The following is a 64172-nucleotide window of genomic DNA, read 5'->3' on the forward strand; positions in this document are numbered from 1 at the left end:
GGATAATTCCGGACAAGCGGCGGTAGGCCCTGTCATTGTGCGGGTGTTCCGGAAGCTGGGTAACTCGCGTACCACCGTCCCGTGTGCACTCCGCCCTATGGCCCCTACTTCTTCTCCCCCTCGTGAGGATCCCTCCTCCGAGGTACCGTCGATTAGGCAACGACAGGAACTTATCAAGGACTACGATCTTGGTATTCATTATCATCCCGGTAAAGCCAATGTCGTAGCTGATGCCCTTAGTCGAGAGCCCTGTTCGTTGAATGCCTTGATCAAAATTGCTCAACCCAAGCTGTATGAAGAACTTGAGGAGTTCGGCCTCGAGTTGGTTAGCCATGGTTTCCTGGCAAATCTTGAGCTGAAGCCTACTTTGTTCGATCAGATCAAGGAAGCTCAGGTGGGACATGAAAGTATCGAAGGAATCAAGCGTAGGATGGATAGGGAAGAAGTTCCTGGCTTCACCATTGATGCCAAAGGAGTTTTGTGGTACAAGGGACGCCTCTGTGTACCCAATATTGAAGACTTGAAGCAACTCATCATGAAGGAAGCTCACGACACCCCCTACTCAATCCACCCCGGAGGAACCAAGATGTATCAAGACCTGAAGAAACAATTCTGGTGGCACGGTATGAAGCGCGAGATAGCCTTTTTCATCGCTCGTTGCGACGTGTGCCAGAAATTGAAGGCTGAACATCAGCGACCTGTCGGGCTGCTCCAACCCCTCCTAGTTCCCGAGTGGAAATGGGAAGAGGTTGGAATGGACTTCATTACAGGACTGCCTAAATCTCAGCGTGGTCACGACTCCATCTGGGTCATTGTCGATCGACTCACCAAGGTTGCCCATTTCATCCCTGTCAACGTGAGGTATCCTGGAGCCAAGTTAGCTGATTTGTACATGTCCCGAATTGTTAGTCTCCACGGAGTCCCCAAGAGGATAGTGTCAGATCGAGGTACTCAATTCACCTCGAAATTCTGGAAGAGCCTGCATGAAGCCCTCGGTACCAAGCTAGCCTTTAGCACTGCATATCACCCGCAGACTGGAGGCCAGACTGAAAGAGTGAACCAGATTCTTGAAGATATGTTTCGTGCTTGTGTCCTCGCCTATGGCGCAAAATGGGAAGATTGTCTACCCTTCGCGGAGTTCTCTTACAACAATAGCTACCAAGCTAGTCTGCAGATGGCCCCCTTTGAAGCCCTATATGGTCGTCGTTGTCGAACCCCTCTCAACTGGTCCGAGACCGGAGATAGCCAAGTTTTTGGACCTGACCACCTTCGCGAAGCTGAAGAACAAGTCCAACTGATCCGTGATCGCCTCAAAGCCGCTCAATCTCGCCAGAAGAGTTATGCTGATTCCAAGCGTCGCGAATTGACCTTCAAGGTTGGAGATCATGCTTATCTTCGCGTCACTCCACTCAAGGGAATGCAGAGGTTTCATGTCAAAGGGAAGCTTGCCCCCAGATATATTGGGCCCTTCAAGGTTCTCGCTCGTCGAGGTGAAGTATCCTATCAACTGGAACTGCCTACTGAATTAGCGGATTTCCACGATGTGTTCCATATCTCTCTCCTTCGACGATGCCTCCAAGTGCCTGACAACCCAGAGACTTTCAAGAACATCGATTATCGTACCCTCGACCTCGACACCGACTTAACCTACCGTGAGGTACCCCTTCGGATTTTGGAAGAAGCTATCCGTCTCACCCGTAGAAGGAAGATTAAATTCTGTAAGGTCCAGTGGAGTAACCATTCCGAGGAGGAAGCCACTTGGGAACGAGAGGATCAACTTCGGAAGGACTTTCCCGCACTCTTCAGTTCTTAGCCACCGAATCTCGAGGACGAGATTCATTTTAAGGGGGGAAGGTTTGTAACAACCCAACTTTTGTGACTTGATTTAAAATTTTGGAATACAAATTTTTGGGCCAACAAAAACTTTTTCTATCATTAAAAATTTCATGCATATAGTTACTCTTGCATTGGTTGTAGGATATGTGTGCGTATGTGCTTGTGTATATTCCAATTTTGTGCCAATATCTAAAACTCTAAAAATTATTTTTCACTTATGGCACCCTGGTTAACCCTGGTTTTATTTAATTAAAAAAATAATAATAACATGTTAAACCCTAGGGCATGTTGAACCCATGCACATGATCATGATCTTCCAAGATCATGCCCTCTCACATTTTTCCCCTTTCGTTTTTCTCCCTAATCTTCTCCAAAAACATCCCCACTAATTTTTCTAAGCAAGTACCTAACAAGATCATCATAGCTTTGCCCTACTCTCCCCCTGGATTAAATCAAAGCACCCTTGTCTCTTTTCCAAAAATAGGAAGAAGATGAGGGCATGGTCATGCCGGCCATGCACAACCCTCTCCCATTTTTCATTTTTAATTCTTTTCCCCCTCCAAACCACCAGCATGTGGACAGATATGTCGACCCCATCTCACCTCTCTCCTCTCTCTCACTCCCCATACACTACTCACATGTGTGTGCATGCATTGATCATCATGTGAGTGAGAGAGAGAGATTGGAGAGAAGAAACGGCCGGGCTTGGTGTGCACTCGCAGCCAAGTTTGCAACCTTCCACTCAGATAAGACAACAGCTGTAGCTACTCACACACACCTATCCCTCCCTCCTGTCTCTCCTCTGTCAGCCTAGGTCGCCACCTTCAGTCACCTCCCGGCCGTGGTCACCCACACGAGGACGAACGCTCCCTCCCTTCCCTCTGCTGGGAGCACACCAGACGCAGCATGTCATCGACGCTAGCTTCACCTCCCTACACCCCCTAGATGACTCCCTGGCATCCGTTTCTTACCCCATCTCGTTGCCTGCCCGTGGTCACCCCCAATGGGAGACGTGCACGCCAGCGTTGACACGGCCACGGTGGCCACCCCACTATCGCGCTCCGGTGGACTTGGACGACGAGGCGAGCACAGCAGCGTGCTCCCGCGCCTCAGAGACAAGCGCCCGCCAGCCTTTTCCCTCCCCCGGGCACGCCAACGTTGATGCCATGCGTTGTCATTTCGTCGAGCACTCGGCAGGCAGACACGACCCTTCCCTCTCCTAGTCGCTGCCGACGAGAGCGTCGCGCCAAGGCCTGGACGGTGACACGAGAGAGCAACTCCACCGCCCCTCTCGACCAACCCGCAGCTGCCGCCACCCTCTCTTCCGCGCACGGACCCGGCGCACGGTTCACCGGCCGTTCCAGTATAAAACGGTGCCGCACTTCTCCGCTCGAGCCCATTCGCCACCAGAACCCCCCCATCACCACCAGTTCACCTCCCCAGAGGAGGGGAGCTCCTCTCCTCCCTGCTCGCCGTGCTCGAGCTCGACGCCGGCAAGCACACGGTGAAGGTTGCCGTCACGGGACTCCACCCCCGTTTCCTCTCCCACTTGGTTCTCTGGATGCTCCCTGGTTCCCTCTCTCTAATGCACATGCCATTTCTTCCCAGGAACGTCTGCCGACGACGCCATCCCGAACAGCAGCCTCGCCGTCGCCGTCGCTCGCCGGAAAACGAGGTGCTGTTTCGGCCACCACCACCCTCACTGGAAGCCCCTATGTCCCCTCTATCTAACGCGCCTACCCCTGCCTGCTAGGTGGACGTGTGGACGCCGGCGTTCCGAGCAGCGTCCGCGGCCCGTCACCGTCGCCCGTCGCCGGACCACTGCTGTTTCGGTCGACTCGACCACTGCCTGGGAGCAGGCCCTCCGCCGCACCTGACGCGCCCGCCCTCGCCGTCTTCTGCGACCCCAGGTGAGCGTGCTGGCCGCCAGACACCGCTAGGGTTTGCCCTGCAAGCCATCCGCGACGACCCGGGGAAGAAAAGCCCGTGCCCGTTGGATTTAGATCCAACGGATGCATGCGGGTGGCCGCGGGTCCCGCGCGCTGACGCGGACGGCCACGTCCCCGCACTCAAACGGGAGTGTCTCCCGCGCAGCAGCCTCGCTGCCGGGCCGGATCTGGCCAGGCCCAGCACCCCGGCCCGTTTCTCCTTTTCGTTATTTCTGTTTTCAAAAACTTCCAGTGAATCCTGCTGAGTTTTTAAATCACCATTTATTCCTCGATGATCCGATTTGAATGATTCAAATTGCTGGTTGCTCGTGAACAAATTCCTAACCAGATAAAAATGCATGCATGTGATTTAGTGTTATGAAAATGTGATGATAAATAAAAACCTATAATGTTGATGGGTGAGTATTTTAATTAGTGTGTCTTTTCTATAGATTCTTTTTGCATGAAGTTAATTTTGTTGTGCAGTAGGATTAAATACATTTCTTTTGGGATAGGAATGACATGCAGAAGCTTCCTGGATTTGGTTTGGTTTACAAATCAAGTTTTGTCCAGAAAGACATTCAGTGAATTTTATTTTGAAAACCAGAACAGTTTTTGAAACAAACCCAAGTGCTACTGGTAGATATATCTATAGGGTAATTTTGTGCCAAAGGAAATATTTTTAAGAGTTATAGTTTTATTCTAAGAATTTAATTACTGAAACAGTATATCTTTTCAGTATTTGATTTTTATAAAATCTTTTACAAATCAGAAAAATACCAAACCAGTGGGGTTAGTTCACATTTAGTCTCACCTATCCAGGGGTATGTTTGGTGTTGATAGGTGATGCTCTGATACTGGTGTGCCTTGTTGTTTGTATGCTCTGGTTTCTGACTTAGTTAATATACATAGGTCATTTGAAAAATTATTTGCATGTGATTCTTGTGCATGTGTACTCTACATGTTATCAGCTTTCAGTAGGTATGCTGCAAGCATTTTTGTGACATACAGAAAGATTTAGACCATTTAAATGGTTCCTAAGTCAATTCTGGAATTGCAAAAACCATATCTTTTGTTTTAAAAACCATAAATGGGTGAAACCACTTTCAGTAGCTTGCATTAGTAAACCTTTACATACTGTAATTTTTCCAAATTTTTGTGTGAATTATTCTGGTGTGGTTTGTTGATTGGGTATGGCTTGTTGTTTTTCTTTTTGCGACGCTAGATTCGAACACCGTCGGAAAAGAAGGAGGAGGAGACTTTGGAGGGATTGAAGAGGAAGACCAGGGACACTTTTCTGATCAAAGCAAGCCACCTCTTGATGCATCTCTGATCCTATATATCTTATTCTTGCATTATTACAGGTTTTATAAAAGTGCATGTCTTCTATTTATTTCATCGGTGGTTAGCGCCACCGGAGTTTTATTAATCCACCCTTAGGGTGCAGCCCTCGTTGGTACCTACTGACCACATCTCTATTAGTGATATGGTGCTTATCACCTTGTCATCCTTGTCGCCATTTTTTTTAAAAAGAAGATTTGGACTATAGGCTGGGAGCCCTCGAAAAATGTTTATGAAAATGTTTTCCTGAAAGGAAGTTTTCGAAAACCTTGGAATGGGGTAGTCCTGCCAAAGTGTGAGTTTATGAAAAGGAAAAAGGGTTTATGGAACGAAGATTTGCTGGAGGCAAGTGAAGAAAATTTGTTTTCGAAAAACTTTGGTGACTAAGTACCTGAACCGGACCTAGCCAGTACAACCACATTACCCTTTAGTGGGACGGGGCGTAGCGTAGTAGTTTGTCTCGCCTTAGTTTGGGTCCTGCAAATGTAAGGGGTAGTCCGAACATGGACACCTATCGACCGTGGCCTTCCCAACGAACTGGGAACGCCTTTCCATTGCGTATCGATGGCAGGGGTACAACCTATGAGCTCCCATTGAATAATGCCCCGCAGTTGGTCGCGGCATTCCGGAGGATCGAGATGGTCGGGGAACTTGCTACTCCTAGGAAAACGACCCCTCGGACTCTAGTGTTGGGAGGTACAACTATAGGCGGCATGTCTTAGGCTAAGGCGAGCAGGCGAAAAACTACGACCGGGTACTTGTCGTGGCATAAGTTGATTATGCAGGGATGACACCCACACGATGAGTATTCGGATATTGTGGGGAAAGTGTACAACCTCTGCAGAGTGTAAAACTATTCGAATAGCCGTGTCCGCAGTTATGGACGTGGGAATGGAAGCTGCTTGGCATCGAAGAAGTTTTGGTTTTTCCAAAGTGTTTTCTAAAAATATTATTTCGGAAATTTTATGCCAGTTGGACTGGTGGAAAGGTACCTGAGAGGTACGGTGGAAATTTGGAAAGGTTTTGACGGCCGTATGAGACGGCCGGAAAGGAAATTGGGTCACCCTTACGTATTAGTCTGCAAACAAAATGGTTTACAAAAAGGTTTTCAACAAAGTTATAGAGATGTCATACTCTCGAGAGGAACTCCCTCTCGCTCCTTGTCGCCCTAGTGTTGTGCCTGTTCCTTGCTACTGCCATACTGCATATCCTTTATTTCTCTCTCTAAGGTGGTTTGCGAGTACATTCAAACGTACTCATTGGCATTGTTGTCCTGGCTATTTACTTGGCCAGACTTTGAAGGGGAGTACTACGAAGACGAAGAGTACGACGCCGAAGACGCGAACTAGGACGCTCTCCCAGTCAGCCGCCTGTAGGGTAAAGGCCTGACTTGGGTTCCACCGCTGTTTGAAGTCAAATAAATTCCGCTGCTGTTTGTTGAATTACGGCCTTGATGGCCGATGTTGTAAGACTTCCGTAATACTTTTAATTTGGTACTGTAGTGGATGTTGTAATCTGGTATCAGTTCGGTTATGTATTCACGATGGAATGATCTTGGGATCGTGAAATTGTATGCATAACAGGAGTTTCGGACTGGTAAGTCCGGGGCCCCACACAAAGACTCAAGCATTATATCTCCGGTGATTCTTATAATGAAGATGTTGATGTTATTCGAGTGGTAACTCCGGAAGCTTTCATCAAAGGTCAAATTGACAGCCCTGCAGAGTTCGACTTTGAATAGGTAACAGTACTGGTAAGGAAAAGTCCGCGTTTAACTTTCCGAACAATGTTTTTGCTCCTTTTGGAAAATATGAAAAATTACGAGATCGGAACGGAATGGAGGAGATGCGCGAGGGCGTGCCCCCATAGGCCGGCGCGGGCCCCAGCCTGGCCGCGCCGCCCTATGAGGAGAGCCCCTCGCTTTCCCTCTCCGACTCTGGTTCGATCTGGTACTTTCCTTTCGTCATAAAAATTCCTGCTATATAATCCCCCGGACCCCTGGAGGTCCGTATATCGTTTTCTCGACGTGTTTTGTTTCGAGCTGTTTCTGCCAGGATCAGTCTTTGATCTAGAAGCACCATGGTCTCCAACAACAAGGGCAAGGGGCTTTCGGATGAAGATATTCAAGATCCCGAGTGGAAATAGGCGGATGAGAGTGTCAAGGAAGAAGATGAAGAAGAAGTGGAGGAAGACTCGCGTGCATACCCGCGTGCCACCATCGCAAGCATCGAGGTGGTGGAAAACTCTTTCAGTACCAAGAAGAGCGCAAGAATTCGCACCGGAGGAAAGGTTCCACGTCACTACCTAGCTCCAAAGACATCTCCTCCAGGCACCTACAACTCCTTCCGCAATCTAATTTACAATAGTCAAATTGAAAGGATTCCCAAGGCAGTATTGCCTAGCAATTGGGATATAGATCGTTCTAACACTGCAGGAAGGATGAAGCCTGAAGCTGAAGAGTGGGGAAACAACTCTAAGAGTTGGGACTCGCCGTCGGACATACTTCTTAACCGCGTCGAGCACAATTCGGAGATGATCCGCAACCTCACGTACAGGATTGATGAGCTAAAGGAGCTTGTTGAGAAGCTTATCAAGAATTCATCACCACCGCCGAAGGAGTAATTCATCATTGGTATTGGCACCCCCTTGGTTTGTTCCAAGCTTGGGGGAGTGTCGTGGTATCACATCATCACTATCTTTTATCTTTTTACTATCAAGTAGTGTCATATCATGAGTAGGGAAGTTATCATATAAGATGTGTTGCGGTATGGAAGTATCTCTCTTTAGTTGGTTATCTATGTATCCCTTGGTGTGAGTTATCGTTATGGAATATTAATGAGAAGTCTTATCATTTACATATTGCACATCTTATTTTAGTTTGCAATCTCTATTATATGATTGATCTTGTTGATAGTATTGGTATCACTTTGGGAGCATTGAGTAAATCTATTTGGTTTTGGCAAACTTAGCATTGGTCAATAGCAACAACACTTTGAGTTTAAGTAGAAAAGAGGAAGTACATGTAGATATGTTATTATCTTTCTTGTTAGTTCCTAGCTTAGTATAGGGCTGTCAAAAATATTCGAGCTCGACAAACATTTTGCGTTCGATTCGTTCTAGACTCGGCTTGAATTCGGCTCGAGCGCTAAACAAACCGAGCTCAAACCAGGTTTAGAGCTCGCGAGCCTGGCGAGCTCGAGCTCAAACAGTTCGTTCTGCCTCGATATAACATGTCTGCTACACGTTCCAGCTTGTTTTGTTTGAAAATAACTGCATGGTCAAAGCGTCATTCAAGGCCAGGCACTTTTTCTCCAGTCCTATCACGTCTAAATCCATGACAACAACTACATGCTGGAAAGCTAGATGGCCCTTTGCTGCCCAGGCAAATTAGCCCAGTACGGCCCAAGACGCAGGTTACAGCGGATCCCGGTGTATAATTTAGTACCACCTCGCTTGCTGATGGATACATAAGGTGGAGCTGCAGCTATATAAAAGAGGCCGCGGCACTATGCCAGCAAAGCGTACGATTCATGTGACCACAAATACACACGCTGTACGGAATTTTTAAGGCAATTTTTTATCGAGCTTTTCGAGGCTTGGCGAGCATTCGACGAGTCGAGCTCGAACTCATCTACAATCTCGTGAGCTGAGCTCGAGCTCAGCATTTAGCTCGCGATGCAAATCGAGCTCGAGCCGAGCCTGACTATGTTCGCTCGAGTTCGGCTCGTTGACAGCCCTAGCTTAGTATTCTGAAGTTAAAATTGTTTGTGCTTACAAGGAAGATGTATGATTGTTTCTATCACATGTATGTTTGTTTGTTTCCCTCAACTTTTATGCTTGCTAATCAACCTTGCTAGCCAAAAACCTGTACTGAGAGGGAATACTTCGCGTGCATCCAAATCCCTTAAACCAAACCTATGCCATCAGTGTCCACCATAACTACCTACTATGTGGTATTTCCCTGCCATTCCAAGTAAATACTTCATGTGCTACCTTTAAACAATTCAAAAGTTATTACCTCTTATTTGTGTCAATGTTTTATAGCTCATGAGGAAGTATGTGGTGTTTTATCTTTCAATCTTGTTGGGCAGCTTTCACTAATGGACTAGTGGCTTCATCCACTTATCCTATAATTTTGCAAAAAGAGCTAGCAACGGGGTTCCCAGCCCCAATTAATCAACTTTCATTAATAACTCTCTTCACATGTTTTGCCCTGATTCATCAGTAAGCAAACTTAATTTTGCAATAGACACTCCTCCATGGTATGTGAAATGTTGGAAGGCACCCGAGGATTCGGCTAGCCATGGCTTGAGAAAGCAAAGGTTTGGAGGAGTGTCATCCTTAAATAAACTAAAGTACATGTGTAAACAAAAGAGAAGAGGGATGATCTACCTTGCTGGTAGAGATAACGTCCTTCATGGGAGCCGCTCTTTGGAAGTCTGTTTGGCAAGGGGGGTAGAGTACCCACTACCATTCGTTGACAACAACAAACACCTCTCAAAACTTTACTTTTATGCTCTCTATATGATTTCAAAACTTAAAAAGCTCTAGCACATGATTTAATCCCTGCTTGCCTCTGCGAAGGGCCTATCTTTTGGTTTATGTAATGCTCCTGCTACTTTTCAAAGATGCATGTCTGCTATTTTTCATGGCTTTTGTGAGAATATTGTAGAGGTATTCATGGATGATTTTTCTGTCTATGGGAATTCTTTTGATAATTGCTTGCGAAACCTTGATAAAGTTTTGCGAGAGATGTGAAGAAACTAACCTTGTTCTTAATTGGGAGAAATGCCACTTTATGGTTAATGAAGGAATTGTATTGGGACATAAAATTTCCGAGAGAGGTATTGAAGTTGATAGAGCTAAAGTTGAAGCAATTGAGAAAATGCCCTATCCTAGGGATTTTAAAGGTATTCGTAGTGTTCTTGGTCATGCTGGGTTTTATAGGAGATTTATTAAAGATTTCTCCAAGATTTCAAAGCCTCTTACTAATCTTCTTCAAAAAGATGTACCTTTTGTTTTTGATGATGATTGTAAGGAAGCTTTTGAAACTCTAAAGAAAGCCTTAACAACTCGCTCCCGTAGTTGAACCTCCTGATTGGAATTTACCTTTTGAAATTATGTGTGATGCTAGTGATTTTGTTGTAGGCGCTGTTCTTGGACAGCGAGTAGATAAAAAATTGAATGTTATTCATTATGCTAGCAAAACTCTTGATGCTGCTCAAAGAAATTATGCTACAACTGAAAAAGAATTATTAGTTGTAGTTTTTGCTTGTGATAAGTTTAGATCCTATATTGTTGATTCAAAAGTTACAATCCATACTCGATCATGCTGCAATTAGGTACCTTATGGAAAAGAAAGATGCTAAGCCAAGGCTTATTAGATGGGTGCTTCTTTTGCAAGAATTTGATTTACATATTATAGATAGGAAAGGTGCTGATAATCCTGTTACTGATAATTTGTCTAGATTGGAAAATATTGTTTATGATCCTGTTCCTGTTAGTGATAGTTTTCCAAATGAACAATTGGCTGTAATAAAGGTGAGCTCGCGATATAGTCCTTGGTACGCTGATAATGCTAACTTTATTGTTTCCAAGTACTTGCCTCCAACCTTTTCAGCTCAGCAAAGAAGGAAATTCTTTTATGACTTGAGGCGTTATTTTTGGGATGACCCACACTTATATAAAGAAGAAGTGGATGGTATTATGCGAAGATGTGTTCCCGAATATGAACAGCAAGAGATATTGAGTAAGTGTCATGGTAGTGTTTATGGAGGACATCACGCCGGAGATAGAACCGCGCAAAAGGTTCTACAATCAGGTTTCTATTGGCCAACTCTCTTCAAATATGCAAGAAAGTTTATTTTATCTTGTGATGAATGTCAAAGGGTTGGTAATATCTCCAGATGCAATGAAATGCCTATGAATTATACTCTTGTTATTGAACCATTCGATTGTTGGGGATTTGACTTCATGGGTCCTTTCCCTTCTTCAGAAGGTAACACTCATATACTTGTCGCTGTTGATTACATTACTAAATGGGTGGAAGCCATACCCACAAAAAGTGCTGATGGCGAGACCTCTTTAAGAATGCTTTTAGATATTATTTTTCCTAGATTTGGAGTTCCTGGATATCTTATGACTGATGGAGGCTCTCATTTTATTCATGGTGGTTTTAGAAAAACTCTTGCTAAATATGGTATTAATCATACAACTGCTTCCGCTTATCATCCTCAAACTAGTGGGCAAGTAGAATTATCAAGAGATTAAATCTATCTTGCAAAAGACTGTTAATAAATCTAGAAAGAACTGGGCTATTAAATTGAAGGAAGCACTATGGGCTTATAGAACTGCTTATAAAAATCCCATGGGTATGTCACCTTATAAAATGGTTTATGGGAAAGCTTGTCATCTACCTTTAGAACTAGAGCACAAAGCTTATTGGGCTGTAAGAGAACTAAATAAAGATCCTAAACTTGCTGGTAAGAAGAGATTGTTACAATTGAGTTCTCTAGATGAATGGAGAAGTGAAGCTTATGAAAATGCTAAACTCTTTAAAGAGAAAGTTAATAAATGGCATGATAGAAGAATTATCAAAAGAGAATTTAATGTTGGAGATAAAGTCCTATTGTATCGGTCTCGTCTCAGATTTTTTGCAGGGAAATTACTCTCAAAATGGGAAGGACCATATGTCATTGAGGAAGTGTATCGTTCAAGGGCAATTAAAATTAGTTCTCTGCAAGGTAATGCCACACAAGTGGTGAATGGACAAAGACTCAAGCATTATATCTCTGGTGATTCTTATAATGAAGATGTTGATGTTATTCGAGTGGTAACTCCAGAAGCTTTCATCAAAGGCCAAATTGACAGTTCTGCAGAGTTCGACTTTGAATAGGTAATAGTACTGGTAATAAAAAGTCCGCGTTTAACTTTCCGAACAATGTTTTTGGTATTTTTGGGAAATATGAAAAATTACGAGATCAAAACGGAGTGGAGGAGACGCACGAGGGCGTGCCCCCATAGGCCGGCACGGGCCCCAGCCTGGCCGCGCCGCCCTATTAGGACAGCCCCTCGCTGTCCCTCTCCGACTCTAGTTCGACCTGGTACTTTCCTTCTGTCGTGAAAATTTCTGTTATATAATCCCCCGGACCCCTGGAGGTCCATACATCGTTTTCTCGTCGCGTTTTGTTTCGAGCTGTTTTCTGCCAGGATCTGTTTTTGATCTAGAAGCACCATGGTCTCCAATAACAAGGGCAAGGAGCTTTCGGAGGAAGATATTCAAGATCCCGAGTGGAAAGAGGTGGACGAGAGTGTCAAGGAAGAAGATGAAGAAGAAGTGAAGGAAGACTCGCATGCATACCCGCGTGCCACCATCGCAAGCATCGAGGTGGTGGAAAATCCTTTCAGTTCCAAGAAGAGCGCAAGAATTCGCACCGGAGGGAAAGTTCCACGTCACTTCCTAGCTCCAAAGACATCTCCTCCAGGCACCTACAACCCCTTCCATACTCTAATTTACAATAGTCAAATTGAAAGGATTCCCAAGGCAGTATTGCCTAGCAGTTGGGATATAGATCGTTCTAACACTGCAGGGAAGATGAAGCCTGAAGCTGAAGAGTGGGGAAACAACTCTAAGAGTTGGGACTCGCCGTCGGACATACTTCTTAACCGCGTCGAGCACAATTCGGAGATGATCCGCAACCTCATGTACGAGATTGATGAGCTAAAGGAGCTTGTTAAGAAGCTTATCAAGAATTCATCACCACCACCGCCGAAGGAGTAATTCATCATTGGTATTGGCACCCCCTTGGTTTGTTCCAAGCTTGGGGGAGTGCCGCGATATCACATCATCACTATCTTTTACCTTTTTACTATCAAGTAGTGTCATATCATGAGTAGGGAAGTTATCATATAAGATGTGTTGCGGTATGGAAGTATCTCTCTTTTAGTTGGTTATCTATGTATCCCTTGGTGTGAGTTATCGTCATGGAATATTAATGAGAAGTTTTATCATTTACATATTGCACATCTTATTTTAGTTTGCAATCTCTATTATATGATTGATCTTGTTGTTAAGTATTGGTATCACTTTGGGAGCATTGAGTAAATCTATTTGGTTTTGGCAAACTTAGCATTGGTCAATAGCAACAACACTTTGAGTTTAAGTAGAAAAGAGGAAATAAATGTAGATATGTTATTTCATTATCTTTCTTTCTTGTTAGTTCCTAGCTTAGTATTCTGAAGTTAAAATTGTTTGTGCTTACAAGCAATATGCATGATTGTTTCTATCACATGTATGTTTGTTTGTTTCCCTCAACTCTTACGCTTGCTAATCAACCTTGCTAGCCAAAGACCTGTACTGAGAGGGAATGCTTCTCGTGCATCCAAACCCTTAAACCAAACCTATGCCATCAGTGTCCACCATAACTACCTACTATGTGGTATTTCCCTGCCATTCCAAGTAAATACTTCATGTGCTACCTTTAAATAATTCAAAAGTTATCATCCCTTATTTGTGTCAATGTTTTATAGCTCATGAGGAAGTATGTGGTGTTTTATCTTTCAATCTTGTTGGGCAGCTTTCACTAATGGACTAGTGGCTTCATCCACTTATCCTATAATTTTGCAAAAAGAGCTAGCAACGGGGTTCCCAGCCCCAATTAATTAACTCTCATTAATAATCCTCTTCACATGTTTTGCTCTGATTCATCAGTAAGCAACTTAATTTTGCAATAGACACTCCTCCATGGTATGTGAAATGTTGGAAGGCACCCGAGGATTCGGTTAGCCATGGCTTGAGAAAGCAAAGGTTGGGAGGAGTGTCATCCTTAAATAAACTAAAGTACATGTGTAAACAAAAGAGAAGAGGGATGATCTACCTTGCTGGTAGAGATAACGTCCTTCATGGGAGCCGCTCTTTGGAAGTATGTTTGGCAAGGGGGTTAGAGTACCCACTACCATTCGTTGACAACAACAAACACCTCTCAAACTTTACTTTTATGTTCTCTATATGATTTCAAAACTTAAAAAGCTCTAGCACATGATTTAATCCCTGCTTTCCTCTGCGAAGGGCCTATGTTTTACTTTATGTTGAGTCAGTAAACCTATTTCCCTCTATCTTAAGCAAGCAATTGAGTTGTTGTGATCAAACCATTTATACTGTGATCTACTTAATCATGCCTCCTTGTTTAGTACAAGTTTTATCCGAATGAATATAGCTTTGAAGGTTATCAATGATTATGAGGAGATTATTATGATTGAGTATGCAAGTTTTGCTATAAGCTTTAATATAAGAGCGCTGCTCAATAAATAAGTACAATCTGTTAACTGTTCTTTGACCAAGAACGAAGTTTGCCATCACCAAATTATGATTTCCTATGCACCTTTATTTGTGATTTCCTTTTTCTTATTTCAAGTTGAATCATATGAAGAAGTTGCTAGAATGTCTTGTGTGAATTAATATGATGCTTCTTGTACGTATTTTATTTATCGACTCTTCACTCCATAAACATGTGGTCTTGTTTACTGAGTTCAGTTTCGCTTGGGGACAAGCGAAGTCTAAGCTTGGGGAGTTGATACGTCCATTTTGCATCACTATTTTATATCATAATTTACTATTATTCATTGATATATTTCATATTTAGAGGTGATACTTATGTTATTTCATCTATTTTGCATGTTTCATGATTATTGGAGGATCATCCACCGGAGTCAGGATTCTGCTAGAAAAAGCACCGTCAGAATGCAATATTTCTGGAGATCAACAATTGACGGAAATTACACCGAATATCTTATTTTTCCAGAAGATGGAGCTAGCCAAAAGGAGGAGCCGAGGAGGGCCGCCATGGGCCCCCCCATAGGCCGGCGCGGGCCCTGGCCTAGCCGCGCCGCCTTGTGGGGAGGGGGCCCACAGCCCCCTTCGGCCGCCTCTCTTTCACGTACTTCTTCGCCCCGAAAACCTAAGCTTATAAAGAGCCCACAGCCCCCTTCGGCCGCCTCTCTTTCACGTACTTCTTCGCCCCGAAAACCTAAGCTCCAGGTAATAATCGCGAGGAGACACAGCCGCCTCTGCGGGGCGGAAAACACCAGAGAGAAAAGAGCTCTCCGGCAGGCTGAAATCCGCCGGGGAAATTCCCTCCCGGAGGGGAAATCGACGCCATCGTCACCGCCATCGAGCTGGACTTCATTGGGATCATCATCACCATCATCTCCACCACCGTCACCGTCATCTCCACCACTGCACCTCGTCACCGCTGTAACATCTAGGGTTGAATCTTGATTGTTTGGTAGGGGAAACTCTCCCGGTATTGATTACTCCTTGTTATTGATGCTATTGAGTGAAACCATTGAACCAAGGTTTATGTTCAGATTGTTATTCATCATCATATCACCTCTGATCATGTTCCATATGATGTCTTGTGAGTAGTTCGTTTAGTTCTTGAGGACATGGGTGAAGTCTAAATGTTAGTAGTGAACTATGTTGAGTAATATTCAATGGTTTGATATTTAAGTTGTGGTGTTATTCTTCTAGTGGTGTCATGTGAACGTCGACTACATGATACTTCACCTTTATGGGCCTAGGGGAATACATCTTGTATTTGTTTGCCAATTGTGGGGTTGCTCGGAGTGACGAGCAACTCTGAACCCCCGTTGGTATATCGATGCGGGAGGGATAGCGGGATCTCGCAGTTTAAGGTCTGTGGTTAGATTTATCTTAATTACTTTCTTGTATTTGCGGATGCTTGCAAGGGGTATAATCACAAGTATGTATTAGTCCTAGGAAGGGCGGTGCATTAGCATAGGTTCACCCACACAACACTTATCAAAACAATGAAGATAAAATTTGTACTAAACAAGGAAGAATAAAAGACAGGATTAAATAGATCACAATATAAATGGTTGGATCACAACAACTCAATTGCTCGCTTGAGATAGAGGGGAATAGGTTTACTGACTCAACATAAAAGTAAAAGATAGGCCCTTCGCAGAGGCAAGCAGGGATTAAATCATGTGCTAGAGCTTTTCAAGTTTTGAAATCATATAGAGAGCATAAAAGTAAAGTTTTGAGAGGTGTTTGTTGTTGTCAACGAATGGTAGTGGGACTCTAACCCCCTTGTCAAACAGACTTTCAAAGAGCGGCTCCCATGAAGGACGTTATCTCTACCAAGCAAGGTAGATCATCCCTCTTCTCTTTTGTTTACACATGTACTTTAGTTTTATTTAGGTATGACACTCCTCCCAACCCTTGCTTTCACAAGCCATGGCTAACCGAATCCTCGGGTGCCTTCCAACATTTCTCATACCATGGAGGAGTGTCTATTTGCAAATTAAGTTGCTTACTGATGAATCAGGGCAAAACATGTGAAGAGATTTATTAATGAAAGTTAATTAATTGGGACTCGGGAACCCCGTTGTCGACTCTTTTTGCAAAATTATTGGATAAGCGGATGTGCCACTAGTCCATTGGTGAAAGTTGCCCAACAAGATTGAAAGATGAAACACCACATACTTCCTCATGAGCTATAAAACATTGACACAAATAAGAGATACTAACTTTTTGAATTGTTTAAAGGTAGCACATGAAGTATTTACTTGGAATGGCAGAGAAATACCATATAGTAGGTAGTTATGGTGGACACAAATGGCATAGGTTTGGTTTAAGGTTTTGGATGCACGAGAAGCATTCCCTCTCAGTACAGGTCTTTGGCTAGCAAGGTTGGTTAGCAAGCACAAGAGTTGAGGGAGACAAACAAATATACATGTGATAGAAACAATCATGCATCTTTCCTGTAAGCACAAACAATTTTAACTTCAGAATACAAAACTCCTTAGCTAACAAGAAATAAAGATAATGAAATAACATATCTACATGTATTTCCCTCTTTTCTACTTAAACCTCAAAGTATTGTTGCTATTGACCAATGCTAATTTTTCCAAAACCAATTAGATTTACTTGATGCTCCCAAAGTGATGTCAATACTAATAACAAGATAAATCATATAACAGAAATTGCAAACTTAAATAAGGTGTGCAAAAAGTAAATGATAAAACTTCTCATTAATATTTCATAATGATAACTCACACCAAGGGATGCATAGATAACCAAATAAAAGAGAGGTACTTCCACACTGCAAACCATCTTATATGATAACTTCCCTACTCATGATATGACACTACTTGCTAGTAAAAAGGTAAAAGATAGTGATGATGTGATACCGCGACACTCCCCCCAAGCTTGGAACAAACCGAGGGGGTGCCAATACCAATGATGAATTACTCCTTCGGTGGTGGTGGTGAATTCTTCCCGTCATCAGACTTCCAAGGAAGAGGCTCTCCATCAACAAACGACATCTTGGTCTCAGGAATCTTGAAACTGGCAGCATAGCTTATGTGTTTAAACCTGTTTTCATACTCACAGTTTTGATTCTGAATATCATAAAGTTGCGCTTGGAGTTTGTTGGTAGTGTTGTGAAGCGAGAGGATATCGTCCCACAACTTTGCAGTCTCCTTCTTGTGTCCATCAATAAGTTCGGACACAATCTTGTGGAAGATGTCCACTTCACGTTCAGCCATCTTCTTGTAGGTGAAGACCTCTTGTTCTAGCTTCTCCATCCTGTCCTCCAAACTTCCTTCTCCTTTAGGGCCCCGGACATCTTCAATCTGCAACTCTCCATCTACGAGCAACAATTCCTTGGGATGCATCTTCAACTCGTTCATATACGGGTTGACGACGTTCTCAAAGAAACTGTCCTTCGGAGTTCCCGACGAATACATGGTGGCTCTAGATCTGAAAACAATATCTAGCAGAAAACAGATCGAAACAAAACACGACGAGAAAACAATATACGGACCTCAGGGGATCCGAGGGATTATATAGCAAAAAAAATCACGACAAAAGGAAAGTACCAGGTCGAACCCGTGTGGAAAAGGGACTCCGAGGGGCTGTCCTCATAGGGCGGCGCGGCCAGGGTGGAGCCCGCGCCGGCCTATGGGGACACGCCCTCGTGCGTCTCCTCCGCTCCGATTCGATCTCGTAGTTTTTCATATTTTTAAAAAATAGCAGAAACATTGTTCGGAAAGTTAAACGCGGACTTTTTATTACCAGAACTGTTACCTATTCGAAGTCGAACTCTGCAGAACTATCAATTTGATCTTTGATGAAAGCTTCCGGAGTCACCACTTGAATAACATCAATGTCTTCATTATAAGAATCTCCAGAAATATAATGCTTGAGTCTTTGTCCATTCACCACTTGTGTGGCATCACCTTTCAGAGAACTAATTTTTATTGCCCCTGAACGATACACCTCCACAATGACATATGGTCCTTCCCATTTCGAGAGTAATTTCCCTACAAAAAATCTGAGACGAGACCGATACAATAGGACTTTATCTCCAACATTAAATTCTCTTTTAATAATTCTTCTATCATGCCATTTCTTAACTTTCTCCTTAAAAAGTTTAGCGTTTTCATAAGCTTCACTTCTCCATTCATCTAAAGAACTCAATTGTAGCAACCTTTTCTTACCGGCAAGTTTAGGATCTTTATTAAGTTCTCTTACAGACCCAATAAGCTTTGTGCTCTAGTTCTAAAGGTAAATGACAAGCTTTTCCATAAACCATTTTATAGGGAGACATACCCATAGGATTTTTATAAGCAGTTCTATAAGCCCATAGTTCTTCCTTCAACTTACTAGCCCAATTTTTCTAGATTTATTAACGGTCTTTTCCAAGATAGATTTAATTTCTCTATTTGATAATTCTACTTGCCCACTAGTTTGAGGATGATAAGCGGAAGCAATTCTATGATTAATACCATATTTAGCAAGAGTTTTTCTAAAACCACCATGAATAAAATAAGAACCTCCATCGGTCATAAGATATCTAGGTACTCCAAACCTAGGAAAAATAACATCTAAAAGAATTCTTAAAGAGGTCTCACCATCAGCACTTTTCGTGGGTATGGCTTCCACCCATTTAGTAACATAATCAACAGCAACAAGTATATGAGTATTACCTTCTGAAGAAGGGAAAGGACCCATGAAGTCAAATCCCCAACAATCAAATGGTTCAATAACAAGAGTATAATTCATAGGCATTTCATTGCGTCTAGAGATATTACCAACCCTTTGACATTCATCACAAGATAAAATAAACTTTCTTGCATCTTTAAAGAGAGTTGGTCAATAAAAACCTGACTGTAGAACCTTTTGTGCGGTTCTATCTCCGGCGTGATGTCCTCCATAAACACTACCATGACACTTACTCAATATCTCTTGTTGTTCATATTCGGGGACGCATCTTCGCATAACACCATCCACTCCTTCTTTATATAAGTGTGGGTCATCCCAAAAATAATGCCTCAAGTCATAAAAGAATTTCCTCCTTTGCTGGGCTGAAAAGGTTGGTGGCAAGTACTTGGAGACAATAAAGTTAGCATAATCAGCATACCAAGGACTATCCCGCGAGCTCACCTTTATTACAGCCAATTGCTCATTTGGAAAACTATCATTAACAGGAACAGGATCATAAGCAATATTTTCTAATCTAGACAAATTATCAGCAACAGGATTATCGACACCTTTCCTATCTATAATATGTAAATCAAATTCTTGTAAAAGAAGCACCCATCTAATAAGCCTTGGCTTAGCATCTTTCTTCTCCATAAGGTACCTTATTGCAGCATGATCAGTATGAATTGTAACTTTTGAATCAACAATATAAGGTCTAAACTTATCACAAGCAAAAACTACAGCTAATAATTCTTTTTCAGTTGTAGCATAATTTTTTTGAGCAGCATCAAGAGTATTACTAGCATAATGAATAACATTCAATTTTTTATCTACTCGTTGTCCAAGAACAGCACCAACAGCAAAATCACTAGCATCACACATAATTTCAAAAGGTAAATTCCAATCAGGAGGTTCAACTACTGGAGCAGTCGTTAAGGCTTTCTTTAGAGTTTCAAAAGCCTCCTTACAATCATCATCAAAAACAAAAGGTACATCTTTTTGAAGAAGATTAGTAAGCGGCTTTGAAATTTTAGAGAAATCTTTAATAAATCTCCGATAAAAACCAGCATGACCCAGAACACTACGAATACCTTTAACATCCCTGGGATAGGGCATCTTCTCAATTGCTTCAACTTTAGCTCTATCAACTTCGATACCTCTCTCAGAAATTTTATGTCCCAATACAATTCCTTCGTTAACCATAAAGTGGCATTTCTCCCAATTAAGAACAAGGTTAGTTTCTTCACATCTCTGCAAAACTTTATCAAGGTTTCGCAAACAATTATCAAAATAATTCCCATAGACAGAAAAATCATCCATGAATACCTCTACAATCTTTTCACAAAACCCATGAAAAATAGCAGACATGCATCTTTGAAAAGTAGCAGGAGCATTACATAGACCAAAAGGCATACGCCTATAAGCATAAGTTCCGTAGGGACAAGTGAAAGTGGTTTTCTCTTGATCTTTAGTTCTGACAGCAATTTGTGAAAACCCAGAATAACCATCAAGAAAGCAGAAATGAGTATTTTTAGATAACCTTTCTAGCATTTGGTCAATAAAAGGTAAAGGGTAATGATCCTTCTTGGTAACTTTATTAACTTTTCGATAATCAATGCACATTCTATACCCTACAACTACTCTTTGAGGTATGAGCTCATCATTATCATTAGGTACAACAGTTATTCCTCCTTTCTTAGGAACACAATGCACATGACTAACCCATCTACTATCAGCAATAGGATATATAAAGCAGCTTCAAGAAGTTTTAATACCTCATTTCTTACCACATCCTTCATCTTAGGAATTAGACGACGCTGATGTTCAACAACATGCTTTGCATAATCTTCCATATTGATGGCAGCAAATAGAGGGAGAAATCCCCTTCAAGTCATCAACAGTGTAGCCAATAGCTCCTCGGTGTTTCTTCAATATTTCCAATAATCTTTCTTCCTCAAAATCTGAAAGCTTAGCACTAATAATAACAGGATATATTTTCTTATCATCAATATAAGCATACTTAAGATTATCAGGCAATGGTTTCAAATCAAAAACAGGATCTTCCTTTGGTGGTGGTGTTGTACCTAGATCTTCAACTGGTAAGTCATGTTTAAGAATAGGTTGACGAAGGAAAATTTCATCAAGCTCATTCCTTTCTTCCCTAAAGACTTCACTCTCATGATCCTCCAAATATTGTTGCAAAGGATTATTAGGAGCAAGAGCAATAGATGCACACTATTCAACTCTAAAATCATTATTAGGCAATTCAGCTTCATAAGGAACTTTGGCAAATTTAGAGAAATTAAACTCATAAGATTCACCAGCAAATTTAGTCACAATTTTCTCCTTCTTGCAATCTATTATAGCTCCACAAGTATTTATAAAAGGTCTACCAAAAATGATAGGACAAGTCTTACTAGCAGCAGAACCAAGTACCAAAAATTCAGCAGGATATTTAATCTTACCACATAGAACTTCCACATCTCGAACAATACCAATAGGAGAGATAGTTTCTCTATTAGCTAGCCGAATAACCACATCAATATCTTCAAGTTCACAAGAACCAATTTCATGCATGATTTGCTTGTAAAGCTCATAAGGAATGGCACTAATACTTGCACCAATATCGCATAAACCATAATAACAATGATCACCAATTCTAACAGAGAGCATAGGAACATTGGCTTTCCTAGACTTACTAGGATGTGAAACAATATTAGAAGCATCTTCACAGAAAATGATGTGACCATCTTCTACATTTTCAGTCACAAGGTCTTTAACTATTGCAACATCAGGTTCAACATTTATTTGTTCCTCAGGTTCTATAGGTTTCTTTGCACTTTTATTAACCACACTAGTAATAACAGAATACTCCTTCATCTTAGTAGGGAAAGGAGTTTTTCAATATAAGCTTCAGGAAGAATATGATCAACAGTTTTAATTTCAACACATTTACCTATCGGTGAATCAGTTTTATCTTTATAAGGTTCATGATACTTATCAAAATTCTTCCTTGGCAATTCAAAATGAGAGGCAAAGGCTTTATAAAAATTTGCAATAACTTGAGAATCAAGACCATAAGTAGCACTCATATTTCGAAATTTATCAGTACCCATAAAAGTTTCAATGCATTCATAATCATAATTTATACCTGACTCTCTACCTTTGTCGTTCTCCCATCCTTCAGTATTCTCCTGAATCCGATCAAGAATGTCCCATTTAAACTCTTCTTTGTTGCGTGTGAATGATCCAGAACAAGAAGTATCCAACAAGGTTTTATCTTGAAAAGAAAGTCTTGCATAGAAATTATCAATGATGATATTACCAAAAAGCTCATGAATGGGGCATTTCAGCATTAAAGACTTCAATCTCCCCCATGCTTGGGCAATACTCTCTCCATCATGAGGCCAGAAATTATATATGCGGTTCCGGTCTTTATGAATTTCACTTGGAGGATAGAATTTAGAATAAAATAGAGGTACAATATCCTTCCAATCAAGAGAGTTCCCATTCTTCAGCAATTTATACCAATGCGCCGCTTTACCAGATAGCGACATAGAGAATAGTTTCTTCCTAACTTCATCCATTGAAATACCTGCACACTTGAATAACCCACATAATTCATGTAGAAACAATAAATGATCTCCATGATGAACAGTTCCATCCCCTTCATAGCGGTTATCCACAACACGTTCAATAATTTTCACAGGTATTTTATATGGAACCTCTTTCTCACCTGGCGCCTCATCCACTACCGTTGCAGTAGTAGTAGACTTTTCAAATAGGAATTCAAGAGAAGATCTCTCCATAATGAATTATAGCAGCAGGCAGAAATAAAAACAGCACGTACAGTAAAAGTTTCCCTTACCAATTCCACTTACCAATAGCGCTTCAGTCCCCGGCAACGGCGCCAGAAAATAGTCTTGATGACCCACAAGTATAGGGGGTGTATCGCAGTACTTTCGATAAATAAGAGTGTCGAACCCAACGAGAAGCAGAAGGTGTTGACAAGCAGTTTCGATGAAGGATTCACTGTAAATGCTCACAGACAAGTATTCAGGGGGTTTTGATATAGCAGATAAATAAAGTACAAGTGAGTAAAATGCGAGAGTAATAATTGCAGCGAGTGGCCCAATCCTTTTTAGCACAAAGGACAAGCCGGTTTGTTTACTTATGATGACCAAACGTTCTTGAGGACACACGGGAATTTAGTCTAGTGCTTTCGCTTCATATAGTTGATTAATCTTCATTGTTTTGATAAGTGTTGTGTGGGTGAATCTATGCTAATGCACCGCCCTTCTAGGACTAATACATACTTGTGATTAAACCCCTTGCAAGCATCCGCAAATACAAGAAAGTAATTAAGATAAATCTAACCACAGCCTTAAACTCTGAGATCCTGCTATCCCTCCTGCATCGATATACCAACGGGGGTTCAGGTTGCTGTCACTCCGGCAACCCCACAATTGGCAAACGAATACAAGATGCACTCCCCTAGGCCCATAAAGGTGAAGTATCATGTAGTCGACGTTTACATGACACCACTAGAAGAAAAACACCACAACTTAAATATCAAACCATTAAATATTACTCAACATAGTTCACTACAAACATTTATACTTCACCCATGTCCACAAGAACTAAACGAACTACTCACAAGACATCATATGGAACATGATCAGAGGTGATATGATGATGAATAACAATCTGAACATAAACCTTGGTTCAATGGTTTCACTCAATAGCATCAATAACAAGGAGTAATCAATACCGGGAGAGTTTCCCCTATGAAATAATCAAGATTCAACCCTAGATGTTACATCGGAGACGAGGTGCAGCGGTGGAGATGATGGTGTCGGTGGTGGAGATGATGGTGATGATGATCCCAATGAAGTCCAGCTCGATGGCGGTGACGATGGCGACGATTTCCCCCTCCGGGAGGGAATTTCCCCGGCGGATTTCAGCCTGCCGGAGAGCTCTTTTCTCTCTGGTGTTTTCCGCCCCGCAGAGACGGCTGTGTCTATTCTCGATGTCCCCCCACGCCTTAGGGTTTTCGGGAGATGAAGTACGCGAAGGAGAGATGGCCGAGGGGGGTCGTGGGCCCCCTCCCACATGGCGGCGCGGCCAGGGTGGAGCCCGCGCCTGCCTATGGGGGGGGGGCCATGGTGGCCCTCCTCGACCTCCCCTGTTGGCTGGCTCCGTCTTCTGGAATAATAAGAGTTTCGGTATATTTTCCGTCAATTGTTGATCTTCAGAAATACTGTATCCTGATGGTGCTTTTTCCAGCAGAATCCTGACTCCGGTGAGTAATTCTCCAATAATCATGAAACATGCAAAATAGGTGAAATAACATAAGTATCATCTCTAAATATGAAATATATCAATGAATCACAGTAAATTATGATATAAAATAGTGATGCAAAATGGACGTATCACCTACTACTTTCTATCTTAGAAGCAAACACTTGTGTCAACTGTGTGCATTGATTCTTACATACTTGCTCATTTGCATTCATCATATTACTTTGTGTTGACAATTATCCATGAGATATACATGTTGAAGTTGAAAGCAACTGCTGAAACTTATATCTTCCTTTGTGTTGCTTCAAAACCTTCTATTAAGAATCTATTACTTTATGAGTTAACTCTTATGCAAGACTTATTGATGCTTGTCTTGAAAGTACTATTCATGAAAAGTCTTTGCTATATAATTCAGTTGTTTAGTCATTATCTTTACCATTGCTTTGAATCACTTCATTCATCTCATATGCTTTACAATAGTATTGATCAAGATTATGATAGTAGCATGTCACTTCAGAAATTATCCTTGTTATCGTTTACCTACTCGAGGGCGAGTAGGAACTAAGCTCGGGGATGCTTGATACGTCTCAAACGTATCTATAATTTCTTATGTTCCATGCTAGTTTTATGACAATACTCACATGTTTTATATACACTTTATATCATGTTGATGCATTTTCCGGCACTAACCTATTAATAAGATGCCAAAGCGCCAGTTCCTGTTTTCTGCTGTTTTTGATTTCAGAAATCCTACACAGGAAATATTCTCGGAATTGGACGAAACAAAATCCCACGGTCTTATTTTCCACGGAGCCTTCCAGAAGTCCGAAGAGGAGACGAAGAGGCGGCCACACCCTAGGGGGGCGCGGCCCCACCCCCGGCCGCGCCGCCCTATAGGGTGGGCCCCTCGAGCGTCCCCCGACTCTGCCCCTTCGCCTATGTAATCTCTCCGTCGCGAAAACCCTAGTACCGAGAGCCACGATACGAGAAAACATACTGAGACGCCGCCGCCGCCAACCTCATCTGAGGTTCTGAAGATCGCCTCCGGCACCCTGCCGGAGAGGGGAATCATCACCGGAGGGCTCTACATCACCATGCCCGCCTCCGGACTGATGCGTGAGTAGTTCATCCTTGGACTATGGGTCCATAGCAGTAGCTAGATGGTTGTCTTCTCCTCTTGTTCTATCATGTTTAGATCTTGTGAGCTGCCTATCATGATCAAGATCATCTTATTGTAATGCTACACGTTGTGTTTGTTGGGATCCGATGAATATGGAATACTATGTCAAGTTGATTATCGATCTATCATATATGTGTTGTTTATGATCTTGCATGCTCCCCGTTGCTAGTAGAGGCTCTGGCCAAGTTGATACTTGTGACTCCAAGAGGGAGTATTTATGCTCGATAGTGGGTTCATGCCTCCATTGAATCTGGGACAGTGACATAAAGTTCTAAGGTTATGGATGTGCTGTTGCCACTAGGGATAAAACATCAATGTTTTGTCTAAGGATATTTGTATTGTTTACATTACGCACAGTACTTAATGCAATTGTCTGTTGTTTGCAACTTAATACTGGAAGGGTGCGGATGCTAACCCGAAGGTGGACTTTTTAGGCATAGATGCATGTTGGATAGCGGTCTATGTTCTTTGTCGTAATGCCCTAAGTAAATCTCATAGTAGTCATCATGATATGTATGTGCATTGTTATGCCCTCTTTATTTGTCAATTGCCCAACTGTAATTTGTTCACCCACCATGCTATTTATCTTATTGGAGAGACACCACTAGTGAACTGTGGACCCCGGTTCATTCTTTTACATCTGAAATACAATCTACTGCAATCATTGTTCTCTGCTGTTCTTTGCAAACAAACATCATTCTCCACACCATACGTCTAATCCTTTGTTTACAACAAGCCGGTGAGATTGACAACCTCATTGTTAAGTTGGGGCAAAGTATTTTGATTGTGTTGTGCAGGTTCCACGTTGGCGCTGGAATCCCTGGTGTTGTGCCGCACTACACTCCTTCACCAACAACCTTCACGTGGCCTTCATCTCCTACTGGTTCGATAAACCTTGGTTTCTTACTGAGGGAAACTTGCTGCTGTACGCATCACACCTTCCTCTTTGGGTTCCCAACGGACGTGTGCTTCACGCGTCATCAATGATGACCTAGAGCACTGGAACCTCATGAGAGCAGCCCTGAGGCCCGAAAGAGATCAGGTGGTGCGGCCCAAGAGGAGGACCGCCCCACCCATGCTCCCCCCCTCGAGCATTGTCAGTCGTCCGTCTTCATCTCAAACTCATTGTTTTGACCTAAAATGCCCATAAAAAGGGTCCCCAACGCATCTCGGTAGGAGAGCGCTATAGAAACACCGAAACACCAAACACAAAGACATAACCAGTGAAGATTGGATGAAGAAACTCCGCCGGTGAAGACAATTCGTAATCCTCAAACATAGAAAGAACAGAGGTTTGCTAAGATGCAAGAGGCATGCAGTAAAGATGTGGAACGGGAAATTGGGGTGCGCCAAGTTCGGTGAGCTATTGTTCGTCCCTCGGCTATAACGTGGTCTCTTTAGACCATGCACGATCATGCACAACATGATTGTCGAGATGGAGTGTCCTGATAGCCGGAATGAACACATGTGACTTTCAAGGTGAGTTGGTTGATCCAAACCCCGGGGCAGGAACCTGGGAGCATTTTCTGAATTTGAACATTAAAGTCTCTGACAGCAATATTTTCAAACACCTTAAGAAGGATTTGATTGACCATTAGACATTAGTGAGCATTGGCTGGCCATGAAGAGAATGATGAGTAGTCAATCTCATATCGTTTTATTTGTTAATTGTGAACCATGCTCTATATATTTTCATGCATGGCAATGCACGTAGATTTTGACATTTATTTGGATGTAATAATAAAATATTTTAAACAACTATTTTCGATTTTTGTATGACCAATTTTTTCATATATTGCACTATTTTAATGTGAAAAACCCAAATCGGCATCGGACAAAATGCGACGGGTAGCCGGGAGCAATCACATACGCAAACAATCCATCGTGAGCCGAAGACTAACTTTGTATCTACGACCCACAAACGGATGCCCACAATCATTTTTGGTGAATACGTTGGGCATGCCCTAACTTAGAGCATCTCCTGCCGCGTCCCCTAAAGCGTCCCTCAAACGGCGTCGAATCGAGTGTTTAGGGGACGCGTTTTATTCGTGGCGTATTTGGGGGACGTCGCTCTCCAGCCGTGTCCCCTAAACACGGCCCTCAAACATTAAAATAACTTATTGTTGTTTTTGCATTTTTTCAATAGAGAGAAGGAATTTGTAGGTGCAATCAAGATTTTCAAAGTAGTGCAACATATTGTCTACAAATTATACACAAAAACTTCAAAAAAATATGAACTAATTTTTTAGACTATATCTTCTTTGATGGTCCCACCTTGTCGTCCTCACGGAGGAGCTTCCTGCTCGTCACCTCTTCCGAAGAGCCGGTGTCGTTCGACGCATCGAAAGAACTTGTGTCCCCTTCCGACGAGTAATCCTTGTTGTATTCATTGTCGCCGGTGCTCGCTAGCTGCGCCTCCACCTCTGTCCTTGCCTCCTTCTTTGCAGCCGCCGCCTCCTCAGCCTCCTCCTCCTCCTTCTCATGGCCGTCGTCAACGACGGCTTTCTCCTCCTCCTCATGACTGTCGTCGGCCTCCCAATCCTCCTCCTGTTTATCCGTCGGCGGGGAACTATAACTGCTAGGCGTTGCAACACTGTCCCACCAATGGCGCCATCCCGGTGGCTTTCCCTCGCTATCGGTGTCCGATGGCAAAGAGATGTTGCTCATGGTCAGAGAGGAGAGATGAATGGTGCCAGTCGGTTGTAGATCGGAATGTGAATACCTATGGATCTTATTGAGTGGGGATGAATGGCGGCGCAGATATCGAAGATGGTTGTGGTTGCTCTTTCGCGGAGTTCGCTCTCCATTCCGGCGGTTCGCGCGTCGATCGACGCGGTTGCCATTGCGACGGTTCCCCTTCCCGGCAACTGTACTGTCGCTAGGTAGACGATGATTGAGCGTCATCATGTGTCCATGACGCGTCGGGCTCGCCACTCCCCGCCTTGCTTCTCGCTGCCTGGAGCGCCCCTGTGGACCGGGGACGGACTCGGGGCGTCAGACACCGTTGAGCCGCGTCGGGCAGAAAGGACCCTTAAGACTCGTGACTTTGAAGAAAAAATGTCCGACGCGCCCAAAAATCTTTAAAGGATGTTTCGGGGAGGTGGCTGAAGATGCTCTTACACTCGCCTAGGCTGACAAAACATCCGAGTGTCCCACCATGCAGCGACCGCAACGAGATCTTACAGGTCCCGCATGCATAAAATGGTCAAACTCAAGCTCATGTGCCCCACAGTCCAGTCACACACAACTCTGATGTCCCTATGACCATCCGGTCCCACCGCCGGCGGCACATCTCCAGCAGCCCCGAGCCGACCGTCTTTCTGGAACAGAGCCCAAGCGTCGCCCACTCCTGCCAACACGAAGCAGGAAAGGGAAAGGCGATGGCGGAAGCTTCTAGAACCTCGGAGGCGCGCCGCGACGCCGTGTTCGGCCGCTGGGTCATCTTCTCGCCGGCGCGCTCGCGCCGCCCCACCGACCTCAAGTCCCACGGCCCCGCGAATCCCAGCCCCGGCCCAGGCCCCGACGACGGCAACGCCCCCAGGCCCTCCTGCCCCTTCTGCCTCGGCCGCGAGTCCGAGTGCGCCCCGGAGATATTCCGCGTGCCGGCGCCCGACGCGTCGTCGCCGTGGCGGATCCGCGTGATCGAGAACCTGTTCCCGGCGCTGCGGCGCGACGTGGAGCCGCCGCCGCCGCCGGAGGAGGGGGAGGAGCCCGTCGGCGCGGGGGAGTGCGCCGTGCGGGGGTTCGGGTTCCACGACGTGGTCATCGAGACGCCGCGGCACGACGTGCGGCTCTGGGACCTGGACGCGGAGGGGGTCGGCGACGTCCTGCTCGCCTACGCGCGTCGGGTGCGGCAGCTAGCTGAACACCCAGCGGTGAAGTATGTTCAGGTAATTCTCTATTTAAACTTCAGCGCTTATATATGCTTATATAGTTATTACCCCGTACTAGATTTCATAGCTGGGGTCTACCTGATCTGACAAATGGCGATAATTCGCCGCGTACATGTCATTTCGGTAGTTCTTAAAAGAGTGGCAAACTGCCAATGCGATGTTCTTAGAAGTGGCCCTAGCAATTGTCGTTTACAGGTTAGTAGAACTAAAAAAAAATCATAGATGTTAATAGTTTTGATAGTTCAAGGTGCAAATTAAATGATTTAGGAGTTTGGCGCGAATTAAAATCGATGCACTAGTTGACAAACCAAAAGTGGGGACTGTTCTTAGATATAGCGCTGAACTAAGATATTTATGCAGTCCTAGTGTTTCTTGTTTGTTATCCACACAATGTACCTAATTTTTGTGTGCCAATGAGTTTAGTTGACAAGCCAAAAGTATGTATACTTACTTTCGAGTTTAGGATGCAGATTTTGTTGTATTCAGGGGTATTTCCTGTTGAGCCGATGTTTATCTCAAAACCCTTTCAACAGTCATGCTCTAATTGAAGCTGAATAACACATTTCCAATTACCATGTTCTATTTTGTTCTCTTCTGTTCTATATGTTGGTTGACAAACGTTAAATCTTTTTAACACTATCAAGTGATCGCGGTGGCAGGATTTACTGCAGTTTTGTCACTTAGTGTTTTCCTCATGCTCAGCTCTCTTTCATGCACTGCCAGGCAACATATCTGTGCACGTAGAAACCTCTTGCCTGATATGAAAAATGTCAGTAATACGCAAGGGAAATGGCAATACTTCATTGGCTCGTTTTAACACTTTGGATCTTTTATATTTGGCCAACTATACAGAGACACTCATTTATGCTAAGGGAACAAGCCGATGCTCTGATAAGTAAATGCGTGTCATTGTGTATTTGAAGCCGAGCACTGAGAAGGCACAATGCTTAACCACCAATGGTGCCCACGACCCCGGAGAAACAAAACATAAAACAGGGAAAAATCAAACTACTCTAATCTAACTTGCAAAGGAAAACGACATAAGACAGAACAGGGGCAAGTGCAATCGAGGCTTCTAGATCTTGTGGCCTGGTTGTGTGTGCATGTTGGCTATTACATTACCTGTTCAGAGACTCCAGGCTGCATGAAATAAAGTGTGCACATGGATCATATGCTCTACTGAAGTGTGTATCCTTGAACTAATACAAATAAAACCTGCTTACTAAGTAAAGTGGCCTTGATGATACATTGACCAATCACAATAAGTTAGCTGCAAGCCTGCAACTCTTGCTAATGCTGCATATCTGCACGAGAACTTAGTGCCCAGTTTTTGTTCTCAAATTCATATTTCATTGTCGATTTATTTGTGCTGCTATGGCACTGAAAAAATTCGAGTAAGTAATAGCCTTTAATTTGTTATAGCATTAGCTACTTGATCTACTTAGTTTACTGCAGCTTGTACAATGCGTTGCCAAATTCCTCTTATTACATTAAAAAGTTCTGTTGTCTTGAAATTGCTTAGGTGTTTAAGAACCACGGGGCATCTGCTGGAGCTTCAATGGCACATTCACACAGCCAGATGATTGGAACTCCTTTTGTCCCTCCATCAGTTACCTCCCGGCTTAACTGCATGAAGGAGGTTTTTGAGAGGTCGGGAAAGTGCAGCCTTTGTGAGATTCAGTGCAAGGATATCTTGGTCAGCGAGACACGGAATTTTTCTGCAATTGTTCCCTTTGCAGCATCTTATCCATTTGAGATATGGATCATTCCTCGGGAACATAGCTCCTTTTTCCATAAAATAGATCAGGATAAGGTATGGATTGTTCGTTATTCTATTTGATCCCATCTTTTTTATAAACCATACTAGCTCAAACTACATTTTTCTGCACAAATATATGTTTACTGACCTGAGCTATGAAATTAAACTTCATAGAGTTCATGGATTCTCCTGCCATCTGCTGTTGTTCAGTGCTCTTTTGTTTGTAATAAAATATTACTATGCTGTATACAGGTATTAGATCTGGGGTCTCTGTTGAAAAACATACTGGAAAAGCTGTGCAAGCAGCTCAATGATCCGCCGTTCAACTATATGATCCACAGTGCGCCATTTGGACTCTCCTCATCCTGCATGCCTTACACACACTGGTTCCTCCAGATAGTGCCGCAGTTGAGTGTAACTGGTGGATTTGAGATGGGAAGCGGGTGCTACATCAACCCAGTTTTCCCTGAAGATGCAGCGAAGATCCTAAGGGAAATCGACTGCTCAATATAGCTCTGATTTATTTCTCTGTCATGCTGGAACTACGGTTGTGTTGTTCTTCTAGTGTTATTTTTCCCGAAGATAATTGGTACTACATTGCTAATAATCTGAGTGGACAGTTAACATGATACGTGTTACTGAGAGAATGTGATCAAACTCAAAGTTCTTAACCCTGCAAGTGCTTTTCTGGTGGAGTTTGTATTTCTTTACCTGGAACTGGAAGGGTGGTCTCGAATTCAGAATTTTCCTGAGCAGTGTTTGTCTTCCAAGTTGTTTATTGCAGTATATCTGCGATTCAGTGTACCATGAGTCCATGACCTTGATGGTACAACTAGAAATGTGTCATGTCGGCTGCTTAGTATGTTCTGCTGGTTCTGAAACCATGCTTATAGATCACAGCAGAAGCCTAGCTACCAATCTTGTTTCATCAATATACATGAGGAAAACATAACCAGATGGTAAATCGACTGAAGAAACTCCTGAAACTGTGCGCATAAAAATAGGTCAGAAAGCAGCAGAAGAGTGCTGCCACTTAGAGCATGTCTAGCAGGCCCCTTATATTTCTGCCCCGTATCTGGCTGCTTTTTCGCCCCGTATCGAAAAACTGCTCCATTTCGAGCCATGCCGTCTAGCAGACCCCGTATTTCGCCCCGTATTTTCAAAAATTAAAACCCCGGGAAGTTCATCTTCATTGATCATACTAGGGATCATACATACATTTTGATCATACTACGGATCATACTACATCTACTAAGCATCAACCTACCTCTAGTCGTCCAGGATGACGTAGGGGATGAAGGCGATCCTCGCCGCCTCCTCCCGCGCCTCCCGCGCCTCCCGCGCCTGCCGCGCCTCGAACTCCTGGACGGCGGCGATGGCCGCCGCCTCCTCCTCTGCCTCCGCCGCCGCTTCTCGGCGGCATCCGCCTCGGATAAGGCGGACCGCACGGCGGTAGGCCGCCTCCTCTTCCTCCTCTTCCGCCGCCGCCGCTTCCTCCTCGCCGCCTCCGCTTCCTCCGCCGCTGCCGCCGCTGCCGATGGTCGCCCTCCATTCCGCCAACGCCGCGCGGTCGCGCCGCCATCGCGCGCGCCATTTCTCGAACGCCTCGCCGCTCATCGGCTTGAGCGGCGGGTCCCGCTTGTACCACCGCCCACCCGCGGCGAACTCGCGGAGCGGTTCCGGCACGTACAGCGCGCCGGCGTACTTGCGAGGCCGCGCGACGGCTCCCGGCGGCGGAAAGCTTGCACTTCGGCCGCCACGCTTCCTCTACGGTGTCCGGCGAGCGGGATCGCTTCGATCCGCTCGCCGGCGAGGCCCTACCGCGGCGGCGGGAGTCCATCCTAGCGGCGGCGGTGGAATGCGTGGCGGGGGCGCGGCTAATTTCTCGCCGGAGCAGAGGAGGAGGCGGCGGCGCGCGGCAGAGCTAGGGTTGCGAGTGAGGGGTTAACCCCTCACTCGCACCTGCGCCCACTATATGTACGGGGCGACGGGGCCGATTTCCTGGGCCCCGTATTCCGCCGAAACGGGGTGGCCCGAATACGGGGCCTGCTAGACGGCCCAAACCGCGCCTGCCCCGTATGTCGCCGGAATTTTACGGGGTGGACGGGTTATACGGGGCCTGTTAGACCTGCTCTTACAAAGTAGATAAAGCAGGCGGAACTGCCAATTACAAGGTAGATAGAGCAGGCGGAACTGCCAATTACAAGGTAGATAGAGCAGGCGGAACTGCCAATTACAAGGCACGGAGCTTTTGCCGGTTTCATGGTGCCGCCACGAGGCGGGAGCTTTCATGGTGGTGCCTGTGCAAATGGTGGAAGCGGACTAGCCTAGTCTGCATTAGTCTGCCACTGGGCCTCAGCACTGTTGGCTGCTTGAGTCGTTGGTATTGTTTTTTGATTCTCAACTCCCTCCTCGCCCCTTGCCCACCAGGTGTTCGTGTAGATTCCTACCATGTTATCTGATCTAAGTGATTTGACTCAGTTCTTCGAATGGTTTCGTGCAAGCAGTTAGCTACCAGGAACCTTAATCAGTTGAGGGGGTTAATGGAAATCTCTAGCGGGAACTGTACAACCTTTGGCGGAAACTGTACCATATGCACGCAAGGCTTAATCTATAGTGCAGATTCGTAGAGCCGTAAGAAAATTGTGGCAACAGATGCTGAGGACCTTCTTGATAGGTCCCATTATCATGAGCTCAAGGTGAAAATCTACGAAGATGTACATGTGAATTCACCTTGTCCAATTTTTGTTAACAAATTTTGAGTTACAGCTTCAACTATGTGCAGCAGTCCATGATATCTAGGGAAGGCTTGATCATATGAGTGCCTATACGAAAATCAGGAGCTTGCATTATATGGCTAGAAAAATATTCTTTCTCTGTTAGCTGAAAGTTGATTAATAAATTGACAGTGTAAACTTCTTGAAATTGAAAAGGTACAGAGTGTTTTCTCCTCAAGAGTTGTCTCTTGTGTTCACAACAAAATATCTCCACATTCTGATCAATACTTACATATTTTGGATAGCTTAACACAATGATAACATATTTACTTTACAGGGGCTTCCTTTACACATGGAGAATTTTCATTTGGATGTACAAAGTGTATGTCCATCAAATGGCTGAAGCACAAGGGCAGGCTAAAATTGACCTGGAGATATCTCCCGAGTCTCACCAAGAACAAGCTAAAACTACTGTTTTCAACTAGTGGTAGAGAGAGGAAAACTGGATTGCTTGTCCAAGTAGAAGTGGCAATGTCTCTTATCTTCATCACTTCTTGCCGAATCCAAACAAGGATTTGATGGCATTGATGGCACTCTCATTTATAAATGATTCATCGTACTTGTTTAGCAGGGGGGCAAACTCCTCTGACTTCCTCAAGTTTGCTAGATCCGGGTCAGTGCGAATCGTCTTCAGAAAATCAAGCAAGACATAATAAGTCACTAATTATGAACCATGAATGGACCATTTTACTCTTACAAAGCAGATATTTTCTAGTTACCTTGAAGTCTTCATAGCCGGCTTTCATGGCGTCTTCAAGTGCAGAAAGGCCAGCTTGTATCTGCACAATGGAACATTCAGATGAGTATTCAGTGGGAGACTTGCAGTCTTGTAGTTCACAGTGAAACAAGAGGCAAACCCGGTCAAGCTTCGAGTAACAGCACGCGACATTGTAGCTGGCTACCGAAGACTCATCGATCTCTGGTTTCGACCCCAGCACCGACTCGAACTTGTCCAACGCCTCCTCGTATTTTCCCTCCCTGAAGTTTTTTTTTTCAAACATGTCAAGAGAGTTTCAAATTGAAGCAATCTCAATGCAGCATATGTTTCACTGACTTGTACAGCATTAGCCCCGAGCGAAGGTCATCTTCTCTTTGGATCTTCTGCTCCATCTTCTTCTGGTAATTTTGCATCTGCATCCAACATTTGAGATCGCCGTGCGCCACAGCATGATTAAGAAATCTGCAGATGTCTATGAGTAACAAAAACAAAAAAAAGTAAAGCATAAAGTCATACGTACTTGAATCTCTCGTAGTTTGGTGCTGACATTTCCAGTGTTTCTTTCAGCCCTAATGATCTCCTTCTCGGAGAGCTCACCAGAATCCCATTTTCCTGGACTCGTGAATTAGCAGCAAGCAAATTGCACAACTCAATTTCTGAATTCGATGAATCCACAATCATATTATCTTGCAAAGAATCACAAATCAAGCAGGTAACTAGCATCTGTTCTTACCAAATTTCTTCTGCATCTTCATGTAGAGAGGGCCGACTCTCTGGCGGATGCAGTACATGGTCTGGCCGTACCCGGCCGCCGGCCAGATTTCCTCACCAAAGACGGCGCTGTGAATCCATTATCAGTTAGCAAACATGGAATGAACTGCTCGTTTCTTGATCAGCTGGTGATTCTGTCTGAGAATTGCTGTGGACTGGCTGACGTGGCCGTTTGAGAAGACTGACCTGGTGGCTAGGACCTTGTCGCCGGGGGTGAACTTGCCGGTCTGCTCGGCGGAGGAGCCGGGGAAGATGGCCTCGATGTAGGTGCCGCCATCCTGGCCCTTGGTGAACTTGAGCCCGTACGGCTTGAGGATCTCCACCTCGTACTCCTCGTACGGATCCTCGCCTTCCCCTCCCTCCTCCCCGCCTCCGGACTTGGGCTCCGCCTGCGCCGAAGACGACGCCCGGACGACGACGCAGCTCCTCGCCGACCCCCGCAGCGTCAGGCAGCAGCTCTGGCCAAGAAACGGCTGCCTCGCCGTCCGGGCATTGCTGCCGCTGGCTCTTGGGAGGCAGGGCGGGGAGGATAGGAGCGGCTGGTTGGTGATCTGGTGGGCGAGAGTCATGGCAGCTAGCTGGGAGCTTTGCGCGCTCGCTTGCTCTGCGAATTGAATCTTGGTGGTGTAGGAGCCGGAAGCGATGAGGAGGAGACGACGGTTCTGTGGCTCATCTTTGGCTGTGTGGCGTGGCGCCAAGAGGACTTGAGTTTGGGTGTGAGATGGATGGAGTCCACACACACACACTGGGCAGACGGGCACGAACCAGGGAGAACAAAGTAAACAGAGGCAAGGCATATGCTGGCTTGGGATCCTACCTGGCATGTGGCATCTCCCATGTCAGCAATCCACTTGACACTTGTCAGCAGTGGCGGGCACACCTCCAACAAAAATTTACACTTCCCAATTGTGATAAAATGTTGCCAAATGACAGGTAGGATCCCAAGCAAGAATATGCTGAGAATTAACTTCGTGCTCAGTCAAGTCCTACACCGTTTGATTGTATTTTGATTCGTGTATATAAGTTGCAAGTTAAGTTGCAACCGTTGCTAGTAGAGTTGCAACTGAGATTTTTTCGGTTACAAGTGGAAATGCAACTAACAAAAATTATCCTGACCAATAGATTTGCTTCGTGATTCGTGCTAGTCATCAATAGCCAATATTTCTTAAATAATTCCATCCGGGCCTTACGGTCTCATAGAGGGGCGAGAACTACCTAACTTAAGCAGAATAGTGCTCTTTATAAATAAGTGTAGACGTGGAGAGTTTTTTGCGGGGAAACTTGCAAGCCAAGAATGGGGGAGACTGGTGTTGACCCAACCTTATAAGTATTCAGACTATAACATCTATGATGAACAGTCACTCACTTTTGACTATTAGATGATTCCAGAAGATGGGGTAGAATTTCTTTTCCTCAAATTTGGGGTGGGCCCCAACCCATCAGACCCACCCTATGCGTCCGCCCCTGCTTGTCAGTCTGCCACTGTATAATCTTTTGTTTTTTAGGGTAATACGATTACATAAATTAGCATCTCTAGCATGGACTCCACTCCCAAAAGTTAGCATGTTCTGAAATTCACTCCAGAGAAAGAAAGCGAGGGAGATATAACAAAAAAAAGGAAAGAGAAAGAAAAAGGCCAAGGGACTGACTACGTGGTCCCATCTGTCAAAATAAAATGGGTTGGGGAAATAGGGGCTATTGTCGACTTGGATGCTTTTCTCTAGGTAAGGGAGGCCCCTACTTGCCAAGTAGGGAGCATGTTTTTGTGTGGTCTGCTACCGCGATGGCGGTGGAGGATGTTTCATCCCGCATGGCTGCGATGCTGCTACCCTTGACCCTTTTGTGCCCTTCCTTCCCTCGAGGCCTCGGGTCTAGGACCACGATGAGACGTCTAGGATAGCTTCAAGATCGTTGTGGCACATGCTAGTTGGTGGCAGTTGGGTGGAGCACTCCGAGTCGGATGGGGTGGTGGTGGTTTAGGGGATCGGGGCAGATCCCTGTCGGCTTGTTCAACACCGACGCGGTGACGCCTGTGGGTGTCGTGTTTCTTTCCTGAAGGGCGTCGGGGGTACCCCTACCCTATCCTCTCCACATACCGAGGAAACCCTAGGACTAGTCCGGACAGCAGTGGCGACATGGTCGCTTCCTTGTTGAAGGTGTTTCTTGGTATGCCGCGGCTCGATGTGCTAGGAAGCGGTGGAACTTCTCCGGAGGGTGCAACGATTGCGGGCTATCTTCGTTTTCGCCGATCTATCGGTGACGGCATTAGTTTCTTTTATATTTTCTCTCTTCTTTCTTTTGGGCTTGATGTGCTTGTTTACCCCAGCGATGGTTACTATCTTGTATCGGTTGGTTGCTATATTAATATAGCGGGGCGAAAGATTATTTCGAGAGATGGCTTTGAATTTGCTACAGAAAAGTGTAGAGGATTTCCAGAACCTGGTCACGATGCTCCGAAAAATATTTGTTGTGGTCCATTTCATGATTCAGCATGATTCTTGCAGCATATGGCAAATTGATGTCGAAATTGACATCACCCCGACGATGTTTCAAAACTTACCTAAAACTAAGAATGTAAAAACTTACTTTTTTTTGAAAACATTGTAAATGGCCGTATTATTTGACAAAAAATGCATCGGTAAGTTTCAACTTAATATCGATGCAATTGATTTTTGTTCAAGATTTATAAAATATACAATTTTGTTTTTGGTTAAGATCCAGAAAGTGTGTGCACTCGGAGTTTTTTTTGGCATAAATCCCGAAATGAGATTTGGCTGGTGGTCTAGAACTCTAGTTTTGAAGCCAGCTGCCCGTGGGATCAAATGACTAATTCCGTACAGAAGAGGGGTATAAGTGATGCAACTATCTGATTACAAATTTAGTTGTGGTGGCCTCCTGTGTCTCCCATGTGAGTGGCTGAGTATTGTAAACTTTGTCAGTTCTTAGGCATTTTTCTGCTGTAAAGATGTCTCAATGGTGTAATACAGAGAAGACCAAAAAAAACTTAGTCTTATGTAAATCCGTAGCATTTCAATATATTATTGTCATGACCTCAACATTGATGCAAACTGCATGTAACATTTATATTCAAGTCAGCATCTTTTTTTTATTTACTAATAGTCAGTGGCATGTACAGATTATTTTTCAGAAGGTAGCTAAGCATGTACAGAATTTGTGATAGAGAGACATGGCTGGAGATCAGCCTAGTAGTATATACATGGAGTGATGACTGTTCAAGTCCGAACTCTCTTCTGAAGAGTTCTTGATCATGGGGAGGACCCGGCAATGTACTGCAACCACTCTTCAGGCAGCCCCTGCCTTCTCCTGATCGTCCTGAACGCAGATTTCGTCAAGGGTACTGCGATGATGTCGAACTCCTTTGGTGCCTGCGGTGCAATCCAGCAAGAGTTGCCGTTTTTATATGTGACAGTTTCATAAATGCAGCTCACAATCTTAAGAAGAGCAAAGCAACGTCACAGACCTTGGGGATCTTGCGTAACTTCATGTTTGCTTGCAGCAGTGTCTTATTACCCTTCCTGGAGTTGCATCTTGAGCATGCAGTTACCTACCAGTTCAGACATGGCCACAGAACTAGTAAGACTCTGCAATTGTTAATATTCCCTAGTGCCTAAGTAGTTCTTTTCCATAGAATTCTATGTTTCTTTGAACAGTTGTTCGTCGATTCAAACCAATTAAACGGTATAAACAGTGAGCACTCATACCAAGTTTTCCCATTCCCACTTGCCTCCACGGGAAGTCGGAATGACATGGTCAATTGTGAGATCGTCTTCCGAAGGGCAATACCTGCAGGTAATGCAGCCAATTTATTCCTGATAGTCAAGGTAATCTCCTCCTCAGTAGGTAAGTCTGAATCTTTGTATGATTTCTACATCTTTTCAAAGCATGAAGGTTGCCATGTACTCCTAGTGTACATATCAGTCATAACTCACATCTCAGAGTTACATGAGGCAAGTTCCCCAGAGGGACAGAACAATAATATGATTATAAATCTAACTGCACCAGGAATATTGTGTGCATTAACAAATGCACAATGCTTACTGGCAAGTGAAGTCGTCCCTGTAAAGTATGTTTTTACGGCTAAGGCATTGTTTAACTCTTCTTCTCTTCATCACCTGCAGCAGCTGTGGGACCTGAAGAAGCAGAAGAACAAGAGGGGAAGCAGTAACAACAGTTTCATAAGATCATGATGTTAATTATACTTTTAGTTCGCATGATCATACACATACCCTGAGAACTGCAGGGATGTAGAATGATCCACTGGGTGAAGAGACCGTCTGATCGTAGTACTCCAGAACATCGGCCTGCATAGCTAAAACGATCACCATATTAATAATGTAAATACTGACAGGTTTTGACAATGACAAGCAGAAGGCCAAAATTATGAACTGGGGAGTGATGACGGTGGAGGTGGTGAAGTGCTGGTTGCAGCAGAAAAGCTTACCTTCTCCGTGAATTCCAGGCAAATCGCACGCTTCCAGCAGACAACATTGACAGGCCTGATTGTAAACGCAGAACATTTCAGGATGTTGAGGTGTAGAAATTAACTGTTGTACAGAATTGGTAACACAAGTGCTTCCAGCAGAGAACTTGAGTCGCTTATGTTAATCAGTATGCCTTTGTTCATGTACTGTTATTGATCTACCTAACATGTTCTGGTTGAAGTTAACTTAATTAATTTGCCTCGGTATTAGATATCGTAAGGGACTTTTTACTGCCGCCCAAACAGGATGGTTCTAGTTCTACTTCAAGAAAAACAAGAACAGTATATATGATCAGTTTGTGCCTTCAGAAAACAAATCAAGATTACCTGTATGAGAGATCAAGAACGAGTCCCCTGAACCCGGACAGATCACCGTCCTCGAACTCCTCGTCCTCCTCCCCGTCGATTAACAGCACCGACTCTGCCTCCTCCAACTCCTCCGCGCGCTCGTCGTCCTTGGTCGCGCCGCGCCCGCCGGACTTGTTATTCCTCCCGCGCGCTCGCGCTGGCGCCACGAGCCTGCGGGTGCCGTGTCTCCAGTCCAGCCCAGCTAGCGCGCCCGGCAGCCCGCTCCTCGGCGATCGCCAGCCGAGAGGGCCCCGCACGTCGCGGCGGAACGGGAGAGGCGCCGCCACCTTTGCCGCCATTGATCAATGCTTCGTCTGTGATCTTGGGAAGCTCTGTGTGATCTTTCTTGAACTCTTATTTGTCTTGTAGCTTGGAAGGTTGGGGAGAGGCCTTGGAGTGTAGGAGAGGTAGAAGGCTGAGAGCCACTGGTTTACATGGAGTGCATGGACCAAATATCTCACTCGAATTTTCTGACTTATTTTTGTGGCCATTTCCTTGTGAAGGTAAGATAATTTTTTATTTTTTATCGTGAGCCAGAATTTTGTTATGAAAAAATGGTGAAATGTCAAATGTTGATCATCCGTTGACCAGACTACCCGGAGTAAATCTGACATGTATTGGATTTGCATTCCAATAGGACCGTGATTTTGCGCGCAACCCAATGGTGGCTTGACACTGCAAAAAACATTGCGCTGGGAGATGAGAGCAGGAATGTTCCCGCTATATAATTCATGTTCGACTTTCGAGTAATGATGAATACATATAGGTTAATTTGCCAACTCCAAAGATATTCAAAGTAGAAAAGAGTGACAAAAGCAAATGTGATGCCCTGTTAGTGGCCCTTCAAGCCAGGTACCCAGAGGTGGACCCAGGGAAAAAGAGGAGTGGGGGCACCCGTGCATAGGAAAATCACAAAACATAAACCTCCAAACGTTAAGATATGTTATATATATAACGGTTTTCTTGAAAATTTACTTTCAATCTTGTGTTCATATGCTCCTGCCACCGGAAATAACATTTTAGAATGTAAAAAAACTAAACAAAATACTTGATAGCGCATCTTGATATTCTATGTGCCCTGTGTAAAAGGGATAAATAAGTACTTTATAAAGAGATTTACTTTAGCACAGAATTTTGCTTTTTTACACACTAAAAATGTCAAAAAAAAATTGTTAAATGAGCACATAGAACATCGATTACATTTAAAACTCATTTTAAAATAAGGAGCATATGTTCTGAGAGCTTAGCTATAAACTGAATTCTTCTAGACTAAAAGACTTAGATGTCATTGAAACACAAACAGTATAAGCTCGTCTTCTCTGCCGAATATTGAAACACAAACATTATAAGTTCTTCTACAAACTATGCTAGCAGAAGAAAGCTATCAAACAACAAGAATAGTACCAGATTGGCTTGCTGGATTGCATTGCATAAGAAATTCCAAAATCCTAGAACTTGGGTTAAAGGTCATATGCCGTTTAAATCTAAACCTATAAAATTTGATGTTTCATCACATGTAGTAGTAGAGAATTGTGTTTGATTTGACATGAAGAAGATCATAAGAGCCAGATTTTAAAAGACTATGAAAAACTGAAGATCCCTAATTGAATTATTCTGTTCATTCAATTGTGTTGAGTTGTAGGTAAATTTGGCGATGTGCCTTGCTGCAATATATCTCGATTCGGCAGGCCGGCGGCTGGGCGGTACACAACAGACTCGTGACTTTCGAAGGAGATAGTACTCGTCTAAATCAAAAAGTAAGGGGATCAGGAATTATGAACGAACGCAGAACTGATGCTCTTGATTTTGTAGGGAGCAGAGTAACCAAGCCCAAAGAATAATCCTATAAGAAGTCAAGCGGGCAGCACTTTTATTTATACCAGAGTTGAAGAAGTGAAAGGCACGTTGTGGCATGAGAGCTGAGAAACATTGGCTTGGCCATCTTGCTTTTCTTCCTGGGCTTTTACTTACAACGGGGATGAACTTGGCTGACTGGGGACCCAAGCACTGAGCTTACTGGGGGCCTTCCTTTGCTGGGGTTATCAATAGCGTGAACTAATATTGACGGGGGGGGCGGTGCCCCCACTCAGCTTAACGTTCGTCCGCCCCTGTCCTGGACTCGTGATCATGCGTGGTTCAGCCAAATATAGTGCCGGCAGCGGCCAGTTCAGCTTTGTCCGTTTTCATGTTTCTCTGGACTCGTGATTATGGGTGGTTCAGCCAAATATAGTGCCGGTAGCGAACAGTTCAGCTTTGTCAGTTTTCATGTATCCCCTGGCACGCGGTGGGTCCAAGAGAGTTAGTGGCGGACCCAGGTAAAAAGAGGAGCGGGGGCACCCGTGCATAGGAAAGTCACAAAACATAAACCTCCAAACGTTAAGATATGTTATATATATAACGGTTTTCTTGGAAATTTACTTTTAATCTTGAGTTCATATGCTCCTGCCACCGGAAATAACATTCTAAAATGTAAAAAAACTGAACAAAATATTTGCATGCACATCTTGATATTGTATGTGCCCTACTTTATAAAGAGATTTACTTTAGCACCGAATTTTTCTTTTTTACACACTAAAAATGTCAAAAAAAAAATTGTTAAATGACTATGGGAGCACATAGAACATCGATTACATTTAAAACTCAATTTGAAAATAAGGAGCATATGTTCTGAGAGCTTAGCTATAAACTGAATTCTTCTGGACTAAAAGACTTAGATGTCATTGAAACACAAACAGTATAAGCTCGTCTTCTCTGCCGAATATTGAAACACAAACAGTATAAGTCTTCTACAAACTATGCTAGCAGAAGAAAGCTATCAAACAACAAGAATAGTACCAGATTGGCTTGCCAGATTGCATTGCATAAGAAATTCCAAAATCCTAGAACTTGGGTTAAAGGTCATATGCCGTTTAAATCTAAACCTATAAAATTTGATGTTTCATCACATGTAGTAGTAGAGAATTGTGTTTGATTTGACATGAAGAAGATCATAAGAGCCAGATTTTAAAAGACTATGAAAAACTGAAGATCCCTAATTGAATTATTCCGTTCATTCAATTGTGTTTAGTTGTAGGTAAATTTGGCGATGTGCCTTGCTAAAATATATCTCGATTCGGCTGGCCGGCGGCTGGGCAGCACACAACAGACTCGTGACTTTCGAAGGAGACAATACTCGTCTAAATCTAAAATAAGGGGATCAGGAATCAGGAACGAACGCAGCACTGACGCTCTTTATTTTGTAGGGAGCAGAGTAACCAAGCCCAAAGAGTAATCCTATAAGAAGTCAAGCGGGCGGCGCTTTTATTTATACCAAAGTTGAAGAAGTGAAAGGCACGCTGTAGCATGAGAGCTGAGAAAAATTGGCTTGGCCATCTTGCTTTTCTTCCTGGGCTTTTACTTACAACTTACAACGGGGATGAGCTTGGCTGACTGGGGACCCAAGCACTGAGCTGACTGGGGGCCTTTCTTTGCGCTGGGGTTATCAATTGCGTGAAATAATATTGACGGGGGGGGGCGGTGCCCCCACTCAGTTTAACGTGTGTCCGCCCCTGTCCTGGACTCGTGATCATGTGTGGTTCAGCCAAATATAGTGCCGGCAATGGCCAGTTCAGCTTTGTCCGATTTCATGTTTCCTGGACTCGTGATTATGGGTGGTTCAGCCAAATATAGTGCCTGCAGCGGATAGTTCAGCTTTGTCCGTTTTCATGTATCCCCTGGCACGCGGTGGGTCCAAGAGAGTTAGTGGCGGACCCAGGGAAAAAGAGGAGTGGGGGCACCCGTGCATAGGAAAGTCACAAAACATAAACCTCCAAACGTTAAGATATGTTATATATATAACGGTTTTCTTGGAAATTTACTTTTAATCTTGTGTTCATATGCTCCTGCCACCGGAAATAGCATTTTAAAATGTAAAAAAACTAAACAAAATATTTGCATGCACATCTTGATATTCTATGTGCCCTGTGTAAAAGAGATAAATAAGTACTTTATAAAGAGATTTACTTTAGCACCGAATTTTGCTTTTTTACACACTAAAAATGTCAAAAAAAATTGTTAAATGACTATGGGAGCACATAGAACATCGATTACATTTAAAACTCATTTTAAAAATAAGGAGCATAAGCTCGTATTCTCTGCCAAATATTGAAACACAAACAGTATAAGTTCTTCTACAAACTATTCTAGCAGAAGAAAGCTATCAAACAACAAGAATAGTACCAGATTGGCTTGCCGGATTGCATTGCATAAGAAATTCCAAAATCCTAGAACTTGGGTTAAAGGTCATATGCCGTTTAAATCTAAACCTATAAAATTTGATGTTTCATCACATGTAGTAGTAGAGAATTGTGTTTGATTTGACATGAAGAAGATCATAACAGCCAGATTTTAAAAGACTATGAAAAACTGAAGATCCCTAATTGAATTATTCCGTTTATTCAGTTGTGTTGAGTTGTAGGTAAATTTGGTGATGTGCCTTGCTGCAATATATCTCGATTCGGCAGGCCGGCAGCTGGGCGGCACACAGCAGACTCGTGACTTTCGAAGGAGACGGTACTCGTCTAAATCTAAAAGTAAGGGGATCATGAATTATGAACGAACGTAGCACTGATGCTCTTGATTTTGTAGAGAGCAGAGCAACCAAGCCCAAAGAATAATCCTATAAGAGGTCAAGCGGGGGGCGCTTTTATTTATACCAGAGTTGAAGAAGTGAAAGGCACGCTGTAGCATGAGAGCTGAGAAAATTTGGCTTGGCCATCTTGCTTTTCTTCCTGGGCTTTTACTTACAATGGGGATGAGCTTGGATGACTGGGGGCCGAAGCACTGAGCTGACTGGGGGCTTTCCTTTGCTGGGGTAATCAATAGCGTGAACTAAAGTTGACTGGGGGCCGGTGCCCCCACTCAGCTTAACGTGCGTCTGCCCATGTCCTGGACTCGTGATCATGGGTGGTTCAGCCAAATATAGTGCCGACAACGGCCAGTTCAGCTTTGTCTGTTTTCATGTTTCCCTGGACTCGTGATCATGGGTGGTTCAGCCAAATATAGTGACGGCGACGGCCAGTTCTGCTTTGTCCGTTTTCATGTAGCCCCTGGCACGCGGTGGGTCCAAGAGAGAGCAGTGGCGGACCCAGGGAAAAAGAGGAGTGGGGGCACCCGTGCATAGGAAACACAAAACATAAACCTCCAAACGTTAAGATATGTTATATATATAACGGTTTTCTTGGAAATTTACTTTTAATCTTGTGTTCATATGCTCCTACCACCGGAAATAAAATTTTAAAATGTAAAAAAATTAAACAAAATATTTGCGTGCACATCTTGACATTCTATGTGCCCTGTGTAAAAGAGAGATAAATAAGTACTTTATAAAGAGATTTACTTTAGCACCGATTTTTTCTTTTTTACACACTAAAAATGTCAATTTTTTTTTGTTAAATGACTATGGGAGCACATAGAACATCGATTACATTTAAAACTCATTTTCAAAATAAGGAGCATATGTTCTGAGAGCTTAGCAATAAACTGAATTCTTCTAGACTAAAAGACTTAGATGTCACTGAAACATAAACAATATAAGCTCGTCTTCTCTGCCGAATATTGAAACACAAACAGTATAAATTCTTCTACAAACTATGCTAGCAGAAGAAAGCTATCAAACAACAAGAATAGTACCAGATTGGCTTGCCGGATTGCATTGCATAAGAAATTCCAAAATCCTAGAACTTGGGTTAAAGTGTTGGAATTTTTGGGCATTTGGCCTTTGGCCCATGGCCCATTATCAAATTCTGAAACTCACATGGCCCATTCCAAAAATCAGCGGCAGCACTAGTGGGGGCTAAAGTTTACTCCCACATTGCTAGTTCGGAAATGGTTGGAGTGGTTTATAAGGTGGGCTGTTCTAGCACTTGTATGTGAGTGACAACAAGAGAGCCCTCGCGCACTCCTCCTCCTCCTCCTTGCTTGTTCGTTCGTCGCATCGTGGGTTGTGGGATTGAGCCGAGCCGAGAGCCTATCTTTATTTTTGCCGTTTGGGAAATTATTTCGCATTAATTTTGAGTCATTAACGGACGCGTTACACAACCGTTTTTCCTTCCAGTTTTTCTGGATCGTGGATGGGCTGACTCGGACGTGGGCCGCGCCCCACGACCTTCTCGAACCGCACTACATAAGACCCTGCGCAACCATATCCGCCACTCCTAGACGCATACGCGACTACCTGTTTCCAGTTCACTGCGCCTCCGCCTTCGTCTTCCTCATCCCGTTCGTCGGCGTGCACCGACTGCCGGGACAGTAGGCCTCCGGAACCCTGCCTCTCGTGAACTTGTACGGGTGAGGGGCAATCAAGTTTTTGGGGAGCGCTCCGACGCGACTACTGCCATCACGACGTCGTCATCGGACGACGAGTTCCTCCACAACGAAAACTTCTTCCCGGACCTCAGCGACTTCTTCGGCAACCTCAACATGGGCGACAACGACGCTGCTGCGAAGTATGTGATCTTGTCATTTCTCTTTCAATTTCTGTTAGAGTTTCTTCTTCTAGTTTCTGTGGTAGATGCGATCGGTTTGTCTTGTTTAGATGTTATATGTTCATCTACCTTACTAGTCTACACGATTGGTTTATTTGTTATTTTCATAGTCATGATTTATCAATTACTTGTACGGAATATTTCATATGGATATTTGCTTATATATTCAACATAAAGGTCATATGCAGTTTAAATCTAAACCTATAAAATTTGATGTTTCATCACATGTAGTAGTAGAGAATTGTGTTTGATTTGACATGAAGAAGATCATAAGAGCCAGATTTTAAAAGACTATGAAAACCTGAAGATCCCTAATTGAATTATTCCATTCATTCAATTGTGTTGAGTTGTAGGTAAATTTGGCGATGTGCCTTGCTGCAATATATCTCGATTCGGTAGGCCGGCGGCTGGGCGGCACACAGCAGACTCGTGACATTCAAAGGAGACGGTACTCGTCTAAATCTAAAAGTAAGGGGATCAGGAATTATGAACGAACGCAGCACTGATGCTCTTGATTTTGTAGGGAGCAGAGTAACCAAGCCCAAAGAATAGTCCTATAAGAAGTCAAGGGTCTAAAGTGCATAAATGTCACACATTCTTATTTAAATTGTAACTTATTAAATACATGGAATATCATAAAACTAAATCCATTTACATTACGAATTATAGCTCAAACTATTTGAATCAAACTAACTATGAGTATTTTGAAACTCATATGATCATGCCTTGGTGAAATCAAACACCAACTATCCAAATTTGAGGAATAACCTTCAACCTTGACCTTTTGACCAATATTATAATATAAATCCAATCAAATATGATATAGTGACTCATCCACAATAATAAACCATCCACAATATATTTAGTAACAAATGCCACTTGGCTATCCAAAAATAAATCATATGAGAGGATAATGATCATGCCACATAGGATGAAAATATCTACATGACTTGCATTCCAAGTTATGCCACCTCATACTCAAAGGATTGCTATGGATGAGGGCATGACAACCAAGCACCTTACTCATCAAACAAAAACAAGAGTCACCCACCTATGTGTCATGATACTAGAGCTTGACCAAGCCTATAAAAGGAGACACACCCTTCATCCATTTGCTCATCTTGTAGCATGATACAAGGAAACAAACTGATAAGGGCTAAGCCCAAGGGTGTGCCCGATCTTCACGAATTTGGGGGGAATTCGTGGGGGAGGTGGAGGAACGCGATGAACACGAAGAACGCGGAGGGAAATCGTGGGATACAATGCACACACACACACAAATCAGTTTGTCTTCGTTGGCCTGAAACACCAACTCGATAGAAGTTGCAGGAAAAGACCTTTCGGTAGAAGTCCCGCAAAAAGATCGACGAATCGAAGATCCTATGAATCTAGAAGGGTGAAAATACCAAAATCGATAGAAGTGCAAGCAAAAGACCCAAAGGTAGAAGTGCAAGCAAAATACCAAGATTGGTAGAAGTCACCAAAGAGATACAATAGGATTCGATCGGAGCCTGGGTGGATACAAGATCTAAGATCTAGGTAGGGGTTCCCACAAGGGTCAAGAGCAAAGCTCAGGTTTAATTTCACATCAAGTCTAATCTCAGATCTGAGCCAACAAGGCTATTTATAGTGGTGGGGCGAAGGGGTAAGTTACACGCTGAAAAGTGCTGTTGTGCTGAAATTCGATAGGGCGGAAGTTCCGGTCGTCCTGGGCGGAAGTTCCGGTCACGGGCGGAAGTTCCGGTCTTGTGGGCCGGAAGTTCCGGTCGGGCCGGAAGTTCCGGCCAACTTCCGGCCTAGTTCCCAATTTCCTTGCAGTAACATCCAGGGGCGTTTTGGCGCAATTTCGGAACTAGGGCGGAACTTGGGCGGAAGTTCCGGTGGGCGGAAGTTCCGATCTCTCGGGGCGGAAGTTCCGGCTGGATTCTTTTCCCTGGGCGCTGGAAGGCATCTGGAAGGCATTTGGCCGGAAGTTCCGGTCCTGGGGGGCGGAAGTTCCGGCCTGGGCGCTGTAGCTCCATCTTCATCATTTCCAGCTCCCTCTCCATTGGCTTGGTCTCCATGGCTCGCGTCTTGGTCGATGTACCTGATTGAACATAGGGTATTTGCATGAAGTAGCACGGCATCCAAAGGGGTGTCAAATGCATAAGTAGAAAGGAGCGAATTCACCTCTTGGTGTAGGGCTTGGTGTCAACACCCGGATTGTTAAGTCCGAATGCCTATTATGGCATACATCGCAATCCCAGGAATATTGTTGTTGCGAGGCATAATAGTTAAGTATCACAGTCATCATTCATTACAAACCATAATGTCTTACAACTTGAATCACATGATCCATATTACACGAATAGTTGATCTATTGATCAACGAACAAACACCAGTTCATAGCGGAAGCGTAAAGATAAATGGACTCTCTAGTCCACAGGCCAACGCTTGACGTCGGAAACTCCTAGTTGTGGTAGACGTCCTGCTGGTCGTCATCCTCGTACTGCTGCTCGGCTTCATAGTCTGGCCATTTGAATAGCCAGGGACAAAGCCGTGAGTACTTTCAAGTACTCGCAAACTAATACTAATGTAAGTACTAACATTGCTATTGAGAGTGTTCTAAGCTCTAAGGTTATTTGCATAAAGCCAATTTTAGTTTAGAAACATTTTAGTAAACAACTCCTCATGTACTAACTCACTCAGGTGGGAACATTAGTGTCATTCCCACAACTCTGTTGTGATTCCAAAAACAAAGTCACCGTTCAAGTTCAAAAAGATATAAATTCTGATGACGGAAACAGTATGGCCTTTCCAACTGTCCATGACCGCGGACGCGGCTATTCGAATAGGTTTACACTCTGCAGAGGTTGCACACTTGTGCCACAACATTTGATTACATCCGTCAAGGATAAACCCCGAATAATCGTAACTCAATACGCGGATCATCAACCGTTAACCTTTCACTTACACACCCTAGTATAGGCACCTCTCCCCATGAGCTTGGCCTCCCGGTGATAACCAACTGTCATCCCGGGAACTGCACAGGGCTTGGCCGTACAATTCACCTCAATTCACGTCATTTCACTTTCAACGGAGGCAGCCTCGGCATAACCTCTATGACGCTTGTTCAGAGGGAACCCATACTAAGACACATAAATTTCCAGCTAAGCCTTACCCATAATCAGGTATTGTGGGGGTACTCAAAAATTGGAATGGTATCGCATCCAACTCAATCATCAGTTTTTAGCCATTTCACCAAGTCAAATTCATGTCATATTCACCTTCAAAATCTTTCAATGGAAATTACTCATCATTCCAAGGGTTTCACCAACATCATTTCACAAACACATGTTCCCCTCTAGAGTAGTCAATTTTAATTTAGCACTAGCATCTAAGTGTGAGGGGTGCTAAGTAACTTGCTTTGCTTCTAGGCTAAGTTTGATACTCTTGTACTAATCCAATACTAACCAAGTGAATCATGAATCAAAAAGTAATTTGATAAAACAAAAGTAAATAAAGCTTGTAAGGTAAAACTGGGAAGTAGGATCATGAACATAAAGTAATTGGGGTAATGCCTTGCTCATGGTGAGCTTTGCACTTTGCAAGAGTATTATCTTGCCTTGGTTGGGGAATTGGTCAAAGTGGTCTTCTTCTCCTTGGAAGTAGACCTCCTCCTCCTCTTGGTACTCCTCGGTACTAGCGTCTAAAATACGAATACGGGGTACACAATCATCAGACCAAACTTATTTACTAAACTAAGCACACACATGATTCACACAACTTAAACTAGCATCACACATTACTATTAAGTTGGCGGATGTGTTTTTCTTATTTAAGAAGAATAATTTCCTCTCATACTAACTTAGGTGTTACTTTTAATTTCTTAGAGAAATAATTTACTCTCATTATCTTATTAAGATTTAATTTCTCTCATGAATAATATATGACCTAGGTTGACCAAAGTCAACCTCTTCATACTTATCATTTAAGAAAATGATTTAAATGAGGTGTGGCACCTCATACCATTTAAATCCTAACATAGTAAAGATTTAACATCATCAACAATTCATATGATACCTAAATGACCAGAGTCTCTACCTCATTTTGAATTGGTGGTGTTAAGAATTAAATGAGAGAAACACTCCCATAAGATTTCTTAATAGTTTTGGACAATATCTTTGACTAGAAATAGCCATAAAGTCCTTTAATTAAACTAGGCCATAATCATTCAAAGTAAGCATGGCATATTTTCGCAGAAACAATTAGTACAAGTGTAATGTGAATTATAGGAGTTGGAATCAACTCAAAAGCATTTTTGGTTGATTTTTAAGAATTATTCTAAGGCAGAAAAGTCACTTCCTTGTTTATTTTCCTACTTTAATTCTATAATAGATCTAGGGTTCAATCCAGTGGCATTGTGTAGACAAAATCCTAAGATTTCCAAATATATAAAATTTGTAAAATTTGGCCGAGTAGATTTGTCCCTATTAAATTTCAAAGTTAACATCAGATTGCATATTTCATCTATTTTGGATTTTTGAATTTGAAACGTGGGCTGGCGGGAAATAAACGGGCTGTGCCAAGCGAGAGGGAAATGGGCCGGCCCAGCTTCGCAGCAGGCCAGCTGACAAGGTGGGGACCACCTGTCTGTGGGCTGAGATGAGCGAAACGGTACGGGGAGTAATAGCCGCGCGATTAGAACGCGATCGCACGGTCGAGGGAGGGCTTCGTCTCCGGCGAGAGGTGGACTTACTGGCGGCGGAGGTAGGGGGTCGGAGCGGCCGTCGGAGCTCCGGCGATCGTCGGAGTGGTGCGCCGCGACGTTGGAGTGGATGAGGAAGCTCCATGTAGCAGTGGCGTCGTCAGGGGCAGCCTCCTTCTCCGGCGAGCTCCGTGTACTGGCGGCGGCGATGATCTTGCGATTGGGGCAGTGGTGTGGCTAATCGAGCAAATTGAGAGGTCGAGGAGAGGCTGGGATATGAGAGGAAGTGATAGGCGTGCTCAATTCGAGAGGAGGAGTCCTCCTTTTATAGCAGAGGGAGGTGGCCGTGGAGCGGAGCTAGGGTCGCCGGCGTCGTCGTCGGTCCAGGGCTGCGAAGGGGCAAGGAGTGGGCGCGTCTGGTTGCTGCTGTACTTGCGAAGATGATGCGCTTGATCGTGGCGCAGAAGGGGCTCTGTAGAGATGGTGCGCTTGATGGGAGTGCTCAGTACCGCGGTGGGTGATCGTCGTCGTGGTCGTCGACTGCGGCGTTCCCGCGGGCAAGTGGCCGTGTCTAGGCGCTTCAGGGTGGTGTCGTGCATCGACTGGCGCTGAGAGAGAGGGCTGAGGTGATGCGAGGGCGCGGGGGTCGTCACGCTCTGGCGCGTCCAGAGTTGGCACCATGCGCGCTCTGGCGAGGGCATGGGCGTGTCTGGGCGCGTCGGGGCACGCTGTGTTCTGCCCGTTGTGAGTGTTTCTCCAGTCGTGGCTTGGTCTGGCATGCTCAGGTGAGTGAGAGGAAGAGAAGGGACATGGTGGAGCAGGCCAGAGGTGACCAGAGATGGTGATGGCATGAGAGTGGCATGACATGCCACGGCATGGATGCAATGGGTCAAGGTGAGCCATCTCCAGTGCTTGGCAGGTGAGGGAAGTGATGCAGGGAGGTGGGAGGGTGCTCCAGAACATCAGAGAGGCTAAGGCTTGGACTTGGTCTCCTCACATTTTCAGGGCACAAATAGATACCCTGCCTAAAAGGTGTTTGATGAATTGCCCGCAAGAAAAATATTTTTGAATTTTGCAAATCTTTTTTCTGGGTTGTAATCATATATTAAGAGAAGTATTTTGGTGGTGGTGGTGATCAAAATGGAGTTGAATTGCAAAATCACATTTTGCATATGATCTTGTATTTGATTCAAAGTCTCCACTTGGCTTGCTTCTAATTTGAATTTGAGACAGAGTTTGGGTTTGTGGTTTTGAGCAAAGTTGTTCTCCTTGATGGTGTCTTGGATGAGGTGCAAAGAGTTGGCCAAGTGTAGAAGAGAAAAGTAAAAAACCAGGGGCTCAAAGTGGGTATCATGCTGAAATTATCACATATGACCATAATCACATGTGAGCACAAATTTGATTCAAATTTGATTTGAATTGAGTTTGATTGTTTCCAAAAGTGTTAATAAGTGTTTAGTATCCAATTACAACCAATGGTGCAAACCAAAATGGTCTAGGTTAAGGTTTTGCAAAAATGGCATAGGCCATATGTGTGTGTTGAAGTGATTTTTATAATTTCTTTTCTATTTTCTTTTTCTTTGTCTTTGGATGATCAAGAGATCATAGTTAGGGTTTTAGAGTAAGTTAAACACACAAGCAATCATCATGGCAAGTGCACACTCAAATAATTAATAAGGTGAGCTATATGCATAGTCCTATATGATGAGAAAAAGTTTTTGTTGGCTCTAATTTTTGGATTCTTGGAAACTCTCTCTTGCTTCTTTTATTGAAAACTTGGGATGTTACATGATGTCTACGTTCCCCCTCCTTTCCTGTAGACAGTGTTGGGCCTCCAAGAGTAGAGGTTTGTAGAACAGCAGCAAGTTTCCCTTAAGTGGATACCCAAGGTTTATCGAACTCGGGGAGGAAGAGGTCAAAGATATCCCTCTCATGCAACCCCTGCAACCACAAAGCAAGAAGTCTCTTGTGTCCCCAACACACCTAATAGGTGCACTAGTTCGGAGAAGAGATAGTGAAATACTGGTGGTATAAATAAGTATGAGCAGTAGCAACGGTGCCAGAAAAATGCTTGGCGTGTAGTTGATGGTGGTGGTATTGCAGCAGTAGTAACGCAGTAAACCAGTAAACAAGCAGTAGTAACTCAGCGGGAGTAACGCGATAGTAGTAAACAAGCAGTAGTAACTCAGCGGTATTTAGGAACAAGGCCTAGGGATTACACTTTCACTAGTGGACACTCTCAACATCGATCACATAACAGAATAGATAAATGCATACTCTACACTTTTGTTGGATGATGAACACATTGCGTAGGATTACACGAACCCTCAATGCCGGAGTTAACAAGCTCCACAATAATGCTCATGTTTAAGTAACCTTTAGTGTAAGATAGATCAACGCTACTAAACCAAGTACTAGCATAGCATGCACACTTGTCACCTTCATGCATATGTAGGAGGAATAGATCACATCAATATTATCATAGCAATAGTTAACTCCATAATCTACAAGAGATCATGATCATAGCATAAACCAAGTACTAACACGGTGCACGCACTTGTCACCTTTGCACACATGCGGGAGGAATAAACTACTTTAATAACAAATCACTAGAGTAGCACATAGATAGTAGTGATACAAACATCAGATGAATCTCAATCATGTAGGGCAGCTCATGAGATCATTGTATTGAAGTACATGGAGAGAGATTAACCACATAGCTACCGGTACAGCCCCGAGCCTCGATGGAGAACTACTCCCTCCTCATGGGAGCAGCAGCGGTGATGAAGATGGCGGTGGAGATGGCAGCGGTGTCGATGGAGAAGCCTTCCGGGGGCACTTCCCCGCTCCGGCAGGGTGCCGGAACAGAGATCCTGTCCCCCAGATCTTGGCTTCGCGATGGCGGCGGCTCCGGCAGGTTTCTGTGGGTTTCGTCAATTGGTATCGGGTTTTCTGATCCAGGGGCTTTATATAGGCGAAGAGGCGGCGCAGGAGGGCTGACAGGGGGCCACACCATAGGGCGGCGCGGCCCCCCTCGGCCGCGCCGGCCCTAGGGTTTGGTGGCCCTGTGGCCCCCTCTCGGTCCTTCCCGGGTGTTCGGATGCTTCCGATGAAAATAGGAACTTTGGCGTTGATTTCGTCCGATTCCGAGAATATTTCGTTACTAGGATTTCGAAACCAAAAACAGCGAGAAAACGGAAGCTGGCACTTCGGCATCTTGTTAATAGGTTAGTTCCGGAAAATGCACGAATATGACATAAAGTGTGCATAAAACATGTAGATAACATCAATAATGTGGCATGGAACACAAGAAATTATCGATACGTTGGAGACGTATCGGCATCCCCAAGCTTAGTTCTGCTCGTCCGAGCGAGTAAAACGATAACAAAGATAATTTCTGGAGTGACATGCCATCATAATCTTGATCATACTATTTGTAAAGCATATGTAGTGAGTGCAGCGATCAAAACAATGTGTATGACATGAGTAAACAAGTGAATCATATAGCAAAGACTTTTCATGAATAGCACTTCAAGACAAGCATCAATAAGTCTTGCATAAGAGTTAACTCATAAAGCAATAATTCAAAGTAAAAGCATTGAAGCAACACAAAAGAAGATGAAGTTTCAGCGGTTGCTTTCAACTTATAACATATATATCTCTTGGATAATTGTCAATGCAAAGCAATATAACAAATGCAATATGCAAATATGTAAGAATCAATGCACAGTTCACACAAGTGTTTGCTTCTTGAGATGGAGAGAAATAGGTGAACTGACTCAACATAAAAGTAAAAAGAATGGTCCTTCAAAGAGGAAAGCATCGATTGCTATATTTGTGCTAGAGCTTTGATTTTGAAAACATAAAGAGAGCATAAAAATAAAGTTTGGAGAGGTGTATGTTGTTGTCAACGAATGGTAGCGGGTACTCTAACCCCCTTGCCAGACAAACCTTCAAAGAGCGGCTCCCATTTTATTTTATTTTTGGATGGCACTCCTTCCAACCTTTCTTTCACAAACCATGGCTAACCGAATCCTCGGGTGCCTGCCAACAATCTCATACCATGAAGGAGTACCTTTTTATTTTAGTTTTATTATGATGACACTCCTCCCAACCTTTGCTTACACAAGCCATGGCTAACCGAATCCTTCGGGTGCCGTCCAACAATCACATACCATGGAGGAGTGTCTATTTTTAGTTTGTTAATTTGGGACTGGGAATCCCATTGCCAGCTCTTTTTGCAAAATTATTGGATAAGCGGATGAAGCCACTAGTCCATTGGTGAAAGTTGCCCAACAAGATTGAAAGATAAACACCACATACTTCCTCATGAGCTATAAAACATTGACACAAATAAGAGGTAATAAATTTTGAATTGTTTAAAGGTAGCACTCAAGCAATTTACTTTGGAATGGCGGAGAAATACCATGTAGTAGGTAGGTATGGTGGACACAAATGGCATAGTGCTGGCTCAAGTATTTGGATGCATGAGAAGTATTCCCTCTCGATACAAGGTTTAGGCTAGCAAGGTTGTTTGAGGCAAACACAAGGATGAACTAGTACAGCAAAACTCACATAAAAGACATATTACAAGTATTATAAGACTATACATCGTCTTCCTTGTTGTTCAAACACCTTACTAGAAATTATCTAGACCTTAGAGAGACCAATTATGCAAACCAAATTTTAGCATGCTCTATGTATTTCTTCACTAATGGGTGCAAAGTATATGATGCAAGAGCTTAAACATGAGCACAACAATTGCCAAGTATCACATTACCCAAGACATTATAGCAATTACTACATGTATCATTTTCCAATTCCAACCATATAACAATTTAACGAAGAGGAAACTTCGCCATGAATATTATGAGCTAAGAACACATGTGTTCATTTGAACCAGCGGAGCGTGTCTCTCTCCCACACAAGCATTTATTCAAACAAAAACAAAAACAAAAGCACACAGACGCTCCAAGAAAAAGCACATAAGATGTGATGGAATAAAAATATAGTTTCAGGGGAGGAACCTGATAATGTTGTCGATGAAGAAGGGGATGCCTTGGGCATCCCCAAGCTTAGACGCTTGAGTCTTCTTGATATATGCAGGGGTGAACCACCGGGTGCATCCCCAAGCTTAGAGCTTTCACTCTCCTTGATCGTAGTATATCATCCTCCTCTCTTGACCCTTGAAAACTTCCTCCACACCAAACTCGAAACAACTCATTAGAGGGTTAGTGGACAATAAAAATTAACATGTTCAGAGGTGACACAATCATTCTTAACACTTCTGGACATTGCATAAAGCTACTGGACATTAATGGATCAAAGAAATTCATCCAACATAGCAAAAGAGGCAATGCGAAATAAAAGGCAGAATCTGTCAAAACAGAACAGTCCGTAAAGATGGATTTTATTAGGCCACCAGACTTGCTCAAATGAAAATGCTCAAATTGAATGAAAGTTGCGTACATATCTGAGGATCATGCACGTAAATTGGCATAATTTTCTGAGCTTCCTGCAGGGCAGTGGGCTCAGATTCGTGACAGCAAAGAAATCTGGAACTGCGCAGTAATCCAAATCTAGTACTTACTTTTCTATCAACGGCTTAACTTGGCACAACAAAACTCAAAACTAAGATAAGTAGAGGTTGCTACAGTAGTAAACAACTTCCAAGACACAAATATAAAACAAAGTACTGTAGCAAAATAACACATGGGTTATCTCCCAAGAAGTTCTTTCTTTATAGCCGTTAAGATGGGCTCAGCAGTTTTAATGATGCACTCGCAAAAGATAGTATGTGAAGCAAAAGAGAGCATCAAGAGGCAAATTCAAAACACATTTAAGTATAACATGCTTCCTATGCATAGGAATCTTGTAAATAAACAAGTTCATGAAGAGCAAAGTAACAAGCATAGGAAGATAAAACAAGTGTAGCATCAAAAATTTCAGCACATAGAGAGGCATTTTAGTAACATGAAAATTTCTACAACCATATTTTCCTCTCTCATAATAACTTTCAGTAGCAACATGAGCAAACTCAACAATATAACTATCACATAAAGCATTCTTATCATGAGTCTCATGCATAAAATTATTACTCTCCACATAGGCATAGTCAATTTTATTAGTTGTAGTGGGAGCAAATTCAACAAAGTAGCTATCATTATTATTCTCATCAAGTGTAGGAGGCATAGTATAATCACAATAAAATTTACTCTCCATAGTAGGTTGTACCAAAAGACCACTATTATTATCATCACAAATAGGAGGCAAGGTATCATCAAAGAAAATTTTCTCCTCAATGCTTGGGGGACTAAAAATATCATGAAAACCAGCTTCCCCAAGCTTAGAACTTTCTATATTATTGTCAACAATGGTGTTCAAAGCGTTCATACTAATATTACTACCAGCATGCAAAGAAGATTTCATAGGTTTTTTAATTTTCGCACCAAACAATCCATGTTTTAATTCAGGAAATAGAATAAGAAGCTCATTGTTGTCCATTATGCCAAACTAGTGTAAACAAGAAACAAAAAGATGCAATTGCAGGATCTAAAGGAAATAGCTTCGAGCACACACACAACGGCGCCAGAAAAATACTTTACATGGGACCGGAGTATGAGAGCCTTTTACCTTTCCTCCCCGGCAACGGCGCCAGAAAAGTGCTTGATGTCTACGTTCCCCTCCTTTCCTGTAGACAGTGTTGGGCCTCCAAGAGTAGAGGTTTGTAGAACAGCAGCAAGTTTCCCTTAAGTGGATACCCAAGGTTTATCGAACTCAGGGAGGAAGAGGTCAAAGATATCCCTCTCATGCAACCCTGCAACCACAAAGCAAGAAGTCTCTTGTGTCCCCAACACACCTAATAGGTGCACTAGTTCGGCGAAGAGATAGTGAAATACAGGTGGTATAAATAAGTATGAGCAGTAGCAACGGTGCCAGAAAAGTGCTTGGCGTGTAGTTGATGGTGGTGGTATTGCAGCAGTAGTAACGCAGTAAACAGTAAACAAGCAGTAGTAACTCAGCAGGAGTAACGCAGTAGTAGTAAACAAGCAGTAGTAACTCAGCAGTATTTAGGAACAAGGCCTAGGGATTACACTTTCACTAGTGGACACTCTCAACATCGATCACATAACAGAATAGATAAATGCATACTCTACACTTTTGTTGGATGATGAACACATTGCGTAGGATTACACGAACCCTCAATGCCGGAGTTAACAAGCTCCACAATAATGCTCATGTTTAAGTAACCTTTAGTGTAAGATAGATCAACGCTACTAAACCAAGTACTAGCATAGCATGCACACTTGTCACCTTCATGCATATGTAGGAGGAATAGATCACATCAATATTATCATAGCAATAGTTAACTCCATAATCTACAAGAGATCATGATCATAGCATAAACCAAGTACTAACACGGTGCACGCACTTGTCACCTTTGCACACATGCGGGAGGAATAAACTACTTTAATAACAAATCACTAGAGTAGCACATAGATAGTAGTGATACAAACATCGGATGAATCTCAATCATGTAGGGCAGCTCATGAGATCATTGTATTGAAGTACATGGAGAGAGATTAACCACATAGCTACCGGTACAGCCCCGAGCCTCGATGGAGAACTACTCCTCCTCATGGGAGCAGCAGCGGTGATGAAGATGGCGGTGGAGATGGCAGCGGTGTCGATGGAGAAGCCTTCCGGGGGCACTTCCCCGCTCCGGCAGGGTGCCGGAACAGAGATCCTGTCCCCCAGATCTTGGCTTCGCGATGGCGGCGGCTCCGGCAGGTTTACGTGGGTTTCGTCAATTGGTATCGGGTTTTCTGATCCGGGGGCTTTATATAGGCGAAGAGGCGGCGCGGGAGGGGCTGACGGGGGGCCACACCATAGGGCGGCGCGGCCCCCTCTCGGCCGCGCCAGCCTAGGGTTTGGTGGCCCCGTGGCCCCCTCCGGTCCTTCCCGGGTGTTCCGGATGCTTCCGATGAAAATAGGAACTTTGGCGTTGATTTCGTCCGATTCCGAGAATATTTCGTTACTAGGATTTCCGAAACCAAAAACAGCAGAAAACGGAACCGGCACTTCGGCATCTTGTTAATAGGTTAGTTCCAGAAAATGCACGAATATGACATAAAGTGTGCATAAAACATGTAGATAACATCAATAATGTGGCATGGAACACAAGAAATTATCGATACGTTGGAGACGTATCATTACACTTGATCTCGAGCTCGTGTCATGGGACCACGAGGAGGGCTTGTCGGTCTTGAGGAGGCGGTGTCCGAAGGCCACCCCGTATCATCTCCCCCCTTGGGAAAGAGTCGTCCTCGACTCTATGTTCTCCTCATCGCCATGATAGGGTGAGAGGTCGGACACATTGAATGTTTTGCTCACCAAGTACTTGGATGTTGGTATGTCGATGACGTAGGCGTTGTCGTTGATGCGCTTGAGGACCTTGAAGGGACCATCGCCTCGGGGCTTGAGCTTGGAGTTTCTTTCTTGAGGGAAGCGGTCCTTGCGGAGGTGTATCCATACTTGGTCTCCTTCATTGAAGATCCGTGCCTTTTTCTTCATGTTGAGTCTAGTGGCTTGACGGAGAACTTGTTGCTCGATTGTTGCCCTTGTATCTTCATGTAGCTTCTTCATGTATTGGGCTCGCTTGTCTATGTTCATGTTTACTTGCTCATGTAGCGGAAGAGGAAGGAGGTCAATCGCCGTAGGTGGTTCAAACCCGTATACAACCATGAATGGGCTTCTCATTGTTGTAGAGTGCTTGGCGCGGTTGTAGGCAAACTCCGCATGCGGGATGCAATCTTCCCATGCCTTCAAATTCTTCTTGATAAGGACTCGGAGTAGTGTGGATAGGATTCGGTTCACCACTTCGGTATGCCCATCGGTTTGTGGGTGCGAGGATGACGAGAACAAAAGCTTGACGTTGAACTTGGCCATTAGTGTCTTCCAAAGGTAGCTCACGAATTTGACATCTCGATCCGACACAATGCTTCTTGGTACACCGTGGAGTCTCACAATTTCCCTAAAAAACAAGGAGGCAATATGTGAAGCATCATCCGTTTGGGAGCATGGTATGAAATGAGCCATTTTAGAGAATCGATCAACCACTACAAAAATTGAATCATGACCATATTTGGTTCTAGGCAATCCTAGTACGAAATCCATACTTATATCGGACCAAGGAGCATAAGGAATATGCAATGGTGTATAAAGACCATAGGGGTTGGAAGTGGACTTAGCTTGTAAGCATGTTGTACACCGTCGGCAAAGGCGTTCCACGTCGCGGTACATTCTTGGACAATAATAGTGAGTGGAAAGCATGGCATATGTCTTCTCTCGTCCAAAGTGTCCCATAAGACCACCACCATGCGATTCTTGTAAGAGCAAAAGGCGAAGCGAAGACATGGGAATGCAAAGTTTGTTGCCCTTGAACAAGAATCCTTGGTGCAAATAGAAATCATCGATGCCCTTATCACTAGAACACTTCGCAAAGATTGGGCCAAAGAAACTATCGGAGACATATAAGTCTTTGATTTCATCAAGACCCAAAACATGGACATCCAAACGAGTGAGTAAGAGGGTGAGCTTGCGGGAAAGAGCATCCGCAACAAAATTGTCCTTGCCCTTCTTGTATTTGATTACATATGGAAAGGACTCAATGAACTCAACCCACTTTGCATGTCTTTTGTTTAAATTGTGTTGACTTTTCAAATACTTCAAAGACTCATGGTCGGAGTGGATAACAAACTCTTTTGGCCAAAGATAGTGTTCCCAAACTTCAAGAACGCGAACGAAAGCATAAAGTTCCTTGTCATATATAGGATAGTTGAGGCGTGTGCCATCCAACTTCTCGCTATAGTATGCCACGGGTTTTCCATCTTGCATAAGAACTCCACCAATACCGAGTCCACTCGCATCACATTCAATCTCAAAAGTTTTGGAAAAATCGGGAAGAACAAGTAGTGGAGCCTCGGTAAGTCTCTTTTTCAACTCATCAAAAGCTTTTTGTTGGGCCTTGCCCCACACAAATGGAACATTCTTTTTCGTAAGCTCATTCAAAGGACAAGCTATGGTGCTAAAATGTTTCACAAAGCGTCTATAGAAACCGGCAAGTCCATGAAAACTTCGAACTTGACCAACATTGGTAGGAGTGGGCCAATTGTGGATGGCCTCAACCTCGGAGGAATCAACTTCAATCCCATTGGCGGAAACCACAAATCCAAGAAAAACCAACTTGCTTTGTGCAAAGGTGCACTTGGGAAGATTTGCAAAAAGCTTTTCACGGCGCAAGATGCATAAGACTTCTCTCACATGTTGCACATGGTCCTCGAGATTTTTGCTATAAATGAGAATATCATCGAAATAGACAACCACGCTCTTGCCAATGAGAGGTCACAAGATGTGATTCATGAGACGCATGAAAGTAGATGGAGCATTTGAAAGACCAAATGGCATGACAAGCCATTCATAGAGACCAAGTTTGGTCTTGAATGCCGTCTTCCATTCATCACCTATTGCCATGCGGATTTGGTGGTAGCCACTACGCAAATCAATCTTAGAGAAAATCGTGGCACCACACAATTCATCAAGCATGTCATCTAAACGCGGAATGGGATGGCGGTATCGAACGGTAATGGCATTGATGGGGCGACAATCCATACACATTCGTTGCGACTCATCCGGTTTAGGAACGAAAATCACGGGAACCGCACAAGGGCTTAAGCTTTCACGTACATACCATTTTTTGAGGAGATCTTGAATTTGGCGTTGAATCTCCTTTGTGTCTTCTGGGTTGGTGCGGTAGGCGGCGCGGTTTGGTAGAGGGGCGCCGGGTATGAGGTCGATGCGGTGCTCAATCCCTCTAAGTGATAGGAGTCCATGAGGAAGCTCATCGGGGAATACATCTTGGAACTCCTTCAAAAGAGACAACAAAGATGAAGGAAGTGTTGTTAAGTTGTTAGTCTCCGAGGATGGCCCCTTGCAAATGAGCACATAGTGCAATTTGGTGGATGGGTTGTGGTGCACTTCTCTCATCTCACTCTTGGTAGCTATGAGGACACTCTTCATCTCACTCACATATGGCTTGTGGCGCTCACTTTCTTTTTGGTGGGTCACTCTCTCACCACTCATCTCACTAGTAATAGTAGCTTCCTTAGCCCTCGCTAAAGCCTTTGCATTGTCCGCAATTACTTGGCTAGGAGTCATTGGGCGTAGGATGAATGTCTTGTCGCCGACCTTGAAGCTATAGGCATTTGTGTAGCCATCATGGTTGGCTCTTTTGTCATATTGCCAAGGGTGACCAAGTAGCATGTGGCACACCGTCATAGGCACTACATCACAATCAACGGTGTCTTCATAGGCGCCAATCTTGAAGGATATGGTGACGGTGTGTTGTATCTTGACGTTTCCATTGTCACTTAGCCATTGCACATGGTAAGGGTGGGAGTGTTTCCGGAGTGTGAGGTTGAGCTTGGAGCATAGTTCGGTGCTTGCAAGATTGTGGCAACTCCCTCCATCGATGATAACCTTTATTGACTTGACATTGATTCCGGCTCTTGTTTGGAAGATGTTGCACCTTTGATCTTCATTGGGGAGGACATGGGTTGTCAACACTTTGGTCACCACAAGTGCTGGGCTTGCATCATGCACACATAGGACTTGCTCTTGGTCTTCCAAGTCATCATCTTCATGAGTGGTTGCGGCTTGTACCAAGGCTTCATATTCACCTTCACTCAAGTATTCCACATCTCCATCATCCCGAGTTATCATAACTCTTGTGTTCTTGCATTCAAAAGATTTATGTCCTTGAGCACCACACTTGAAGCAAGTGATGTTACTAGATCCCGTGGAAGCTTTGGAGGACATAGTTGATTGCTCCGGCTTGAAGCTTGTTGTCTTGAAGGCACTCTTCGTTTGCTTGGGAGGATCCTTGGAGGCAATAGCACTTGTGTTTTTGATGCTTAAGGAGGTGTTTGTTGCATTTTTTGCGGCGAAGAAGGACTTTGTCTTTGCACTTGCTAAGTCTTCTCGCACTTGGCGCTCGGCTCTTGTAGCTTGATGAAGCAACTCAACCATGTTGGTGTAAGGCAAGAACTCCACTATTCTCTTGACGGGAATGTTCAATCCATTCAAGAATCTTGCCATTGTTTGCTCTTCTCGCTCATCCACATTGGCACTCATCATGGTCATGTGCATATCCTTGTAGTACTCCTCAACGGACTTGAAGCTTTGCTTGAGTTGAGTAAGCTTGTTGAAGAGGTCGCGTTTGTGGTGGTTGGGCACAAAGCGTTTGTGCATGACTTCTTGCATCTCTTCCCATGTGTCAATTGGATCTAGATCTTCCTTGTCACGCTTCTTGTTCACTTTTTCCCACCAAACATTTGCATATCCTTCAAACTCAAGTGATGCCATGGCCACTTTCTTTGCTTCGGGGAAGTTGTGTATGCGAAGATTTTGTCAACCTTGAGTACCCAAGATAAGTATGCATCGGGGTCTTCCTCTCCTTGGAACTTGGGCATGGTGAACTTGAGCTTCCCAAAGATTTCTTCTTCATTGCGGTCATTGCGTCTAGGAGGTGGTCTTTGTTCA

General features: G+C 43.8%; 3 protein-coding genes across 3 annotated transcripts; 1 reads left to right on the top strand and 2 right to left on the bottom strand.

Annotated features, from left to right (window-relative positions):
* Positions 1-28959: 28959 nt before the first annotated feature.
* LOC124680361 (ADP-glucose phosphorylase-like) lies at positions 28960-32001 on the top strand. Its single transcript, XM_047215430.1, has 3 exons — positions 28960-29484; positions 31010-31300; positions 31499-32001. Exons 1-3 carry the CDS (start codon positions 28975-28977, stop codon positions 31757-31759), a joined length of 1062 nt encoding a protein of 353 aa, XP_047071386.1. The 5' UTR covers positions 28960-28974; the 3' UTR covers positions 31760-32001.
* A 2237-nt stretch (positions 32002-34238) lies between these two features.
* Positions 34239-36175, bottom strand: LOC124680360 (protein MET1, chloroplastic-like). Its single transcript, XM_047215429.1, has 7 exons — positions 35699-36175; positions 35475-35581; positions 35262-35353; positions 35078-35154; positions 34881-35001; positions 34743-34802; positions 34239-34651 (listed from the first exon to the last, which is right to left on the bottom strand). Exons 1-7 carry the CDS (start codon positions 36079-36081, stop codon positions 34511-34513), a joined length of 981 nt encoding a protein of 326 aa, XP_047071385.1. The 5' UTR covers positions 36082-36175; the 3' UTR covers positions 34239-34510.
* Positions 36176-38570: 2395 nt separating this feature from the next.
* LOC124680362 lies at positions 38571-40762 on the bottom strand. Its single transcript, XM_047215431.1, has 7 exons — positions 40341-40762; positions 39975-40029; positions 39760-39834; positions 39572-39663; positions 39235-39316; positions 38994-39077; positions 38571-38898 (listed from the first exon to the last, which is right to left on the bottom strand). Exons 1-7 carry the CDS (start codon positions 40658-40660, stop codon positions 38779-38781), a joined length of 828 nt encoding a protein of 275 aa, XP_047071387.1. The 5' UTR covers positions 40661-40762; the 3' UTR covers positions 38571-38778.
* Positions 40763-64172: the final 23410 nt, after the last annotated feature.

This window comes from Lolium rigidum, unplaced genomic scaffold (genome assembly GCF_022539505.1).
Source record: "Lolium rigidum isolate FL_2022 unplaced genomic scaffold, APGP_CSIRO_Lrig_0.1 contig_13612_1, whole genome shotgun sequence".
Lineage (NCBI taxonomy): Eukaryota > Viridiplantae > Streptophyta > Magnoliopsida > Poales > Poaceae > Lolium > Lolium rigidum.

Coding starts and splice junctions, on each gene's coding strand:
- LOC124680361 (XM_047215430.1), top strand. CDS start 28,975: ATGGCGGAAGCTTCTAGAACCTCGGAGGCGCGCCGCGACGCCGTGTTC. Junction 29,485..31,009: donor CAGCGGTGAAGTATGTTCAG/GTAATTCTCTAT, acceptor GAAATTGCTTAG/GTGTTTAAGAACCACGGGGC. Junction 31,301..31,498: donor ATAAAATAGATCAGGATAAG/GTATGGATTGTT, acceptor TGCTGTATACAG/GTATTAGATCTGGGGTCTCT.
- LOC124680360 (XM_047215429.1), bottom strand. CDS start 36,081: ATGACTCTCGCCCACCAGATCACCAACCAGCCGCTCCTATCCTCCCCG. Junction 35,582..35,698: donor GACAAGGTCCTAGCCACCAG/GTCAGTCTTCTC, acceptor ATGGATTCACAG/CGCCGTCTTTGGTGAGGAAA. Junction 34,803..34,880: donor GTTACTCGAAGCTTGACCGG/GTTTGCCTCTTG, acceptor TCCATTGTGCAG/ATACAAGCTGGCCTTTCTGC.
- LOC124680362 (XM_047215431.1), bottom strand. CDS start 40,660: ATGGCGGCAAAGGTGGCGGCGCCTCTCCCGTTCCGCCGCGACGTGCGG. Junction 40,030..40,340: donor GTTCTTGATCTCTCATACAG/GTAATCTTGATT, acceptor GTTTACAATCAG/GCCTGTCAATGTTGTCTGCT. Junction 38,899..38,993: donor AGTTACGCAAGATCCCCAAG/GTCTGTGACGTT, acceptor ATTGCACCGCAG/GCACCAAAGGAGTTCGACAT.